Source organism: Trichosurus vulpecula, chromosome 3, assembly GCF_011100635.1.
Source record: "Trichosurus vulpecula isolate mTriVul1 chromosome 3, mTriVul1.pri, whole genome shotgun sequence".
NCBI classification, from domain to species: domain Eukaryota; kingdom Metazoa; phylum Chordata; class Mammalia; order Diprotodontia; family Phalangeridae; genus Trichosurus; species Trichosurus vulpecula.
This window is the reverse complement of record NC_050575.1, coordinates 93215276-93287364: the sequence shown is the minus strand read 5'-3', so window position 1 is coordinate 93287364 and position 72089 is coordinate 93215276. Positions and strand designations below refer to the sequence as shown.

General features: G+C 37.5%; 2 protein-coding genes across 2 annotated transcripts; one reads left to right on the top strand and one right to left on the bottom strand.

Annotated features, from left to right (window-relative positions):
* Nucleotides 1-12700: 12700 nt before the first annotated feature.
* On the bottom strand, nt 12701-14165 carry LOC118844560 (nicotinamide phosphoribosyltransferase-like). The gene is given in 2 exon segments (XM_036752464.1): nt 12701-13211; nt 13213-14165. Coding segments are annotated over 2 exon segments (1464 nt in total).
* Nucleotides 14166-22713: 8548 nt separating this feature from the next.
* Nucleotides 22714-35387, top strand: LOC118844110 (serine protease inhibitor Kazal-type 6-like). The gene is made up of 4 exons (XM_036751939.1): nt 22714-22771; nt 25351-25376; nt 34360-34475; nt 35342-35387. Exons 1-4 carry the CDS (start codon nt 22714-22716, stop codon nt 35385-35387), a joined length of 246 nt encoding a protein of 81 aa, XP_036607834.1.
* Nucleotides 35388-72089: the final 36702 nt, after the last annotated feature.

The window sequence follows — 72089 nt, the reverse complement described above, 5'->3', positions numbered from 1 at the left end:
TTCCCATTTTCTCAGCAGTTTTTGTGAAATAGTGAATTTTTAGCCCAGAAGCTGGGCTTTATCAAAGAGTAGATTGCTATAGTCATTGTCTACTGCGTCTTGTGTACCTAACCTATTCCATTGATCCACTACTCTTTGTCTTAGCCAGGTAAGTTTTGATGACTGCTGCTTTATAGTATAGTTTAATATCTGGTATGGCTAGGCTACCTTCCCTAGCACTTCTTTTCATTAATTCCCTAGATATTCTCGACCTCTTGCTCTCCAGGATTAATTTTTGCTTTTATTTCATCCAGCTCTGTAAAATATTTTTTTGGTAGTTCTATGGGTATGGTGCTGAATAAATAAATTAAGTTAGGTAAAATTTTAATTTTTATTGTATTAGCTCAGCCTAACCACGAGCAACTGATATTTTTTTCCATTTATTTAGATCTGTCTTTATTTGTGTGAAAAGCGTTTCATAATTATGTTCATATAGACCATGGGTTTGTCTTGGCAGATAGACTCCCAAATATTTTATAAAGTCTACAGTAACTTTAAATGGAATTTCTCTTTCTATTTCTTGCTGTTGGGCTTTGTTAGTAATGTCTATGAATACCGAGGATTTATGTGGATTTATTTTATATCCTGCAAATTTGCTAAAGTTGTTTACTATTCCAAGTAGTTTTTTACTCGATTCTCTAGGATTCTCTAAGTAAATCATCCTATCATCTGCAAAAAGTGATAATTTAGTTTCTTATTTGCCTATTCTAATTCCTTCAATTTCTTTTTTTTCTCATCACTACAGCTAACATTTCTAGCACCAAATTGAATAGTAAGGGTGATAAAGGACATATTTGTTTCAACTCTGATATTATTGGGAATGCATCTAGCTTATCCCCATTACAAATAATGCTTGATGATGGTTTTGGGTAGATGCTATTTATAATTTTAAGGAAGGTTCCATTTATTCCTATGCATTTTTCCTATGCATTTCCTATGCATTTCCTAATGCGTTCCTATGCATTCCTATGCATTTTTAATAGGAATGGGTATTGTATTTTATCAAAGGCTTTTTCTGCATCTATGGAGATGATCATATGGTTTCAGCTAGCTTTGTTGTTGATATGATCAATTATGGTGATAGTTTTCCTAATATTGAACCAGCCTTGCATTGCTGGAATAAATCCTACCTGCTCGTAATGTATTATTCTTGCGATAAGTTGCTGCAGTCTTTTTGCTAATATTTTATTTAAAATTTTTGCATCAATATCCATTAGGGAAATTGGTCTATAATTTCCTTTCTCTGTTTTGACTCTTCCTGGTTTGGGTATTAGTACTATATTTGTGTCATAAAAAGAATTTGGTAGGACTCCTTCTTCACCTATTTTCCCAAATAGTCTATAAAATATAGCAAATAATTTTTCTTTAAATGTTTGATAGAATTCACATGAAAAACCATCTGGCCCTGGAGAATTTTTTCCTAGGGAGTTTATTGATGGCTTGCTCAATTTCTTTTACTGAGATGGGGTTATTTAGGAATTTTACTTCCTCTTCTGTTAACCTGGGCAATTTATATTTTTGTAGATATTCATCCATTTCCCTAAGGTTGTCAAATTCATGGGCATACAGTTTGGCAAAATAATTCCTAATTATTGTTTTAAATTTCCTCTCGGCTTCTGGGTCTCAAGGTACTCTGTCCCAAGTTTCTTGTCTTGGAATCTAGCTTTACGTACTATGAAATCACTAGACCTCTGTTTGCCATCAGTTTCTTTATTGTAAAGTGGGCATAAGAAAAGCACTTACCTCCCAGGGTAATTGTGAGATTAAATCAGATAATTATATAGTGTTTAGCACAGTACCTAGAATGTAGTAAGTGCTATACAACAGTTAGCAACCATTATTATGATGTATTCCACAATAAATTTATAATGGATACTTGAGCTTAATATTAATGACCATATGTTTCAACAATCTGGCTAGCAGCTGTTGTGGGGGTGTAAGATCCACCAACAGCCAGCACCCAGAAAGCTGCCAAAGCACAGGTTCTTTTGATCTGCTTAACTAAGGAAAGCAAGGTCAAGGGGTTGACAAGCTTACTTTAATTCAGCATACAAATATCATTCACTTAGTCCAGGGGAAGAGACCAGCACACTGAACTGCAGAGCAAATTACAAACAAATTACAAACATCAACAGACATACCAAATACAGATTTATATTTACCAGCATCTAGGTTCAGCCCTGGGGGCTCAGAACAAGGTCTGGCCCAGAGTCATGTGCCCCATCACTGCTGTGGGTAAGAGCTCCAAAGAAGAGACAGCCAACTCCTGGTTTTATATCTTTTTCAGGGTCAGGGGTGAGTCACACATGCAACTCACCCACGTGACCTAGAATCGTCACAAAGAGGCGACTTAAACCCAGGTGGTCTGAAAGCCTCTGCTCTCCCAGACATGTAAACTAGGCCCTCTCTGGAGTTAGCCCCACCTTGGGCCCCACCTCAGTTGCCAATCCACACCCACTAAGGTTTTACACCTAATAGGGGTTTGGGCCTGGGGCTTAGCACCTAGTAAGGCTCAATGAAATACACTGAATTACTCAGAGGGAACAAAAGCCAAACTATTCAAGGGCACTTGGTTGAACTAAGTGCTAAGGGGCCCATTTTGCTTACCAACACACCATAGCATAAAATTATATTATTATTTTGTTATATATGTATATCTACATGTGTATATATCCTCCCAATTGCTATTAACACTATTATTTATGTCTGAATATATGTATACACACCTATGTTTATATATACATATATAGATCAATAGATACATAGCTATATCTATCTATCCACTTTTTAATAATTATTTTTGATTTTATACTTATTTTAATAATTATTTTTTATTTCCCTGTCTTGTCTAGGCCATAAATGCAGAAGCCACTGATGAACCTAATCTCACTGCCAAAGGGTACAAAGCCTTTTACAAATTGCTTTATTTTTTTTACTTGAAATGGTTCCCTTATCCTTAGCCTGGTAGTCTCCATCTCCTGGGAATTTACTATATTAGTGAAACTTTAGCGGAAGTACCTTATTGGCTTTAGCCTTACCACAACTCAGGACTCCTGAGCTCAAGTGATGCACCAGCATTTGCCTTTCCAGGAGCCAGTATCATAGGCTACCCCCTCCCTGCCTAAATAGATGTGTTCCTACCCAAACAAAGGATAGAGGTCATTATAAAAGATAAGATAGATAACTTTGAAGAAAGGTAGTCAAAAAGTTTCTACACAAACAAAATAAATGCAGCTAGGATAAGAAGAGAAGTAGTCAAATGAGGAAATAAACCTATTATCAGATACAAATTATACATATGCATATATGTATATATGTGTATGTGCATACATATACACACATACACATATATCTATGTATATATGCATATACATGAACATATGCATGTATATGTACATGTGTCTATGTATATATAGATATAGATATATACATATATATCTATATACATCTATCCAAAAGCCATTCTCCAATAGATAAATGGACAAAGGAGGTAAATAAACACCTGTAATAAACCCTTGAAAATTAATAACAACCAATAATAAAAAGGTACATAAAACCCTAAGATTTCATCTCAAACACAGAATATTTATAAATATGACAAAATGCGGTAATAGGCAATATTGGAAAAAGATGGGGGAAGATAGGTACATTGGTATATTGCTAGTGAGATGTGGTTGTGTTTGTGTTTTGTTCTTTGTTCTCGAAGAGGACCATGGCATCAGGGAGATGATGACATGATTTCCAATAATATTTGTAAGGCACTTATCACAGTCCCTGACATATAGTAAGCACTTATTAAATGCTTGTTCCTTCTGAACAAAAAAGAAAAAGAAACAGCTATTGAGATTCTTAAAGAAGAACAGTTCCATTTCCTTTCAAGAGAATTATTTCAATGAGGCAGTGCTGGAATTCAAGCGTAGATCTTCTTATGCCCAGGCCTGAATCTTTTTCTTTAATGTGAGCTTCTTCAGGGTGAGAAATATGTTTCTTTTCAGTTTTGATTTCACAGACATGAACAGAAAGCTTTATATATGATAGAAATTTAATGTTTGTAGAAATTAATTGAATTTATAGTTACCTTCCATAATGATGAGGGGAGGGATTGGATTTAAAGCATAACCATTCTTGCACATGCTCAAGGTAGACTTGAGAGAGAGCAACAAAGCTCATGTTTTGGGGAGATTAAGTAACTAGAGCACAAGGTGTTCAAAGAGGCTATGGGTAGGGGTGGAGGAGAAGAGTATGAGTCAGGTTTTCAGCATGTTGGGAAAGAAGGATGAATTTTAAAGTTGAATGGGTTCCTAGAGAGTATCTAACCCACAACTTAACTTACACAGGGAAAAAAAACAAACAAGATAAAAATAAAAAACAAAGAAGGCCCAGAAAGAAAGGAAGTTACCCAAGATCATATACATATTAAGTGGTAGATACTACATCCAAACCCAGGTCCTCTGACTTCAGAATTTTTTTCCTTTGAAAATTAAAGCACTAGAATAATGGGAGATAGTAGTGTAACATTAATGTTTATATTCTAGCTCAGAAAATACTAATTGTGTGATGCTGAAGTAGTTTCTTCTCTGCTCTGAGCTTCAACTCCCCCATCTATAAATTGTAGATGAAGGCATCTACACCGCTGGTTTCATAGGACTGTAATGAATAATACATTGAAAACCTTAAGTCTCTACAGAAATTATAGTTATATTATTTATTATTATTGTTATTATTATTATTATTATTATTAAGCATGAATAACTTCTATTGTGTTCCCACCATGCCCATGATGTCCTGGGCAGGGCCAGTTCCTGGCTCAGAGGGTGGGGAGTATCTGGGTGAGAATGAATGGTTCTGGGAGTCAGACTGTGAGGCTGAACTCGCCATTGTTTATAATGACATCTTTCAGGGATTGGATCTGTTTAACAAAAGTGACTTGTTCTGAGTTTCCCCTGGGGCTTTATAGACTTTGGCAAACTTTCCCCTCTCATTGAGCAGCGTCTTCGCAGATATTTAAGAGGCTTCCTGGCTTCTCATGACAGTTATAATTATATTTCAAAAAGAAATGGCCAACCCAGTTTTTTAGCTGTGTTTAAAATATATCCCGTTTTCCCACTACTACTAGCTTGACACTGACTTTCTCAGAACTAAGGGAAATAGAAGTTGCCAGGGAGGCAGTTTGATTTTAATACAAAGAAAAGAAGAATCTTTAGATACAGTATGGTGTAAGGAACTGATTTCTACTTAAGAAACCTAGACTCAAACCCACATTAGCCATTTACTAGCTCACCATGAGTAAATCCTTCACTTTGTGCTTCAGTTTCTTTGAGTAAAGGACATAAACACAGAGAAATAACTCACAGAGTTGTCATGACCAATGAATGAGGTAATAATTTCATTTCACTTTGTAACCATAAAAAATTAATCTAAGCCATTATTAATAATCAATCGTCCCACAATTGAATGAGCTGCCTTAGAAGTAGAAAGTTTTCTGTCACAGCAGTTGTTCAAGTACAGACTGAATGACCTCTATTAGGGATTCTTGATTCCAATAGGAATTAGATTAGATGACCTCTGAGATCTCTTTCTAACAATCAGAAGATGTCCCCATTATTACTAATGTGAGACAATATATATTCTTAAGTTTAAAGATTTATGGAATTTTAGAGTATCTGCAAGAGGAAATGAAGTCTTAATATGTACCTGAATTGAATAAATGGGAGAAGACAAAGGATTGAAACTTCAGTTCTTGAAAGGAACTTAGAATCTATCTAGTTCAAATGCTTCCTTTTATGTTGAGGAAGCTGAATTCCAGAGAAGGGTGAAGGGATTTGCTTAACTAGTAAGTGGCATGGCTGGTCCTCTGACTAAATCAAAAGGGAGTCCCCCTGCACAACATTTAGAGGGCCAAAGAGAGAGACTACGGAGCACTAGTGCTGAGTTGACTACAGGAACAGGACAGCGAAAGGGGAGACAGCAGCCTGGTTGTACTGCCTTCTTCTAGGTGATTCCAAGTGTACCATTATGGTGGGGATTCCAAGTTCTGACATGGAGCTGAGAGATCAAATTGAATGTGAAATCATGTTTAGGATGGCAGATACTGGGAGGAGAAATAGGAAGAATGTACTCTCTGTTGTCAGAATTATGAGCTTATAGAAGTAAAGCTGGAAAGTACCTTAAAGGTCACCTACTTTAATCACTTCATTTTATGGAAGAGGAAACTGAAGCTCAAAGAGAGTGGGACTTGCCTAAGTTACACAGCTCGTAAATCTCTGAGGCATTTTTTGAACCCCAGTTTCCCTGACTCCACATTCAGGGTTCCATCCAGAACATTACTATACCTCTCTGGGTCAGGTGCTACCTGCTAGTTCTAGTTCTGTGAAATATTTCTGGTTCTTTCAACTGATTCTAATATGACTTGATCGCCAGATCCTGGTCATTTTCTTCTGGAATCTCCTATCCCCATATAAATCTTACAAACTTTTCCCTCATCATCATAAGTTTTGATCAGTGGGTAAGAGAACAAATAGCACTGGACACAGGCCCCTGAAGTCCTTTATGATTGTAGATAAAACTCCCCATATGTCTAGCGATACAATGTACCATTTCTTTAAAAAAATCCCACATAATTTTTTGTTTTAATTTTCTTTTAATGTTTTAAACTTTAATACACAACCATGAATGCATCCACATACTTAGGTTGACAGAAAAAGGATGGCATATGAAACATTTAGTCTACTGTGTAGAGATTTTTTAAATTTTTTAAAAATTTTTTAAAATACACAAAAATTCAACATAACAGTATGAAAACTTTCCTTGTCTATTTCAACTTCCAATATTTCCTTCTACTATGCAATGAAAAGTTCCATTAATACTCTTTTCTTTCTTTCCTTGTTTCTTTCTTTCTTCCTTTCTTTCTTTCTTCCTTTCTTTCTTTCTTCCTTTCTTTCTTTCTAACATTATCATTACCCCTTTATTCCCCACCACAACATTTCTTCTCCCCAAATAAAAGTCTTTCCCTGCAACAAATAAGAATAGTTAAGCAAAACACATTTGTGTTGTATTGTCCATGTGTGCAAGTGCACACATTATTCTCTGCCTGAGGGATTGGAGACGGGAAAGAGATGGGAAACATCCTTCATCATCAGTGTTCTGAACTCACAATGCACCATTTCTCAGTTTCAGTCGTTATTGGTGTTGTTTGTTGTTGTTTTGTTTTTTTGTTCTTCTCCTAGTCACTGAGCAGCCAATCAGATCACCTTGGGATGGTTTGCTTATAAACAACAGAACAGCTCTTTCTCTAACAGCATTTTGTGAGCCAGAGATAACACTGCATTTGAAGACAGAAGATGTAGATTGCAATCAGAGTGCTGTCACTTGCCAGATGAAGAAACTTGAAGAAATTACTTGACCTCTATGGTCCTCCATCTTCTTCTTCCCTAAAATGAATTTTAAACTCATTGGACTCTACAGTCTTTTCCTGCTACAAAGCCATCTCTTTTCTTTTTATTAAGTTAATTTATTTATTTTTTAGTTTTCAACATTTACTTTCATTAGTTTTAAATTTTCTCCCCCTCTCTCAATGCCGTCTCTTTCATAAAATAGGTATAAAGCAGGCTGGCACACTAGCTAAAAAAACTAGTTCAAATCCTGTCTCAGGAACTTACTAGCTGAATTATAGGCAAGTCATTAAACATTTTAGTGCTTTGTTTCTTCCTCTGTAAAACAGGGATGATAATATTTACTACATATAAAAAATGAGGCAGCTAGGTAGCAAAGTGGATAGAGCCTTGATCCTAGAGTCAGAAAAACCCAAGTTCAAATCTAACCTCAGACACATGCTAGCTGTATGACCCTAGGTAAGTTACTTGAATTATTTCTGCCTCAATTTTCTCATCTGTGAAGTGGGAATAATAACAGCATCTACCTTCCAGTGTTGTTATGAGACAAGTGTTAAATGTTTTTCCAAACCATAAAATACTATATAAATGCTAGTTATTATTATCATTGTTGTTGTCATTTTCATTCAAAGGAGAGGAGATGATCTCTAAGTATCACTGAAGTTTTATTTTAAGATGAATTCTAACCCAGACTCAACCAACCAACCAATCAACCAATCAAAAAGCATTTGCTAAATGTTTACTATGTATCAGGCACTGTGCTAAGCACTGACATACAGAGAGAGGCAAAAAAAAAATCCTTAGGCTCAGGAAACTCATTTTAATGCAAGAAACAATATGTAAGTAAATAGGTGATATGAATATCTACAGAGTAGATGGGAGGTCATCTCAGAGGGGAAGACATTTCATGTGGGGGACCCAAAAACCCCATGCTTAGTAATTCAGTAATGCCAAAATAGCTTCTTAGCCTGAAATTTAGTTCTGGCATCAGAACTCTGACTTTAAGCCAGCCATAAGTAAAGTAATTAATAATTAATAATAAATATAGATTAAGATATATAAGAATATCTAATATAAGAATATAGAAATAAATAAAGAATAATAAAAATAATTAGATCAATCACCCAATAAACAAGTATTTTAAGTGTCTACTATGTTCCAAGAACAGATGGACTCTGGGAACACAATAATAAATGTGAGGCAGCCCTTGCCTTTAAGAAGCTTACATTCTATTTTTTTTTATTTGTACAGTTTAACATTTGAGAAAAAGGAAGAAAAATCCTAATGAGAAATATTTTTTCTTTTTTTTAATGTCTGTAGTTATTTTTTTTCTTTTTTTAAATTTATTTAACATATTTAGTTTTCAGCATTGATTTTCATAAGAGTTTGAATTACAAATTTTCTCCCCATTTCTACCTTCCCCCCACTCCAAGATGGCGTATATTCTGGTTGCCCTGTTTCCCAGTCAGCCCTCTCCTCTGTCACCCTACTCCCCTCCCATCCCCTTTTCCCTTCCTTTCTTGTAGGGCAAGATAAATTTCTATGCCCCATTGCCTGTGTATCTTATTTTCTAGTTGCATGTAAAAACATTTTTGTTTGTTTTTGAACATCTGTTTTTAAAACTTTGAGTTCCAAATTCTCTCCCCTCTTCCCTTCCCACCCACCCTCACTAAGAAGTCAAGCAATTCAACATGGGCCACATGTGTATCATTATGTATAACCCTTCCACAATACTCATGTTGTGAAAGACTTACTATATTTTGCTCCTTCCCAACCCATCAGCCTTTATTAAATTTTCTCCCTTGACCCTGTCCTCTTTCGAAAGTATTTGTTTTTGACTACCTCCACCCCTATCAGCCCTCCCCTCCATCATCCCCCCCCATTTTTTTATCTTCTTCCCTCTTCTTTCCTGGGGGGTAAGATTCCCAATTGGGTATGTATGATATTCCCTCATTAGGCTAAATCTGATGAGAGCAATGTTCACTCATTCCCCCCTCACCTGCCCTCTCCCCTCCTCCCACAGAACTGCTTTCTCTTACCACCTTTAGGCGAGATAATCCACCCCATTCTGTCTCTCCTTATCTCCCTCTCTAAGTATGTTCCTCTCTCATCCCTTAATTTGATTTTATTTCTTTTAGATATCTTCCCTTCATCTTCAACTCACCCTGTGTCTGCTCTCTCTCTCTCTCTCTCTCTCTCTCTCTCTCTCTCTCTCTCTCTCTATATATATATATATATATATATATATATATATATATATATATATATATACACACACACACATAGATATATACATACATACACATTCACCCATATATATACATAAACATATATGTATGCATATTCCCTTCAGCTACCCTAATGATGAGGTCTCATGAATCATACTTGTCATCTTTCTGTGTAGGAGTGTCAACAAAACAGTTGACCTTTAGTAAGTCCCTTGCAATTTCTTTTTCTTGTTGTTTTTATTGATTACCTTTTCATGCTTCTCTTCATTCTTGTGTTTGAAAGTCAAATTTTCTATTCAGTTCTGGTCTTTTCACTGAGAAAGCTTGAAAGTCCTCTATTTTATTGAAAATCCATATTTTGCCTTGGAACATGATACTCAGTTTTGCTGGGTAGGTGATTCTAGGTTTTAATCCTAGCTCCATTGACCTCCGGAATATCATATTCCAAGCCCTTCTCTCTCTTAATGTAGAAGCTGCCAGATCTTGAATTATTCTGATTGGGTTTCCACAATACTCAAATTGTTTCTTTCTGGCTGCTTGCAGTATTTTTTTCCTTGATCTGGGAGCTCTGGAATTTGGCGACAATATTCCTGGGAGATTTCTTTTTGGGATCTATTTGAGGAGGCGATTGATGGATTCTTTCAATTTCTATTTTGCCCTGTGGCTCTAGAATATCAGGGCAGTTCTCCTTGATAATTTCTTGAAAGATGATATGTAGGCTCTTTTTTTGATCATGGCTTTCAGGTAGTCCAATAATTTTTAAATTATCTCTCCTGAATCTATTTTCCAGGTCAGTGGTTTTTCCAAGGAGATATTTCACATTGTCTTCCATTTTTTCATTCCTTTGGTTCTGTTTTATAAAATCTTGATTTCTCATAAAGTCACTAGCTTCTACTTGCTCCAATCTCATTTTTAAAGTAGTATTTTCTTCAGCAGTCTTTCAGACCTCCTTTTCCATTTGGCTAATTCTGCCTTTCAAGGCATTCTTCTCCTCATTGGCTTTTTGGAGCTCTTTTGCCATATGAATTAGTCTGTTTTTTAAGGTGTTGTTTTCTTCAGTGTATTTTTCAATATTTTTTTTGGGTCTCCTTTAGCAAGTCATTGACTTGTTTTTCATGGTTTTCTCGCATCCTTCTCATTTCTCTTCCCAATTTTTCCTTTACTTCTCTAACTTGCTTTTCTAAATCCTTTTTGAGTTCTTCCATGGCCTGGGACCAGTTCATGTTTTTCTTGGAGGCTTTTGGTGTAGGCTCTTGCACTTTGTTGACTTCTTTAGGGTGTATGTTTTGGTCTTTGTCAGCAAAGAAAGAATCCAAAGTCTGAGACTGAATCTGGGTGCGTTTTCGCTGCCTGGCCATATTCCCAGCCAACTAACTTGACCTTTGAGTTTTTCAGTGGGGTATGACTGCTTGTAGACTAGAGAGTTCTGTTCCACGTTTGGGGGGGAGGTGCCGGCTCTGCCACACCAGCACTGCTCCTTCCTCAACTCCCAACCCGGACTGGGCTTAGATCTTCAGCAGGCTGTGCACCCCTGCTCTGATCCGCCACTTAATTCCTCCCATCAGGGGGGCCTGGGACCGGAAGCAACAACAGCCTTGGCTCCCCTACCTCCGCTGCCTCTGGGGTTGGAAGCTGAACCGTGAACTCCTTCCACTCCTGCAGATTTTCCCACTAACCTTCTCTGCAGTCTTTGGTGTTTGTGGGTTAAGAAGTCTGGTAACTGCTGCAGCTCACTGATTCAGGGTGCTAGGGCCACCTCCGCCCGGCTTCTGGTCTGGTTGGTCCACACCGCTCCGTTCCCAGCTCCCAGCTCCGTGTGGGATAGACCTCACCCAGAGACCATCCAGGCTGTCCTGGGCTGGGGCCCTGCTTCCCTCTGCTGTTTTGTGGGTTCTGCTGTTCTAGAATTGGTTCAGAGCCATTTTTATAGGTTTTTGGAGGGACTCAGTACAGAGCTCACGCTAGTTCCTGCTTACTAGCTGCCATCTTGGCTCCGCCCCCTTCCCTAATGAGAAATATAAAAGCAAAAATGAAAACAAAATAGTGCACTACCCAGTCTAGTATTTCACTCTGAAATCATGTTATCTATAGAACATGAAAAATAAATCCAGAAGTATAATTACCTTAAAATACACCACTTCGACATCTGTCAATATTTTACATATATCTATATATTCTACAGTGGAAGAGGAATTTTCTTAAAAACATTACTCTTTAAAATCCTGAGGTGCATATTAGATCCATAGGCAATATCTGACATATAAATTGCAATACTGTCTCCTCTCAAATTGGGCATTTCACTTGTATACCTTACACCATCAGGAAAGTATAGACTCTGTGTATAGTGCCTAAACATTCCAGTAACAACAATAATTTTCTTTAATGTAGAATGGTTCATAAATTCTACATAGGGCAGTGAGGTCAGTAATTCTAGAGGTTACAATCCTGATTTAATTTTCAAATGGTACAATAACACAAACAAATTTGTTAAGCCCATGTTTTATTTGCTAATTAATGGACCAAAGGTAATGAAGTTTATCTTCAAGTATTTTCCTGAAAGTCTTTGCTCATAAAAATCATGAAAAGTTGGAAAGGCGGTTAAATCACTGAAACTTTAAATATATCTTACACAATATCATTTGTACAAAAATACAAGTTAAATGTAAACATAAAGCAATCATGATAATTTTATGTAAATCTGTTTTATGTGATATTGTTATATATAAAAAAGTTTTTCAGTTCTCTGTTATTTGTGATAAGATCAATACCAGATTGAATCACTATCTATTGGCAAAGGGCCCCAAAAAGCTTACTTCAGCATTAAATCTTTTACACAGTTAAGTGCCATTCCCTAATTTGAGATCTCCTAAAGACTGGCAGAAAATAAAATAAAATAAAATAGGGCAGTATGTCCATAAACCAACAAATAATTTTGCTATAATGTATCATAAAACACATAAACCCCACACACAGATTTGCACAATATTATCTATGCATCACACATTCACACACACAGGCACACACACAGTCAGAGAACAAAACTTAATGAGGTACCGTTTCCAGTTCACTACTCAACTGGGCATTTTTCCGTACTTCGTCAAATGAATAGCTTTTTGTCATTTTTCCATTCTTGAAGACAGTATGGAGAAGATCATGACCATATTCTTCAAGATCTCCTTTTCCTTTCTTAAGGGTAAGAAAATTTCCAGTAGGTGTCCTATGTAGAGATAGCTGGCCCTTTTTGGACTTTTTGTTTGGATCAGCAACTGGGTCCTTAAAGACATTAATTCCAAGGCCATTGGTAACCACATAACTGCATTTGAAGGAGCAGTTCAAAAGATCTCTTGTTAACTTCTGTAACAAAGTTCCACCAGAACCAAAGTAAATATTTTCAGTACTCCATTTTGTTTTCTTCATGCCTTCAACAATTTCTTCTAAGGTGTTGATATCAACTCCATCTCCCTGAATAACTCTGAGATAGGGTGGCAATAATTTATAGCCTTTTGAATTTTCAATAACTGAAAACTTCTTACCTAGAATGTCCAAAACCTTTGTCAAGAGGATTTCCAGAATCCGGCCTAATTATTAGTGGTGCTTCTGCACTCCTTGATGTAATTAAGTGTTGTAAATTTGCAAGCCAGATTTTCTCACACGCACTATAAATATCATAGCTATCACTGACCACAGACATAGGCACTGATGAAAACTGTGTTACTATATGTTTGAAAGCATCTTTTTCATGATCTTTGCCCCAGGCTGTAATGGTACTATGTTCTGCAGCTGGAACAGAATATCCAGGCACAGGGTCTTTTGTTCCATAATATTTTTTAATTAAAGCAATCCCTGCTACTGTATCAGTACCCTCGAAGTTAACGAAATGAGCAGATGCTCCTATGCCAGCCATCTCTTGTGACAAAACTCCTCTGTAGCCAAAATCAAGTAATTTGTACTCCAAGAAATCAAGGTTACCAGATGTTTCCATCAAATACTTTGCCAAAATTTTCTTCTGCTCTCTGGAATTTGTAGCTACTGTGATTGGATACCAGGACTGAACAAGGATAGTCTCAATCCAATTGGTAAGCCAATAGCATTCTGGATCTGTGTTTTCCACTGTGAAGAGAACATTTTCTCTGCAAATGACAGAACTCTCAGGAACTGCCTTTACTTCTGTTGGAAGATGGCCATCATATTTCTCAAGAATATAACTCCATCCCTTTTCATTAAAGACATCTTGAAAATGCTCTCTGTAGACCTCTTTGGCTTCCTGGAGTTTTTCTTTGGTTACTACTTTGCCTTTTAAGTATTTATTAAGAATGTACTGTAACCTGTAAAATACAGTTTCCTCATATTTCATCTTCCTTAATTTGGAGTTTTCAGACTTCTTTTCACAGCATTCAAAGTAGGAATAAACTTTGCTTGTGTTGGGTGGATATTGTTTATAGTGAATAGCCTTGTAGGAATCGGTGGTGGGAAGGATGTTGAACTTGGCTTTGGCCACACAATTCATCTCCGGGCAAAGGGCATGAGGAAGGAGATGAGCCGCGGACTTGTCGGTGCTGCGAGCAAGAAGAAAAATGGAGTTCACCGCACTCTGTTGCTTAAGTCACTGCCAGAAACCTACATTATAATAAGGAAATGGGACCTAATGATAACAGGAGAATATTTACCCAGAAAGAGAGATTTGGTCTAAGCAGTTGCAGAGCTTGTGAGTAGAGCAGTAGACTGACAGGCTCTTTCTAGAAGCAATTCTAGCATTGTTTGGATTTTTGTTCTCAGAAGATGAGCAAGAAACGGAAGGATGGGGTGGTGGTGAAGTCGATGTAGCACCTGGGGAAATGACAAGATAACTAGACTAGGTAGGTCCTGGTGTTCTGGTGTATACCTTAGTGGAAGTGACGTGTAGTCTGGGGCTGGATTCATGCACCTGGTTAGGAGAATTTTTATTCACCTACCCACCAGTCAAGATAGATCAACCATAGAGTTGGAAGGAGTGGAGCAGCAGAAGAATAAAATGAATGATGTCTACTGAGGACTTACCCCCACTCCCACCTGCCAACCTGAGCTTCAGCCTAAACCAGAGGTGGGGAACCTGTAGCCTTGAGACCACATGAGGATCCTTGGGTGTGGCCTTTTAATTAACTCACAGAACAAATCCTTTTATTCAGGGGATTTGTTCTTTGAAGTTTGGATTCAGTCAAAGGGCTGCACTTGAGGACCTAGAGGGCCACACATAGCCTTGGGGCCACAGGTTCTTCAGCCCTGGCCTAAACCATTCCAGACTTGGGGGCATTTGCTCACTGACTGCTTCTGGTGAGCTTCACAGCATAAATTGGAAATAGAGTTACAAGCTAGACTCCTTCTTGTGTTTCTGGTTGGGGTAAGACTTCCATCTCTCCATATGTCTGATGGAGTCTTGTCTCTTTTTTTTTTTGAGGGGGGAAGGCAGGGCAATTGGGGTTAAGTGACTTGCCCAAGGTTATATAGCTAGTAAATGTATCAAATGTCTAAGGTCAGATTTGAATTCAGGTCCTCCTGACTCCAGGGCCAGCACTCTACTCACTGTGCCACCTAGATGCATCAAGATTTGAACTCAAGCCTTCCTAAATTTAAGTACTATGCTTTATCTACTGTGCCTTCTATCCACCTCTGATGGAATCTTAAAGCCATTAGCTGCCTTTGGGTTGTAATGGGTCGGGGGTTACATACAATCTCTAAAATAGTGTGACAATATATTTAACACAACATAAAATGACACAAGGTTGCAAAAACATAGATTGCCAGAGTTGGAAAGGACCTATAGTTCTCTCTTATAGTTGAAACTAATAAGGCCTAACAGAGAGAGTAATTAGCCCAAGATAACAGATTCCCCTTTGATTCTTCTGCTTTTCATTCCCTTTCCTACTGCCTCCCCTCCCACCCACTCTCACACACCCTTTCCCTTTCCCATTCCTGTCTTCTTCTCCTTTCAATTTTATGCTCTTCTTTGACCTTCTTCCTCAGCCTTCCCCCCAAACATAACCAATTTAGTTCCTACTCCTTCCCCCCCACTTCTTTCTGCCTTTCCCCAGCATTATCTGTCCAGTTCTTTATTAAATAATGCTGGGTTTAGAGCAGAGGTAGGGAAGACGTGGCCTCGAGTCCACATGTCGCTTTCTAGGTCCTTGGGTGAGGCCTTTTGACTGAGTCCAAGTTTTACCAAACAAATTCTTTTATTAAGGCAATTTGTTCTGCAGAGTTTGGATTATGTCAAAGGGCTGCACTTGAGGACCTAGAGGGCCATATGTGGCCTCCAGGCTGCAGGTTCCCCATCCCTAGTTTTAGAGACTGACAACCTAAGATAACAAACCTCCTAGTCAGACCTGTGTCCTCCCTGTAGAAATTACTTTGTATATGCTTTGGAATTAATTATATTCATCCACGTTCTTTTCTCTACAAAAGAATGAGAGCTCCTTGCAGGCAAGGATTATGCCATTTTGTCATTGAATTCTCAGTGCCTGGGACATAATCAGTACTTAATAAATGTTTGTTGAATTAAAAAATTTAACAGCATCATGGATGTAGGTCTAAAAGGGATCTCAGAAGGCTTTAAGTCCATGTCCTTCGTTATACAGATGAGGAATCTGAGGCATAGGGAGGGAGAGGGAAATGTTAAGTGATTTGTCCAAGATCACACAGGTCATATTCATCAGAGGCAGAGTTGAATCCAAGTCCTCTGATTTCAGAGTCAATGTTCTTTCCACTAAATTCTGCTCACATCCTACATCTGTTTCTTGCCACCTGAGAGATCTTAAATGATTTCACCACTCAGGCCCTTACATCAATGAAATGAGGAAGATGTGCTTAATGAATTCTATGGTCCCTTCCAACTCAAAACTTTGAGTTTATGAATCTATAAATCAATGGGAGAGCCAGGACTAGTATCCTGATCTCCTCCTTCACCTTCTAATACATTTTACACTAATAATGATGATGAAAGAGATAGCAACACCCATTTATTAGCATACAAATAACTTTGTAAACAATATCTCCTTCGATACTACACCAAGCAAAAAGTCTACTATCCTTTGAAAGAATTATGGGTGAGATATTTTTGGGGTGGCTTTGGTGAACTTAATGTTGGTATGTAAATTATTCCTGTGGCATAATGAACCTGTTATATACAATAAAGATGTATTCTATGTTTCTGTGACTAGTCAGGTTAGTGAATTTTCTGTTCTCAACCCAGATGCAAAGTGAGGATTCTAATTTTCCTCATCTGTAAGATGGATATAAGATCAACTACAATGTGAAGGAATGGCAACTCAATTCAATCTAATTAAAATCATGTATTACTATTATGTGTCAGGCACTGTGCTAAGTTCTAAGGGTAAAAATCCACTGACTTCAAGACTCATTCTAGAGAGAAACATCTAGAAGGAAAAACAGCTACATAGATAAGTAAATACAAAAAAATGCAAAAAAATTATAAAATGGTGTATTTATTTTGGAAGGCAGGGAACTGAAGGTGAGAACCATTAAGAATTTCAGGAATCAAGAAAGGTTTCATATAGGAGGTGACACAAGCTGAGGCCTTGAATGGAGGTAAGCATTAAAAGAGGTGGGAGTGAACAGAGAGAGGATGCCAGGCATAGAGAGAAGCCTGTACAAAGAAAGAGAGACAGGAAATGGAATTCTGAATTCTGGGAATAACAAATCAGGCAGTTTGTTTGGAGCATAGTGTGCATGAGGAAGAAGAGGAATGTGAAAAAGACAGTCTACTGGCAAGCTGTGGAGGACTTTAAATCTCAAAGAGTATGTATTTATCTGAGAGGAAATAGTAAGCCACTGAAGACTCCTGAGCTGGGGAGCAATGTGGTCCAGCCTCTGTCTTAGAAATAGCCTTTTGGCAGCTGAGCAGAGGCTGGATTGGAGGTCGAGGAGTGTAGATGTAAGGATGTCAATCTAGAGGCTATTGCAATAGGTCGGGTGAGAAGTGATGAGATCCTGAATTAGAGTGGGTGTGATGTGAGTGGAAAGTAAAAGATGGATGAGATAGATATGAAAATTCCTGACTTTGAAGTCAGGGTGCCTCATTTGGAAACCTGGCTCTGCTACTAACAAGCTGTGAGTTTTTGCATCAGTCACTTAAAACTTTCTGAGCCTTCATTTTCTCATTTCTACTATAAGGGAGTTGGAGCTGATCTTGCAGAGCCTTCCCAGTTCTAATGGTTTATGTTGTATGGGAAAAGAGCAAGAACACTGGATGAGGAATATGAAGACTTCAATTCAGAGCTTAGCTCTGCTATTTCCTTGGGCCAGTCACAGTTCCATCCTTTGTAAAATAATGGGATTGGATGGAATGGTCTTTAAGGTCCCTTCAAGATTTAGATTCTATGGCTTACTTGGATTTATAGGTTAAATGTGAGGGAAATACTTTGTAAGTGTCAAAGTTCTATGGAAAGGTAAGTTGCTAAAGAATACTAGTCATTTGACAACACCCGTGAGTTGTGGTGCATTTGTTAAAATGAGGCTCATTACCTCTCATTTCGAAATTACCCTGGCTCTTTAATTGAAAATACATTTTATAGGGTTTTTACATACCTTGTTCTGATTTCCTATTTTCTGTCATATTTACAGAGCTGCCTGTAGAGTAGGGCCCTTTTTTCCCTCAATGCACCTTGATGATTCATTGTTATTTTATAAGTTCATGGAAAAAAGGATTCTATTCCTCCTTTTGATCTGGTTAACAGGGAAACGAGGCAGGCCAGACTTCATAGGATTCTTCTCACCTGCAATCCAAAGAAGGCCCTGCTCCTTGATGAAAAAAACAAAGAGGGTAGGAGAGGGGGACCACCTCAAGGATTTGCCCTTGGAAGTGCCTGAGAGTGGCTTATCAAATGAGCAGAGAGACAATACTGTCTGCATTGTTAAACAAGTTAGGAATAGCAAGTAGATCTTAGGATCGTGGAATAAGACCTGAGCAGGACCTTAGATACCATCATGGAATGCTGAACATACAGTCAGGGAACACTATGGTTCAATTCTTGCCCCAGATACTTACTAGCTGTGTCACTTATCCCCTATAAGCCCCAATTTTCTTAGTTATAAAATGTGGATAATTATAGTACCTACCTCATAGGGTTGTTGTGAGGCTCAAACGAGATCATCCTGTGTAAGATACTTTGCATACCTCAAAGTGCTGTATAAATGTGAACTCTTGTTATTATCTCCTTTAATCCCTTACTTTTTTTGGTGAGGGGACCAAGGCCCAGAGTGATGAAGCTGCTTTCTTAACTTTACCTAGTTAGCATTATAACATAGATATGATCTTAGGTTTTCTGGCTCAAAATCCAGGGTTCTTTTTATAATACCATGCTGCCTGGATCCCTGCACATTAATTATTCAGAAGTGACTTAAAAATTGTTCTTGTCTTCTCTTTATCCAAGGGGGAGAATGGCTTGTCTGACCACAAGGGGAGAAGAGGTCACTGGTTGGGCTTAGTTAGAAATTGACTGACCCATATAAGTGTAGATAGTTTGAGCCTTGTTTTACTTGGCCTACTGAATTCCTCTGGTTTCCCTTTGGCACCAAAGTTGATTTCCTTCTTCTTAGGAAGAATTTTTTGTAAGGTTACAAAATCGTAGAATTAAAAGGGACCTTGGCAATCATCTAGCCTAACCCCTACCTAGAAACAAATACTCATACAACCTACCTAACCAGTGGCCAGTCAATTTATCCTTGAAGATCTCCAATGATGAGAAACTACCTTTCAACTAGCCTACTCCACCTTCCTTTGGCTCCAGATGTTAGGAAGTACTTTCTGGGCTCAGTTTTGTCAGGTTTTCGAAATTCATAAAATCATAGATTTAGAGCTCTAAGGGACCTTAGAAGCTAGATAGTCTAACCCCTTCATTTTATATATGAGAAAACTGAGATCAAGAGTGCAAAGTGACTCTTTTGCCCTGGTTACATAGCTGGTAAGTGTTTTAGGCAGGATTTGAACTCAGGTTATCCTACGTCTCAGTCCAATACACTTGTCACTATTCCTTCTTGCTGCTTCTTGCTACCAAAAAGTCAGTTGTTTAATAAACATTTTTTCAAGTGATTTATGTTCTAGGCACAATAGTAGGCTTTGGAGATAGAGACACAAAGACAAAATCTTCCCTACCCTCAAGGAACTTCCATTCTATCAGAGAAAGCAACATGTAGTCTTATAAAGGATATGGACAGGGATTGGATATGCCAGTGCCTTTCCAAAAACTGTGGGGCTATAACTGTGCACAACACTCCATCTGAAAGTAATATCATTTAAACCACAGGTACAACCTTTGGAGCCCTATCTCAAATGCCAGGTCTGTTCATATCATAAACACCTGCTAGAATGAAGCCAGTACTCTCCTTAGCATTCGAGAAGATATAAATCGAAGGAAGACAAAGTTCCTTCCCTCAACTAACTTACAATGTTGGAAGGGGAGAAAAATACGTATAGGTGAACATAATACCAATCAAACATGATAAGCAACTAAGAGGATTAGAAAGTACTATGGCTTCATATGAGAAAGAAATCATTCTCAACTCAGGAAAATCATAGAAGACTTAATGATGGAGGTGGCATTTGAGATAGGCCTTGAAAGATGGGCAGAATTTTAATAGATCACAAGTGTTGCTGAGTGGGATAGGATATCCCATGTGTAAAGAACAGGGTAAGTTAAGATACAGAGGTAGAAAAGTGTGGTAGCACATCTGGAAGACATGGACTTTGGACTGGGATTGCGCTATGTGAAAGGCAGTCAAGTGTGTTGAAGTCAAAGAGGTAGGTGTTGGCCAGACCATGGCCAGCTTTGAATGTCAGACTGAGGAGTCTATAATTATCCAATAAGCAATGTTTTGTTTAAACATCAGCACAGGCTAGAGCAAGGGAAGGGGCTTGGGGGTGGGGTCGTAAGATTCGTTTATAAATTCATTTAATAATGATATTAAGTTTAGCAAGGTGTCTGGATTATAGTGAACACTTAATAAATGCTTTTTTCCCTTTCATTCATTTGTTCCTTCACTTATTTTTTCAGCACTGAGAAAGAAGGCAAATATAAGCAAGACAGAGTCCTACCCTCAAAGGGTTTATCACATAAGAAAGAGAGCATAGGGCATAAGGAAAGGTACTGAAATCTCTGATGAGGAAAATCCTTTTACCAATGTAGGTCAGCATATTCTTTGAAACTTATAGTCTTAATGAGTCACCTGGGCTCCTGAGAAGTTAGGTGACTTGCTCAAGATGACATACCTAAGTATATATCAGAATGAGACTTGAATTCAAGGCGCTGGACTTAGAGATGGGAGGGTGAGAGTTTGAATCCTTCCCCAGACATTTACAAGCTGTGTAATCTTGGGCAAATCACTTAATCATGCTTGCCTTAGCTTCCTCATCTGTAAAATGGAGGTAATAATAACACCTACAACTCATATATTTGTGATGATAATATGCATAATGCATGTTTAAGTACTTTGGAAACCTTGAAGAGATCTAAGAAGATTGGCTGTTATTATTTTTTTATTATTCCTGGCTTGCAGGCCATCTCTCTAACCACTACTCTAAGCAGCCTCTGGTAAAGACTATATATATGTAAGATGTATGTATGTATGTATGTATGTATATATGTATATTACAAATTATAATATAAATATCTAAAAGGAAAGTAATAAAATGTGTTACAAGATCAAATGGGAAGACCATTTCTAACTGTAGAAGTCAGGGAAAGATTTAGGAGAGTAACAATATGAATAGGACTTAAAGGGTTGGATGGCAAAAGACATAAATATTAAGACAACTGTATGACTCACATTTAGGTCTTATTAATAGAAGATTTCACCTTCAAAAAATAAATAATACTAAAATATATTTCTATACATTTAAGTTTTTTTTCCTCAAAACAACCCTGTGAATTAGGTGTAAGTTAGATAGTGTAAGTCATAGTATCCCCATTAAGACACTGAGGCACAGAGTAGTGAGTAACTTGCCCAGATTTACACAGCTAGTAAGTAATAAAGTCTGGATTTGGCATCAGGTGTTCCAAGAAGGAAAGCATAGTGTAGTGCAAAAAAACCTTACTCTGTTCACCACATTGTGATATTCTAACCTCTCCTGCACCCCATAATGATCTTGACTAATTGAAATGCTGCCCTTTCTTCAAGCTTTCCCTTAAATAGCACCTAAGGATTTGGATTTAATGAACCTTGGCTCAAAGTCTGCTACTTAAAATTTTAATCACCTTGGATAATTCGTGAAAGTAAATTCTCTTCTTTGAGTCTCAAATGAGAAATAGATAGTTTCTGAGGCTCTTTACTACTCTAAAACATAGGGTCCTATGATCCTTTGACCCCTCAAGGCCAGTGTTCTTTCCATTATACTGTACTGCTGTCTCCCACCATCTAATACCACCCCCAGAATGTATCTAACTAATGAATCAGAAGAGCATCTGGTCATTGATGCTTCTTTCTGTTGTCTCCATAGTGACGTTTAAATAACTTCAATGAAAAAAAGAATTATCACTCATCTCCTACCACTCCTGAGAAGATTGGGACCCTTCCAAAATTAGTCACACTCAACACTTATTTCATCATTCACCTTCATTCTTCTAGAGTGAATCGCTAGGACCAGTGTTAATGGGTCTCAGCTGACTAGTTTCATACAGAAATCAGCCGAAGCTTCCCCAGTGATTCACCTTCCCCAGTGACTCATCCGCTTGAAGGCAGTGGAAATCTCGGGAAAGGGACTGGTTGGGCAGAAAAATGGAGATTACCTGTCCCTTGGAGGCTACATCCTCTTAATGAATGAGATCTAAGGTGCGACTCTTATAATTGTTCTAATTTCTCCCAATGATGTGGAGCATAAAACATTCCTTTAAGTTCATGACATGCCCCAATAAATATCTTCCCTTTTAGGGTTGGAAGTGACTTTAGAAGGCGATTTTATAAACAAGGTGGGGATTCCCACTCCCAATACCATGTCTATATATATGTATGCTATGTGGAACGCTTCTTCACCATAGCAGGTTTAGCTGGAGCACCCTCCCTTCACCATGAAAGCAACAGGTGCCTTTGTACTTCTTTCTCTGGCCTTCTTCTGCTTCTTCTCAGGTGAGTTGTGGTGATTATTGGGTATATTATTAGTTTGTTAGTGTTCCATTTATTTGGCAACTATACTTTTCTGGCCAGGCCAGGGCCTGATAAAGGACACATCTTGAAAAGAATCAGCACTTTACAAAATGGTAGAGGGTCTGGCTCTGCATAAGCTTATTTTGAACGATAGGATGGGAGCATATGTAGCTGGACAAGCAATTCACATCTGAAGTTCCTGAGGTGGGGATGTGGGGAGGTCTTAATGGGCCAGAATTGCCAACAATTATCAACAGTGTGACATAACAGTCAAATTAACTAATGAAATCTTAAGAGAAACTAATAGAAGCCTGGGGGCAAGAATTAGGGAAGCTAAATTCCCACTGTCTTCTGTGTTAGTCAGACCTCTCACTTAGAAAACTGTTAAGTCCTGGACCAGCATTTTCAGGGCAGAGGAAGGTTTTCTTCTTAGACACAGGGATGACAGATCTATTGGATTAGGGGTTGATGTGGTCATTGAAATGTTTACTTTTAGTCATATCACTTTTGGGGGCCACCTTCTACCCATTGTTCCTAGTTCTAAACTCTGATGGCAAAACAGGTCTAATCTTTCATCTTCGTGGTGATACTTCAAAATTAATGACAAGGTGATGATTGTCTGCCCTACAGTCTCCCTTCCTCCAGGCTCAACATTGGTTTCCTCATATAGCACAGATTTTATTCTGTTTAGCATCCTGGACACCTTCCTGTGTACCTACTCCAATTTGTCATTGTTTTCCTCGAGCACAGGGATAGAAGATTTCCTGGGTTAGGGAATGAACCCATGTCTGTATATGGTCAGCCAAAACAATGTTGGGAATCATCTTAATGATCAACATTTGTATAAATGATCAAAATATTGCTATGTCAGTATTACCCAGCACCTAACATTAGCTGTTCCAATTTGGTAGCTTTTGTCATATGAACAAAGATTGTCTTGCTACACAAAGCTAGTAAGTAGCCTGAATTGTTTTGCTTATTCAGTCCTTCTGACCTACTTCCCTCTACCATGGAGTAGTGGAAAGAGGCTTAAGTTGAAAGTCAGTACCTCTGCATTCAGATCTCAATTCCCCATTAATTTGATGTATGACCTTGAGTAAAGTTCTTGGGAAGTAAAATAAATGACTCAATGGTTGTGATAGCTGAAATCTAAGGTATCTTCTAGCTCTGTTTTCCTGTAGTTTATGTTCTGAGATCCTTTTTGTTTTTTACATTTTGTGAAGAAAGATAAAGAGAGTCATCTCATTGGATTTAAAGAGTCTTTCATCCTTCTCTTGTGCTCCTAAGAATTTCCTCTACTCCCGTGGCCTGAGTTGGAGCAAGTAGGGGCATACAGTCCTAAACAGCCCACAAAGTAGTATAGTTGGAGCTAATTAGAAAAAAAAATCTCAAATTTTATGTGATTAATTGGCTTGATTCCACTTAGGTAAATACTTAGTCATCTGAATAATTCTGCCTCCCAGTCTGAAGTTCTTTGCATTTCACTATGCTCACAATTATTTAATTGGTTGATAAATTTAATTCCCTAAAATATTAGGTATCTATGGCATATTGAAGAGAATTAAGGCTATTATTTATGATAAAAACACCTGGGTTCAGAAATCTTGACATTGTCATTAGCTTGAACAAGTCACTTCCCCTTTTCAGACATCAGTTTCTCTATCTCAAACCATGATCAATGAATTTCAGAAATGACAGGGACTCCTAGTCCACTGCATTGTCCCTGACAAGCATAAGGTTATCCAGCTTTTGATTAAGAATTCAAGTAATGGGGAACTCACTACTTTGCAATGCTTGTCATTGGGGGAAGGTTTGATAATTACTAAGGTTTCCCATATATCAAAATAAAACATGCCTTTCAGCAACTCCCAATCATTGTTCATAATTTGTCTTCTTGGCCCAGTCAGAATAAATTTAATCTTTCAAATATTTAAAGTCAAATAGATTACCACCTTTTCCCCTTAAGACTTCTCTTCCCCAAATGAAAGATCCCTACTTTCTAATTTGTACAGTATTGTTTTAAACCCACTACTAACGTGGTTTCTCATCTTTAGAGAAACTGATTTAATCAAACTATTTTCATGTGTCAAATCTCTGGGACATGATTCCCCTACCCAGTTCTGAATTCTGTGAATTTCACAATGTTGCAGTCATAGTAGAAAGAACTTTAATATAGTTAAACCTATTTTATAGAGGAAGAACTTGAATCCCAGAGAGGGAGAACATCTTATCCAAAATCTCATGAAAGTCATAGGCAAAGCCAGGGCTAGAACCTAAGTTTTATCACTTTCATGTCAGGGCACTTTAAACTTCACCATACTGCTTGCCAATCAGTTCCTGACCATGACCTTTTCTTTCACCAGTCTCAGAATGGTTTCATCTCAAGTAACCTTGAGGTAAATAAATGCTCTGAAAATGTCATAAAATCTACCTCTTTAACATAGTCATACTTCATGTCCTCTGTCTTTGATAAGTCAAGAAATCTTGCTGGATATAAAGATTTTCCTTCATTGAAGGTTTGGGAATTTCATTGTGTGGGTTTTGTGCTTTTGTTTTTCCAGATGTCACCAGCCAAGGAGGAGGGAAGGTCAGTACATATTACTTCTCCCTTTTTCCAGGCCAAGCAATGACTCATTTTTTCTAAATTCTCTATGAAAGCATGGAACCTGGCTTGGGGTTGAACACAGAGAATATAATACATGAGTATGTGAACCTTACCAATACATGTAGACTTTCTAGAACATTGAGTTTAAACTGGGGATTTAGGGGTATGGCTGGGAAGGGGCCCAACTTATACTAGTTGTCTAGTGGACACATCCAACAAAATTCTAGGGTCACAGCTTAAAAATCAGCTAGTTCAACACCCTCACTTTACAGATGAGGAAACATGCTTGGGGAAGCTAAGAGACTTGCCCAACAATCGCAAAGGTCATATGTGGCAGAATAGGGATATGAACCAAAGTCCTCTGACTCCAAATCCAGTGTTCTCTCCACTGTACTAGGCTGCATCTTGGGTTTCAGCCATATAAAGTGTGACATATTGTTTTACCATGAGCAAGTCATTTAGAATCACAGAACATTGGAGTAGGAAGGGACTTTGGGGGGACATCTAGTCCAACCAGAATCTTTTCTGTGACATCTCCCAATAAGGCCCAAAGAGATATGGATCCAGCCTCTACTTGAAGATGTCCAGTGACAGGGAACTCACTACCTCTTTTGGCATCTTACCCTTTTATGGAGCACTTCTAATTGTTAATGAGTTTGTTCACATGTTAAATTGAAATTCACCTCCCTGTAAAATTTCCCTAATATACCTAGTTTTGCTCTCCGGAATGAGGTAAAACAAATCTAAAAAATCATCAGGATTCTTCAAATGTTTTAAGAAATTGACTTTTCCTCTAAGTCTTCTTTTCTTTAGGCTAATCTTTTTCAGCTCCTGCAACAAGTGCTGGAGAGGACATGTTTTCTGACCTACTCACTTTCTCGGCTGCCTTCTTCTGTAAATGTTGAAGCTTATCGATATCCTTCTGCAAATGTCACACTTGGAACCAGACATAGTACTTATGATGTGGCCTGATATTTTTATAAGCATAGATTAATAACAACAACAACAACAATAATAATAATAATAAAACTAGCATTTATACCACACTTTGAGGTTTGTAGATATAATTTATATGTATATATTATATAGAGAATATATAGAATCACATGATATCTAGATATAATATCTAATATGTTATGTGTATACATAATATAATGTAGATAGATATATTATATATATATATTATCACTGCAACAACCCTGGGATGTTGGGGATATTATTATCCCTACTTTATAAATGAGGAAACTGAGGCAAAGGTTAAGCCACTTGCCCACAGGTACACAGCTAGTGAGTATCTGAAGCTGTATTTGAAAAGAAGTGTTCCTGACTCTAGGTGCAATGCTCTTATTCACTGTGCCACCTATAGCCACCTATAGAGTTCTAGACACAGACAGTAGGGCCACCACATGGACACTAGAAATCCATCTTGGTTTCTCTTGTGCTACTGGTGAATCCATGTTGTGGCAGAATGCAGCGGGGTAGGATGTTGTAATACCAAAAGCCCTCACTGGAAAATTGAGGTCTGGTTGCAGCTCTTTTAATCACTAACTTACTATATAATTTTGGACAAGTCCCTTCTCTTTGGGCCTCAGGCGCTTTCTCCTTTAAAGTTACCGTATTGGACTCAGCACATGCCAAGGCTCTATACTGGGTCTAAGAGTCTCTGATTCTAAGTTGAATGATGGACGGGGGTATATTCTGTTAGGACAAGCTTCACATTACCTATTCCTGCAAGGCAGAGGACAAAACCTCCCTTTCAGAACACATCAAAGCCATCTTTGTCCCCTCAGGGTCGGCTCCTTAGTAGTCTATTCTCCCTGAGACATGTTGGAGAGAGGGTGAAACTATTCACTTGAACCTGTTTGTTCTTAACTTCTCAGTCAAAAGGAAAACCAAAATTCTCCCCTAGTTTCTAGCCCATCCTTACATTTGCTCTGGGTATCTTGGAAAGACCACTGGGTTTGTAGGTAGAAGAAAGCTAGTTTCCAATCATGACTCAACTATTTAGGATCTGAAGTTGAAAGGGACATTACCTATCATTTAGTAAGAATTCTTCCTTTTGCTAACAGTCTCAAGAGGCAAAGTGACATAAGATAACAGGAATAATAAAATCTTAGGACTAGAGAGAAGCTTACTGGTCAATCCATTCAACTTTAACTTGGAGTATTGATTTCACTCTATAACAATGGTTATGTTGTGATTTAGAGATAGAGTTGGGACTACAGGCCAGATTCAGCTGACTCCCAATAGAATGAGCTCTCTTTCTGTCTCTCTGTCTGTCTGTCTCTATCTCTATCCTGTCTCTATCTCTCTCCTTTCTTCTCCCCACTCTTCACCCTCTCTCTCTCTCTCTCTCTCTCTCTCTCTCTCTCTCTCTCTGTCTGCTTCTGACTTTGTATCTGTCTCTCATTGTCTTTCTCTGTCTCTCTTTCTTCTTTCCCTCCTTCTTTGCAGTCCTGTCCACCCCTCCTAGAACATAAGCTGATTGAGGGCAGGGACTATATGCATATATATATATATATATATATATATATATATATATATATGTGTGTGTGTGTGTGTGTGTGTGTGTGTGTATGTTTACACACACATATACATATATACACATGCATATATATACATGCACACATACACACATGCACACACACACATGTGTGTGTGTGTGTGTGTGTGTATATATTTGGTCTTTGCACCTCCAGTGCTGAGCACAGTTCCTTATGTATAGTGGGTGCTTAGTAAATATTTGTTGAATTTAATTAAATCAACCCCAAATCCTTCCTCTGAGCCTTGGCTCACAGCTATCTGTCCTACACCATACGTCCTGTGTAATAAGTCACTATACTTCTTTGCCCCCAATTTCCTCCTTTGTCAAATGAAAAGGTTTGGACTAGAGAATTGCTTAGGGCTCTTCTAGTTTTCAATCCTATAATCTTAAAATCCCTAATGCTTGATTTGAAACTTTGGGGAAAGAAAGAAAGTTACATTGAAAAGTCCAAATAACTTGAAACAGATGCTCTTTAATTGCTTTCAAGTGCTTAAAGTATGAAAGTATACTCAGGATATGTTTTAATGAATAGGTCAGAATGAACTGTGATTAGCCCTTCAATTATCCATATATGCATCAGTGTTTCAAAATATATAAAACTATCATTTTGTTCTCCCAAGTAGATTTAGAATGGTTAAGACTCGAAGATTTATTCTTGTTTTCAGAATCTATTCTTTAATGAGTTTGGCTTCCCTGCCTCCCAGGATAAGGGAGCTAGAAGGAACATCAGATATCTTCTTGACATTTGACAGAAGAATAATATGAGGCCTAGAAAGTTTAAGGACATTTAGATGGTAAAGTAGATGACCCAGATCCATTGACTCCAAATCCCTCTTTCCATTACTTCATGCTGATGTTGGTGACAGGGGTAGTATGCCTATTAGCATGGAGATGGACCTTGGCTATCATTGATGTAGAACTATAAGAAATCTAGTTCAATGCATTCATTTTATAGTGGAGGAAACTGAGGTCCCAAGAATGAGAGTGACTTGACTCCCATTGTGTGGTAAATAGGAAATGGAGGTAGGATTGAAAGCCAGGTATTCCTATCTAAAAATGACAAACAATTATTAAGCCCCTTATCTCTTACAGTGGCCTGTTCTGGATACCAAGGTGAATAAATGTAGTCTGTAACTTTCAAGGAGCTTAGAATATAGAAACAGGATGAGCTATATACACAAATAGCCATGTCGCATGTGATGACAATAACAGCTCTTGTTGCTACGACACTTTAAGATTTAGAGATACAGTGGAATGTACTCTGAATTTGGAGTGAGAAGACTTGCCTTTGTCACTCTCTTCGTAAACCTTAGGCAAGTCATGTAATCTCTGGGCCTTGCCTTCCTTATGGATAAAATGAGGGAGTAGGACTAGATGACCACTGAGGTCCCTTTCAGCTTTAGTCCTATGTTATAATATTTTCTTGACAATAGTCTTGAGAAGGGCAAATTGCATTATTATTATACCCACTTTACAGATGTGATCATTGAGGCTCGGAGAAACAAGTGATTCACCCAAGGTCATACAACAAGTAAAATTCAGAACCGAGACCAAAAACCAAGTTTCCTACCTCAGAACCAAATTTCTTTTCACCATATCTCACTGCTTTTCAGAAATTTAACAAAATTATTTTACTGTACAATTTGGATATACATTTCCTTGTAAGAAGCTTTTATTATATTGAAGAGAGCTATTTAAAAAAAAAACAACTTTAGACGTAGCCTAATCATAATTCCCCCTTTCCACTTACAAGCAAGGAAACTGAGGCAAAGTGGTAAAATGATTTGAATGAGGTCAAATAGGTGGTGACAAAATCAACATTTGAATCAAGGTTTTGAGACACTAAATTCAGGATTCTTCCTAATACATTTTAAGGAACCTAAGCCTAAGCTTTGCAGAATTTATTACTGGAAATTGGCCCTGGTGTTATAGGAATTAGCTCAGCCTGAAGCTTATTATAAGCCTATTGACATGGCAAACAGTCCTGTACTCACTTGGCACATAGTAAGCACTTCATAATTAATTTTTGTTGACTTATGTATAGAGATTAGGTGAGAATGTTGAGATCTAAGGCTGGTTAGGAAGATATGGGGACCAGCGTTTGATAGGAAAGGGCTTAGGGGCCATGGTCAGATGGGGGATGATTTTGGGTACTAGACTTTATTAAATTATAAAGGAAGAATAGGGACTGGTGCTCAATTAGGAGTGTTTGGTAGTCAAAAACAAAGTTTGGATAGAGAAGGCTTTTTTTATCAGGGTTGAAATTGGGGGTGAAGGTTGAAGAGAAGTATGAGGCCTTGGTCATAATTGACTTCTAGATGTTGGTATTGCATCCTACTCCCTCCCTCCACCTGATCGATCCACATGATCAGTTCTCAGATGGGGAAGAGGGTGTCTGAATGGTCCCAGAGATCGGATTCTAGAAGGATCAGGGAAGCCAACAGTCGAGACTTGGTGTTGATACACAATTCCAGGACCCATTTATTCCATCAACCTTCAAAGAAAAATGTGTATGGGGAGGCAGGATGGGTTGGTAAACAAAGGGTAGAGACCAGTAGGCAAGTTCCTTATCTTCATTGTCTGAACAGATCCTTAAAACTGTGTTAAAGGCATTGGATTTAGAGCTGGTGGACCTGGATTCAGCTCTCCTTGTTACTAGCTATGTGCCCTTGAAGACCTCTCTCTCTCTCTCTCTCTCTCTCTCTCTCTCTCTCTCTCTCTCTCTCCCTCTCTCTCTCTCTCCCTATTTTCTTATCTAAATAATCAAAGACTTGGATCAGATGGTGGTGTCAAACCCAAATAGAAATGATCCCTATGGGCTGTCTGTCTATAGAGGTGTCAGAAAATCTCACTGACCTTGGCCTGGGGTGGGCGAGGGAAAGAAAGTGACTGTTGCTAGCTTTAAGAAATTCTGAAGGCAGGAACACATCTCCCACTTCCCCAACCAGCTTTTCTCCTTTCTGAATTCAGTTTCCTCTTATGTAAAATAGGATAGTAATCTATCATTCCTTATGTCCCAGGGCTTGTTTTAAGGAAAATATTTTGCAAACTGTGGCATGCTAATGAAATGTGGACTGTTGTGATATTATGCTTAGATAGGACCAGCATGGAGCCTGTTTCTCCTGTGATGTTCAATGACAAGCAAATTTCAAATGGCACACTCTGCAAAACACACCTCAGATTTGGAGTTAAAAAAAATTCACAACTTTTAAAGATCTTGCAAAGTGCAAGAGTTTGGCATTATCTGCATTGATAATGGAAAAGAAGTGTTTGAGTAGGAGACAAAGGACATGTGTTCAAATCTTTACCACTAGGACCTTTGGAAAGATACTTTACATTTCAAATCTTGAAATTCCTCTTCTGTAAAATAGAAGTTTGGTTTAGGTGACATCTCTGATTCCCCCAGGGTCTGGCATTCTGAATTCTATGTTCTCTTTTATGTCTAATGTTTTATTTTCTATATTCTACCTTTAAGTCCCACAAAGCCATGATTAGTGGTTTCCTGCTGAGGACAGCTTTGGGACAAACAGACCTGGAATCTTGGCCACCCTGAGGGTGGCAGTTTTATGTTGCCCATCACAGAGGCTCAGAGAGGAGGACTTTTTCTCAATCCCAACACTAGAGAAATTGATAGGTGATGAAGTCAAATATCTTGGATAACTCCCAAACTCCAGCCCTTTTTTCTTCCTTTGCTTTCCTTAGTAGCCCAAATCCCTCATCCTGCATCCTTCCCCAGGAAACTGTGGGAAAATCCCAGATCTCTAGCAAAGGTCCTAGGCTGTAGGCTACGTGGGAAGAGACTGAATTAAGACAAGGCCACTAGTGCCTCTTCCTTATTTCCTTTGCCAAAGACAAAAGAGTGTGGATCCCAAGGTTATTGGGCCAAGTATTTGGGAAAGGTGTCCATCTCTCTCACTTTTAATTTTCTTTCTTTTTAATACTATCTATATCCATTTGGTCAAGCTGACCTTTTCAATGAGTTCTGAGCCCAATTCTAATATCTGTCCTGGACAAAATACCCTTTGGTAGGCAGTAGGAGAGAATAATAAGACCCACATAAACTATACTTGTTGGACTATAAGATACACTATTTAATTAGGAACTAAGCCCACCTGATTTTCATCAGCTCAATGTGCTGGCCCTATTATATGTATAAGGGATTGTGTTTGTGTGTGTGTGTGTGTGTGTGTGTGTGTGTGTTTGCATGCCTGTATGTGAATGAGGGGTAGGTTGATAGCACAAGCTGTTCCCTTATCTCTGGTGGGAACAAAAGGGATTGAGATTGGCAGTTTGCATCCTGAAAAGATTTGCATCCTGGAAAGATAATTTGGAGCAAGAATCTCAGCTCTTCTATATAACATGTGAAATTTGGGACAAATCGTTCCCTCTCTCAGGTCTTCTTTCTTCTATAAAATGAAAGGGAAAAGTGTAGTAGAAAGACCAGTTATATTAGAATCTGAAAATGACTTGGATTCATGCCTTATCTCTACCACTAGCTAGGCATGTGACCTTTGGCAAAGTCACTTAAATTTCTCAAGCCTTAGCTTCTTTGTCATATTTTATGAGAATAATAAGGCTTGCACTGCCTACATCAAAGGATGGTTGTGAAGAAAGTGTTTTATGATACTATATAAATGGGCTATTGTAATTAACAATAATAATAAATCCCATAAATACTTTGCTTTTTTATGGGGCTGTGCAAAGTTCTACACTGCTAAAGAAATTAGGATGGGTAAATATTAGGTATTTCCAAGGAAAAAACTACATGTGTTAAATTGAGGTGCTTGTATAAATTTTTCTCCTAGTTCTACTCATTTCATTCTTCATCACTTCTTTGAGACATTCCTAGTATCTTCTGAAACTATCCATTTGTCCTTTCTTATGGTGCAATAATATTACATTATATTATATACCATAGTTTGTTTGTTCCGTAATAGGTAGACAGTCACTTTTATGAAAAAAGATATTATGAAAACAATTGTTATTAAATTTTTATATGCATGGATACTTTTTTCATTTTTTACTTTTTAAAAATTTAATTTATTTTTAATTTATGTGATAAAGCAAGCATTTCTATAACATAGTATAATAAAAATAATTTCACATGAAATTAAAAATCTATGATGTGTAACTTGCTATTCCATTTACAAATATAATAAATTTATATGTAATAACTTTCTTTTTTTCCTTTTCTCTTTTTTCTCCTTTTTTTCTTTCCTCCCCTGGATTAGTGATGGCTACCATTAGACATAGATGCACACACACACACATATGTAAAAAATATTCTATGCATACTTCTATTTATCAGTTCTTTCTCTGGATTCAGATTGTGCCTTAATTCATACAGCCCCTAGTAGTGGCATAGTTTGGTCAAAGGGTATAGACAGTTCAGTGATACTTTTGAACAATTCCAAATTGCTTTAACTTGGGATTTTAAACAGAGAGATAGAACATTTATTAAGCATTTACTATGTGCCAAGCACTGCTATAAGCTCTGAGTTTGTAAATATTACCAAGCAAGGTGGACCTTTCCCTTAAGGAGTTTCCATGGTAATAGGGGAAAAAATAGAAGAAGGAAAGATGGAAGGGTAACAGTAAGGATTTTACAGGTTGCAGGTTAAGGAGATGGTCAAGGGGTAACATGGTGACCTGATTCCAGGAAAGATAAAGTAAACACATGTCAGGGCCCAGTGTCTCAGGGGTTAGACTCTACAATTTCAGTGGGAGAGAGAGAGGGTTATGGCCAGAGTGTAGACAGCAAGGTGGAGGGATGACTTTATGCTCCTATAAAAACAAGAACATTGGGCTGGAGGTCAGGACATCTGGGTTCTATTTCCTATTCTACCTTTATCTTTCTCTGTGGCATTGGGGAAATCACTGTTCCCTCTGGGATTCAGTTTCTTTATCTGTAAAATTAAAGCTTGCATTATATGTTCTATAACATTTTTTCCAAAAGTAGACAATGAATCTAGGCACCTAAATATAATGATTGTTTCTGAATCCATGAACTATCATATGGTATCATCTTAAGGGGCTCACCAAGGAATATTGTATTGGAGGTAGGTTTGCCATATGCCAGGTCCTCAGAAAACCATCTGGGGCCATTCAGTACAGGGGAAAGATTACCTCTTTTCCCCTCCTCCCCTCGCCCCCCATATTTCTTTATGACAGCAATGTTCCAAATTTGATGCTTATCATGATCACCCAGCATTGTTGATAAGAAGATTAAATTATACACAATTCTATTTACAAATGCAGAAACACCGGTAATGCAGTTGAAAAATATCTCTCTCCTAAATGGCTTAAGCATAAGACTGACCCATAAAGGGACTGATTTTAGCTTCATGGAAAATATACTGTCTCTGTGAATGTGGTCATTTCTGGGATTCTGTGAAACATTCTTCTATTGTACTATGCTAGGTGGACTGTGGTGAATTTCGAGACCCCAAGGTATACTGCACCAGAGAATCTAACCCCCATTGTGGCTCTGATGGCCAGACGTATGGTAACAAATGTTCCTTCTGTAAAGCAATGGTGTAAGTAATTGATCTCTGTTTCTCTATGTGTAAAATGGGAGGTTGGACTAGATAGCTCAAAGGTTCCTTCAAGTGTCACATTCTGTGTTCTATGTTCTAAGGTTCCTTCCAGTTCCCATATTCCATGTTCCGGGTTCTAAGATCCCATCCAGTCAGAAAATCCCAAACTTTCTATAACACTTGTTCAAAGGCTCCTAGAGAGTCAACCTTGTTATAATTCTACCCTCTAGGGGTAGAATATATATTTATACCTGCCAAAATACCAAGACCACAGAATCTCAGGCTATTGAAGATTGTTAGAGCTAGAAAGAATCTCAAAGACAATTTGCTTCTGTGTTCTCGTTTTATAGATGAGGAAAGTGAAACCATGAGGAAGATAAGGGAATGAACCAAGATCACACAGTTAACAAGTGGCAAAATCCAGAATTCACACCAGGTGTCCTTAATCCAAATGAATATTTCCTTCTAAAATGCCATACTTCCTACTCATGACAATGAATTATTTGGATAATTCAAGCCGAAGTACTCATTTCAGGAAAACATCTTTAATTAAAAATATTAAGACCATCAAAGTAAGGGTTTCATTCAGCTTAATTATGTAGATACCTATCCTATCCCATAGACTGGCCAACAAGAGCTCTAGACTTGGGTGTTGCTAGATTCAGATGGCCCAGTCTCCTACCCTGTTTTTACTGTCAAGGGGTAAATACTTTCAGTATCATGAGAGAAAAACAAAACCAAATCTAGATTGGGACCACTATTTCTCATCCACGAAATAAGATGGTTCAGCTAGATGAGCTGTGAGGTCACTGCCAGCTCTGCCATTCTATAACTGTCTTATATTTGTGTGTCTCTCTCTTTCACAGGGAAAGTGGTGGAAAGGTGACATTAAAGCATCAGGGAAAATGCTGAAGCTTGACTAGTTTTGTGCGCAGTCCACCCTCCAGTCTGTACTCCATTGCCTTGATCCCTTTACTTCTTCCTCTTCTGCCTCATTTTTCTCTGAGGGATCACACTACAGATACATGTCTTTTACTGACCTCAGGCCCGGGGAAGGAGTTCAACCTAAACCAATTTACATCTATGCCCTCTGATATAGTCTATATCAATAAAGTAAATTCCACAGAAGCCTGAGTCTCGTCTTAATTTCAAATGATGACAATGCATAGATGGATATGAAGTATCGCAGGAAGGATCCTGAGATGGCAACAGATGGCCTGGATTTACATTCCAACTCTGGCACTAACCAGCTATAGGACCTGGTGCAGGTTGGTTTCTATTTCTGAACCTCATTTTCTCTATGTGTGAAACATTATTAAAAAGGTGATTCATGAGGGAAGGAAAATAATCATCATTCCCAAACAGTAGGAGTACATCAATATTAAGTCACGCTAGGCCATGAGAATTTCCTTTCTTGATACAATTACTACATTATAGATGAAGGAATGTCATAGCTGAAGCATTTCTGAATTTCACCAGGGTCTTTGACAAAGTCTCTCATGATGCCTTTGTTGACAGATGAGAGATTGGTTCAGAAGTAGATGAAATGGATCAAAAGAGTAGAGAGTTTTGGAAAAATGTCAACATGTTTGGATGGGTCTAGGCAATCATCCCAGATGTCTGTCGTTGGAAGTGTTCTATTTAACATTTATTTTCAATGACTTGAATGAAGCCTGATATGTTATATTATACTTAGCAAACTAGAGCTAATGGGGCAAAAAGGATAGCTAACAAAAAAGGCTGAATCACGAAATAAAAAAAAAGATCTCGACAGCCTCAAACCAGAGGAGATAAATAAAAATTAAGAGACAGAAATATAAGACTACATTTAGATTACAAAATTAAAACACACACATAACAATTAAATTCTTAACAGACGTGAGAAATTATGGCTGTGGAACATGAAATATGCACTCAGACTCGGTTGACATATTGGTTATTTTTGTAGATCTGATCCCTCCTATTCTTTTTTTAAAACTTTTTTTTAACAAAAGATGAATATCTGGATAGGCGACAGTAAGATATATTTAGAAGTGAAAGTGATATGAAAGCAAAAGTTATTAATAACAACTAAAATAAGGGCAAATAAGTCTAGACAACAATTCATAGGGAAAAAAAGTTTAATGGCCTGCAAAATAAACATGAGTTAACCATAATTTGGCAGCCAAAAGAAGTTAATTTGATCTTACACTACATTGAGATCAGCATAGCAACAATCATCAAGCATTCATCTATACCTACTTTGTTCCAGCTGCTGTGCTATATGCTGTAGAAACAAAAATGAAAACATTCCTGCCCTCTAGTAGCTTTCATGCTTTAAGAGGAGACAGTTTACATGCATACATATATGTGAGCATATCTTTAAAAATGCAAGGTTATTTTGGTGGGCTGGGAGGATTAGCAGAGATCGCTTGTAGGAAATCATGCTTCAGCTGAGATTCAAAGGAATAAAGAGATGCAAGAGACGGAAATGAGTATGGGGTGCAAGCAAGGCATGGGACATGTCCAGAGGAGGTAGATAAAATGTTCTCTAAGAGGAACAGCAAAAATATCAATTAGGTTATGCCAAAGAGATATATGGAGGGAAATAATGTATTATAAGACTAGAAATATAGGTTAGAGCAAGGTCATAAAAGTTTTTCAATGGCAAACTGAGATATTTGGATTTAATAGTTTTCAGAAATGATAAATGTGGGTAATGCTGATGTCCTGACCAAAATGTATTTGCCTTATTGTGCTGAACTCTGGGTATCTTATTTTAGGAAGGACATTAAAAAAACCAAACAAACATGTCCAATCCGGACATGGTGGCACATACTTGTAATCCCTGACCCCAGAGAGGTTGAGGCAGGTGGATTGCCTGAACTTAGGAGTTTGTAGTTGAAATAGGCTAAAGCCAATTGCATGTTCATACTAATTTCAGTACCAATATGATGAGCCATTGCAGATGAGGAGCCTCAGGATTGTCCCAGGAGGGACATACTAGCTTGGGCTGGGGAAGCATGGGAGATTAAAGCCCCGTCCTGATTATTAGTGGAATCAGGTTATGAGTGGCTGCTGTAGTTTTAGCTGACTGGATATAGGGAGACATTCTACAAAAAAAAAATAAGCGAATGAATGAATATGCAAATAAATAGATAGATGCCCACTTATCTCTTCTACATTGCCACCAGTCTGGTGAAGGCTGTCATCACTTCACATCTGGAATATTACAATTGCTTTCTGGTTGGCCTCCTTGCAAAAAGCCTCTCCCTATTCAAGTCCATCTTTCACACTCAGCTGCCAAAGTGATCTTCCTAAAGAGCAGATCTGATCATGTCACCTCTCTAACTCAATAAACTTCAATGGTTCCCTATTACCTCCAGGACCAAATACAAAATCCTCATTTTGGTATTCAAAGACCTTCATAACCAATTTACCTCAACCCTTTTTCCACTGTTCTTAGATCTTATGCTTTCATTTCCCTTACCTACTCTTTGATGCAGTGATACTGGCCTCCTTGTTCCTGGAACAAGACACTCATTCTCTGGATATTTTCACTGGCTGTTTTCCATGCCAGAAATACTCTTGCTTCTTATGTCCACTCACTGGCTTCCTTCCTGTCCCAGATAAAATTCTACCCTTGACACGAAGCCTTTCCAAATTCCCTTTAATTCTAGTGCCTTCCCTCTCTTGATTATTTTCAAGCTTATTGTATGTAGTTGTTTCATGTTGTCTCTAGGGTGTGAGCTCCTTGAGAGAAGGGACTTTTTCATTTGATTTGTGTTTATTTTTTGCCTGCCTTTGTATCCTAAGTGCTTAGCACAGTACCCAAATCATAGAAAGCATTTAATAAATATATGGTTACTAACCGATTTTCCTTATCATTCAATCCCAATGCCGAACTTCATATAAATGATGAATCAGAAGAGTAAATGGACATAGTCTTATATTTATTGCAATATTCTCTTGATTCTTCTCATATCATTTTTCATCAGTCCATATAAAATCTTCCCAGCTTTTTCTGAAACCATCTCCTTTGTAATTTCTTATAGCACACTAGCATTCCATCACAATTATATACCACAAATTTTTTAACCATTCCTCAACTGAGGGACATCCCCTCAGTTTACAATTTTTGTCACCACAGAAGAGCTGCTATAAATATTATTTTTGTATCTATAGGCCATTCCCCCCTTTTTATCTCTTTGAGTTATAGACCTAGTAGTGGTATTGCTGGGCTAAAAAGAGTGTGCATAGATGTGTCCTTTGGGCAAAGTTCCAAATTGTTCTGTAGAATGTTTAGACCAGTTGGCAACTCCATTAACAATGCATCAATGTCCCTATTTTCCCTAAACCCATCAGCATTTATCATTTTCCTTGCGTATCATGTCAGTCAATTTGATAGGTGTGAGGTGGTACCTTATAGTGGTTTTAATGTTTATTTCTCTAAGCAATTATGATTTGGAGCATTTTTAAGTGACTATTGATATATTTGGTTTCTTCTAAGGAAGACTACCTGTTCATGTCCTTTGACTATCAAGTGGAAAATAGCTCTTTTTTTTTTTATAAATTTGGTTCATATCCCTATATTTTTGAGAAATAAAGTCTTTATTTGGGAAATTTGCTAGAATCCACCCCCCACACAGTTTCCTGTTTTACTTCTAATTTTGACGACATTGGCTTTGTTTGTGGAAAAAAATAAATTTCACATAATCAGAATTATTCATTACACTTCTTATCATCCTTTCTATCTTTTATTTTTCATTAACTCTTTCCTTATCCATATATCAGACAGGTAAAATTTTCCATGCCTCCTAATTTTCTTAGAATATTACCCTTTCTGTCTAAATCATGTACCCTTTTTGATCTTAATATAAGATGTTGTTGTATGCTTAGTTTCTGTCAAACTGCTTTCTAATTTTTCTAGCACTTTCTGCCAAATAGTGAGTATTTGTCTCAAAAACTTAGATCTTGGGGTTTATCAAACACTCAATTACCATGGTCATTTACTATGCTGTATTGTGTACCTAATCTATTACACTGATCCACTCATTTATTTCTTAGCCAGTACCATGTTTTAAATGATGACCATCTTGTAATTTAGTTTGAAATATAGTACTATTAGGCTGCCTTCCTCAACATTTTCTTGATTACCTTGACCTTTTGCTCTTCCAGATGAATTTTGTTCTTATTTCTTCTAGTTCTATAAAATATTTTTTCTTACAATTTTATATATGTATATATGTATGTACATATATATATATATATATATATATATATATATATATATATATATATATATAACAACAATGTTACTTGCAGCTACTGTGGCTGTGCAAGGCCAATAACACCAGCATACAAGAGGGCTGCTAGCACAGGTTCTTTGGCTTGCTTTTCTAAGGAAAGCAACTTTAAGGGGTTTAAAATCTCAGTTTGATTAAACATACATATATTATTCACTTAGTTCAGGGGGAAATGTCAGTCCTGAACTTCCAAGAAAACACAAACAGAAATTACAAGCACAAATTATATAACATAAGAAAATAATACAAATCATCAGAAAGACTTCTAGCAATCTGTCCAAGACATTATATACATAGTTACCAGAGAGAGAAGCACAAACCTCTGGGTTTTTCTAAGCAGGAGGGTGTGGGAGGTGGGTGGGCTCCTTGATGGCTACCCAGAGTCTCCACACCAACATTCTTCCAATGAGTGTGCCCCCAAAAACAAAATGCTAACTTCAAGAGGGTGTCACAACCATGTGACTCAAACCCATGTGACTTAAGCTTTCCCCTGATTTAAGAAGGTGATCAAAGACTCCCAATTCAATCAAAGACTCTTGATTGAAAAAAAGGCAAGACTGTAATGGTAAGAAAAGTGGGACATTTTTTTTTTACTGTTTTCTGTTTTGGAATGCTAAGGTAATCAAGTACCTTTGAGTCTTGCCTTTCAAATGCAATGGGAAGCAAAGTAGGACTTCTTGTTTTTGGTTTGAGTGCTTCTCATCATTGAGGTAATCAAGTGCCTTTGATGAGTCTTGCCTTTGTTTGTGTGACTGAAATCAAGAGTCTTTAACAATCTGCTTACGAAACAAGAGAGTCTAGTTCACATGTGTTTGAGTTACATGGTTGTGACCCCCTCTTACCCTGAGATGGGCATATAAGATCTAAGGTTGCCATTTTGTTTTGGGGCTCTCATTCAGTGGAAGAGTGTCATGTGATTTGACCAGATGAGACTCTGCGTAGCTATCACGGAGGCCTCTAGCTTTGAAAACGCTGATGTTGATGCTTCTCGCTCTGGTAACTGTGTTGTTATAGTTATATAGTTAGAAGCCTGTCTACTGGTTTGTGTTTATTTGCTCTGTTTATATAATGTATGCTTGTAATTTCTGTTTGTATAGTCTCCAAAGTTCAGGGTGCTGCCTTTTTCCCCTGAACTAAGTGAATGATATATGTATGTTTAATTAAAGTGATATTGTAAACCTCTTAAAGTTGCTTTCCCTAGGAAAGCAGATCAAAGAACTGTGATAGCAGCCCTCTTGTGCGCTGGCATTATTGGCCTTAAACCTCCACAGCAGCTGCAAGCAACATTGTTGTTACAAAGACTCAAAAGCACTTGATTACTTTAAGTGCTGATAAGCATTCCAAAACAAAAGACAACAAAAAGTCATACTTTGTTTGCCGCTGCAATATGGCACACAATAAGTACATTAGTTTAGGAAGAATTGTCATTTTTATTCCAAGCCTTCCATTCCTTTAATATTGAAGCTGCTAAATCTTGTGTAATGTTGACTGTAGCTTCATGGTATTTGAATGGTTTCTTTCTGGATGCTTTCAATATTTTCTCTTTGACTTGGGAGTTCTGGAATTTGGCTATAATATTCCTGGGGGTTTGCCTTTTGGGATTTCTTCCAGGAAGTGATTTCTGGATTCTATGAATTTCTATTTTACTCTCTGGTTCTAAGATATTGGGAAAAATTTTCTTTATAATTTCTTGAAATATGATGTCTAAGCTTTTTTTTTCCAATTATGCTCCCCAGATAGTCCACAGTTCCATAAAATATCTTTCCTTTTTTCCAGGTCAGTTATTTTTTCCAATGAGATATTTTACATTTATTTGTTTTCATTATTTTTATTTTATTTTATTATTTCTGGGTGTCTCATGGAGTCATTAGTTTCCACTTGTTCAATTTTATTTTCTTTTAATTATTTTCTTCAGTAATCTTTTATATATCTTTTTTCCATTTGGCTGATTCTGTTGTTTTTTTTTTTAAAGAATTCTTTTGTTCATTGATTTTTTGTTCCTCTTTTACCATTTGGCCAATTTTGTTTTTTTAAAGTGTTATTTTCTTCTGTAATTTTTGTGCCTCTTTTATCAAGTGTTAATTCTCTTTTCATTTATTTGTGTCACTCTCAATTCTTTTCTTAATTTTTCTTCTATCACTCTCAATTGATTTCTGAAATAACATTTTGTTCTTTCTTTAGCTCCTTCAGGATTTTTTTGGCTTATATCTAATCTTCATTTATCTTTGAGTCTTTGTTTATGGCTATTTTCACATTCTATTTTCCTGAGTTTGCTTCTTTATCTTCCCTATTACCATAGTAAATCTTTATTTATTTATTTATTTATTTATTTTTAATTTAAATTTATTTATTTAACATATTTGGTTTTCAGCATTGATTTTCACAACAGTTTGAATTACAAATTTTCTCCCCATTTCTACCCTCCCCCCCCACTCAAAGATGGCATATATTCTGGTTGCCCTGTTCCCCAGTCAGCCCTCCCCTCTATCACCCCCCTCCCCTCTTGTCCCCTTTTCCCTTCCTTTCTTGTAGGGCAAGATAAATTTCTACGCCCTGTTGCCTGTGTATCTTATGTTTTAGTTGCATGCAAAAACTTTTTTTTGTTGTTTTTGAACATCTGTTTTTAAAACTTTGAGTTCCAAATTCTCTTCCCTCTTCCCTTCCCACCCACCCTCCCTAAGAAGTCACGCAATTCAACCTAGGCCACACGTGTATCATTATGTATAACCCTTCCACAATACTCATGTTGTGAAAGACTAACTATATTTTGCTCCTTCCCAACCCATCCCGCTTTATTGAATTTTTTCCCTTGATCCTGTCCCCGTTCCAAAGTGTTTCTTTTGATTACCTCCACCCCCATCTGCCCTCCCCTCCATCATCCCCCCCCCTTTTATTTATTTATTTTTATATTCCTCCCTCTTCTTTCCTGTGGGGTAAGATGCCCAACTGAGTATGTATGGTATTCCCTCCTCAGGCCAAATCTGATGAGAACAAGGTTCACTCATTCCCCCCTCACCTGCCCTCTCCCATCCTCCCGCAGAACTTCTTCCTCTTGCCACCTTTATGCGAGATAATCCACCCCATTCTATCTCTCCTTATCTCCCTCTCTCAGTATGTTGCTCTCTCATCCCTTAATTTCATTTTATCTCTTTTAGATATCTTCCCTTCATCTTCAACTCAACCTGTGTCTGTTCTCTCTTTTACATATATGTGTATATATATATATATATATACATACATATACACACACATATATATATATACACATACATACACACACATACATACACATTCACTTCTATATATACATAAACATATATATATATATATATATATATATATATATATATATATATATATATGCATATTCCCTTCAGCTACCCTAATACTGAGGTCTCGTGAATCATACACATCATCTTTCCATGTACAAATGTAAACAAAACAGTTCAACTTTAGTAAGTCCCATGCAATTTCTGTTTCTTGATTACCTTTTCATGCTTCTCTTGATTCTTGTGTTTGAAAGTCAGATTTTCTATTCAGTTCTGGTCTTTTCACTGAGAAAGCTTGAAAATCCTCTATTTTATTGAAAATCCATATTTTGCCTTGGAACATGATACTCAGTTTTGCTGGGTAGGTGATTCTTGGTTTAACCCTAGCTCCATTGACCTCCGGAATATCGCATTCCAAGCCCTTGGATCTCTTAAAGTAGAAGCTGCCAGATCTTGGGTTATTCTGATTGGGTTTCCACAATACTCAAATTGTTTCTTTCTGGCTGCTTGCAGTATTTTCTCCTTGAACTGGGAGCTCTGGAATTTGGCGACAATTTCCTAGGAGATTTCTTTTTGGGATCTATTTGAGGAGGCGATCGATGGATTTTTTCCATTTCTATTTTGCCCTCTGGCTCTAGAATATCATGGCAGTTCTCCTTGATAATTTCTTGAAAGATGGTATCTAGACTCTTTTTTTGATCATGGCTTTCAGGTAGTCCACTAATTTTTAAATTACCTCTCCTGGATCTATTTTCCAGGTCAGTGGTTTTTCCAAGGAGATATTTCACATTGTCTTCCATTTTTTCATTCCTTTGGTTCTGTTTTATAATATCCTGATTTCTCATAAAGTCACTAGCTTCCAGTTGCTCCAATCTGATTTTTAAAGTAGTATTTTCTTCAGTGGTCTTTTGGACCTCCTTTTCCATTTGGCTAATTCTGCCTTTCAAGGCATTCTTCTCCTCATTGGCTTTTTGGAGCTCTTTTGCCATTTGAGTTAGTCTAGTTTTTTAAGGTGTTGTTTTCTTCAGTGTATTTTTCAGTATTTTTCTGGGTCTCCTTTAGCAAGTCATTGACTTGTTATTCATGGTTTTCTCGCATCCTTCTCATTTCTCTTCCCAATTTTTCCTCTACTTCTCTAACTTGCTTTTCCAAATCCTTTTTGAGCTCTTCCATAGCCTGGGACCAGTTCATGTTTTTCTTGGAGGCTTCTGTTGTAGGCTCTATGACTTTATTGTCTTCTTTAGGCTGTATGTTTTGGCCTTCTTTGTCACCAAAGAAAGAATCCAAAGTCTGAGACTGAATCTGGGTGTGCTTTCGCTGCCTGGCCATATTCCCAACCAACTAACTTGACCTTTGAGTTTTTCAGTGGGGTATGACTGCTTGTAGACTAACGAGTTCTATGTTCCACGTTTGGGGGGGAGGTGCCAGCTCTGACACACCAGCACTACTCCTTCCCCAAGAACCCCCAGCCCGGGCTGGGCCTAGATCCTCAGCAAGCTGTTGCACTCCTGCTCTGATCTGCCACTTAACTCCTCCCACCAGGTGGACCTGGGGCCAGAAGCAGCAGCAACTGTAGCTGCCCCACCTCCGCTGCCCCAGGGGCTGGAAGCCGAACCGCGAACTCCTTCCACTCCCGCAGCTTTTCCCACTAACCTTCTCCGCAGTCTTTGGGGTTTGTGGGTTGAGGGGGTCTGCAACTGCTGCAGCTCACATATTCAGGTTGCTAGGGGCCCCATCTGCCCGACTCCAAGTTTGGTTGCCGCTCAGGCTGGGCTCTGCTCCACTCCATTCCCAGCTCCCAGCTCCCAGCTCCCAGCTCCGTGTGGAATAGACCTCACCCAGAGACAATCCAGGCTGTCCTGGGCTGGAGCCCTGCTTCCCTCTGCTGTTCTGTGGGTTCTGCCGTTCTAGAATTGGTTCAGAGCCATTTTTTATAGGTTTTTGGAGGGACTCCGTACGGAGCTCACTCTAGTCCCTGCTTACCAGCCGCCATCTTGGCTCTGCCCCCCCTCCCCATAGTAAATTTTTATGATCAGTTTCTTTTTTATTGTTATTATTTGCTCATCTTTCTAGACAATTTCTTGACTTTAACATTTATGTTAAAGTTGGGCTTTGCTCACCTGGAGCAGGAGGGCAGTATCCCATGCTTTAGTCTTTCTCATGCTATTGTTCTTCACAGCTAGTTCTGGAGATGTGTAAATTTTCAATACCTCTAAGTTGTTTTGATCCCGGGAAGGGTATAGTCATTGCTCTCTTGCAATGGTCCATGTTCTTGTCTTTATTTAAGAAGGGCCTTTGCTCCACTGCAGCCACAAATGCTAGGCTCTTCTCTGATCTGGACTTGGAACTAGGGCAGCTGCAATGGTTATTGCTCCTCTCCACCTTGGAATTGCAGTTTAGAACTGCTTATGGGCAATGGAGTTGCCAAACAATACCATGTCCCTCACCCAGTGCCATCATAAGAGTCTCTTATAATCTTTTTTTCTGACCAATTTTCTGACTTCCTTAACACCTCTGTGATAAGAGACCCCAAATATGCTGCTGCAGTTGTCACTATAGCTTCCAAATCCCAGAACTGATACTTCTTTTCTGTGCCATCCCCATCAGATCCCTCCCCATTGTCACAGAGCTCTCATTTCAATGCCCTTAATTGTCCTGGATTGGAAAAAATGTCTCATCCAAATCTTTTGTTTATTTTCCTGCTCCAGAATTTGATTTGACTGGTTGTTTTAAAGTTTTTTGGGAGGGGAATGTTAGGAGAGTTTGTCCAAGTTACTCCCTCTACTCTGCCATCTTGGCTCCACACATATTGTGATCCAGGAACTATAATAAGTTCTTGTATAATAAGTAGCAATTTAAACACTCCCGAATCATAAAGAAACTACATGCTAATGAAGAAGAGGACACATATGTATATATTGAAAAATTATAATCTATTAGATACAAAGTAGTTAAATACAAGGTGGCATTGAGGGGGCAGTAGCAGTTGTGAGGAGGTAGAGCATTGTGCATAAAGAATCCAGAAATATAGTTGGGGTGGAGCACAGTTTATGTTTGTAGGGATGATGTCTAATAAGGTAAAAAAGATAGTTTTGGGGCAAGCTGGGAAGGTAGTAAATATTAAACAGAGAAGTTCATATTTTATTTGGGAGGGGAAAAAGATGGCACTGGAGAGGACTAGATAGAAGAATACCATAGTAGTCATAGTAGATCTAAGAAGGAATCACTTTGGTAGCAATGTATGTTGCTGTTGTACATCCTTCATCCTTGAAGAAGAGCAAGGACAGCCTGGGTTGAAATTTTTCTTGTGGTCAAAACTGAGGCAGAGTTGCACAAAGTTGTCAGCTTCACTGTCTTTTCCAGAGTCATCGAAATCCAGGGGCAAGACAAAAGTCAGGACAACTGGCAGTGGCTTGGGATGGTGTCTTCAATATCTGACCAAGCTTTAAGTAACCTGTAGCACCTACTTCATCCACTTTCATGGCCATTGGAAGAGATTGTTCTCATCTATCATTTGTAATGGCAAGAAAAGTGGGACTTTTTGTTATTTTTTTTTCTTTTGGATGTTTCTCAGCACTAAGGCAATCAAGTGCCTTTGATTGAGTGTTGCCTTTGTTTGAGTCTTTGATTGAATCAAGAGTCTTTGATGACCTACTTATGTCTGAAGAAGCGCATATATACCAGAAGGTTAGCATTTTGCTTTGGGTCTCACTCACTGGAAAAGTGTTCAGGTGATTTGGCCAGATGAGACTCTGGGTAGCCATTACAGAGTCCCTCCACCCCCAACTTTGAAAGCCCAGATGTTGGCGCTTTTCTCTCTGGTAACTACGTATGTATTGGTATGGACAGAAAGTTAAAAGCCCTGTCTGCTAATTTATTTTATTTGCTCTGTTTATATAATTTCTGCTTGTAATTTCTGTTTGTAGTTCAGGGTGCTGACTTTTTCCCCTGAACTAAGTGAATGATATATGTATGTTTAACTAAAGTGAGATTGTAAAGCCCCTCAAGTTACTTTCCTTACAAAAGTAGATTAAAAAACCTGTGCTAGCAGCCTTCGTGTGTGCTGGTGCTATTGACCTTACACCTCCACAGAAGCTGCAGGCAGCATTGTTGTCACACCATTTCACTGTAAGAAATCCTCACATGCTTGGGGTAGACATCCCTATAACTTAATGACAGATTTCAAGCCTGTCCTTACCCTCAACCTGGTTTAGGACATCTACAATGTGCGGGACTGATTGGAATAGGAGGAAGGAAGAGAATAGAAAAACAATGCGGTTTGACTAACAGAGATCTGACCTCAGAGACAGGAAGTCTTGGATTCAGTTTCCACCTTTGACACAAACTCCCTGCATATGATGCTGGGAAAGCCACCTAATGTGCCCTGTGCATCTCATTGACTATCAATCTCAGAGAAGGTGCCAAAGTGTACTGATAAAAGAAGTTCCTCACTGTGAGCTCCTTACACTAATACCATCACAGTTCCTGACCTAAACATTTTTTTGTATCTATACCTAACTATCTGTTATAAATAACAGAGTCTATTTCCTTAGGTCAGGCATTCTTTTTGTTGTTGTTGTTTTAATACTATTTTATTTTGTCCAATTACATGTAAAGACAAATTTTAACATTCACTTAAAAAAATTGCGATCCAAATTTTCTCCCTCCCTCTCGCAGCTCCCACATCACTAAGACAATAAGCAATTAGATGTATGTGCAATCATATAAAATATGTTTCCATACTGGCCATTTTGTAAAGAGACAACCCCCCCAAAAAAAAGAAACCACAAAAAATAAAGTGTAAATAGTATCCTTTGATCTGCTTTCAGACTCCATCAGTTCTTTCTCTAGATGAATAACATTTTTCATCATGGGTTCTTTGAAATTGTCTTACATCATTGTATTGTTGAGAATAGCTAAGTTATAAATATTTGATCATCATACAATGTTTCTATTTTATTCTGTGCAGTTTTCTCCTGGTTCTACTCACTTTGCTTTGCCTCAGTTCATGTAAGTCTTTCCAAGTTTTTCTGAAAAGCACCTGCTTGTCATTTCCTATTTTACAATAGTATTCCATTACATTCATATACCCCAACTTGCTCAGACATTCCCCAGTTGATAGGCATCCCCTCAATTTGCAATTCTTTACCACCGCAAAAAGAACTTACACGAATATTTTTGTACATACAGGTTACCCCCCACCTTTTCAATTCCTTTGGCATATATATCTAGTAGTGCTGTGGTTGGATCAAAGGGTATGCACAGTTTGATTACCCTTTGGGAATATATTTAAATTGCTCTCTGGAATGTTTGGATCAGTTCACAACTCCACCAAGGAATGCATTAGTGTCTCAATTTTATTAAATCACCTCCAACATTTATCATTTCCGTTTTCTGTGATATAAGCCAATCTGTTATGTGTGAGTTGGCACCTCAGAGTTGTTTTAATTTGCATTCTCTTATAGATAGTGATTTAGAGCACTTTTAGAAAAAACTTTGATTTTTTTATCTGAAAACCATCTGTTCATATTACTTTACCATTTAGCAATTGTAGGATTAATTGCATTCTTATACATTTGAATCAATTTTCTACATATTTGAGAAATGAGGCCTTTATCAGAGACAGTTGCTGCAAAAGTTGTTTACTAGCTTTCTGCTTTCCTTCTAATCTTCCTGCATTGGTTTTGTTTATGCACAAGCTTTTAAATTCAATATAATCAAAATTAACTGCTTCATATCTTGTAATGCTCTCTATCTCTTGCTTGGTCATAAATTCTTCCTTTTCCATAGATGTGCAGGGTAAATTCTTCCTTGCTTCTCTAATTTGTTTATGGTATCATCCTTCCTTTCTAACTCATGTACCCATTTTGACCTTATCTTAGTATACAGTATAAGATGTTGGGCTGTACTTAGTTTCTGTCACATATTTTTATCACTCTATAAAATAATATTTTAGTAGGTGCATTGGTAAAGTAATTTAGACAGAATTGTAATTTTTGTTATATTGACTCAGTTTACCCATGAATGATTGATGTTTTTCCTAATGTTTAGATCTGACTTTATTTTTGTAAAAAGTGTTTCGTAATCATGTTCATATGTTTCCTGTATTTGTCTTGGAAGGTAGACTTTGAAGTATTTTTTATTGTCTACAGTTGTTTTAAATAGGACTTCTCTTTCTATCTCCTCTTGCTAGACTTTGTGTGTAAAACATAGAAATGTTGATGATTTATGTGGATCTGGTTTTGATTCTGCTCTATTGATAAAGTTGTTAATTATTTTAATAGTCTTTTTGTTGATTCTCTAAGATTCTTTACATATATTATCATATCATCTGCAAAGAGTGATAGTTTTGTTTCTTCATTTTATATTCTAACTGTATCAATTTCTTTTTCTTTTCTTATTGCTATAGCTAACATTTCTAGTACAACATTAAATAATAGTGGCAATAATGTGCTTCCTTTACTCACCTCTGCTCTTTCTGGGAAGACTTCTAGCTCATCCCCATTACAAATAAGGCTCGCTGGTGGTTTTAGATCATTGCTACTTATCATTTTAAGAAAAGCTCCATTTATTTTTATGTTCTCTATTGTTTTTAATAGAAATAAATGTATTTTGTCAAAAACTTTTCTATATCTGTTGCAGTAATTGCATGATTTCTGTTGGTTTTGTTACTGATGTGGTCAATTATGTGATTGTTTTCCTAATATTGAACAAGCCTTGCATTCCTTTTACAATACCACCTGGTCATAGTGAATGATCCTTATGATATACTGTTATAGTCTCATTGCTAGTATTTTATTTAAAATTTTTGCATCAATTTTCATTAGAGCAATTGGTCTAATTTTCTCTCTCTGTTTTAGTTCTTCCTTGTTTTGGTATCAAAACAAAATTTGTGTCATAGAAGAAATTTATTAGGACTCCACCAGTTTTTCCAAATAGTTTATATAGTATTGGAATTAATTGTTCTTTAAATGTTTGCTAGAATTCATTTGTGAACCCATCTGGCCCCAGGGATTTTTTCTTAGGAAGTTCATTGATAGCTTATTCAATTTATTTTTCTAAGATGTGGTTATTTAAGTATTCTTTTTCTCCTTGCGGTAACCTGAACAATTTATATTTGTTTAAATATTCACCCATTTCACTTAGATTGTCAGATTTATTGCCATATAATTGAACAAATTAGTCCTAATAATTGATTTTGTTTCATCTGTATTGGTGCTGAATTCACCCTTTTCATTTTTGTTACTGGAAATTGGTTTTTTCTTCTTTTTCTTCAAATCAAATTAACCAAGGTTCACCTATCTAATTCCCACCCCCCCCCAAGAGCTAGCTCATAGTTTTATTTATTAGGTCCAAAGTTTTCTTACTTTCAATATTACTAGTCTCACTTTTAGTTTTTAGAATTTATAATTTAGTGTTTAATTGAGAATTCAAAAATTTTTCCCCTAGTTTTTGTCTTAGTTGAATTCTCAGTCCATTGACTTGCTCTTTCTCTATTTTATTGATGTAAGAGTTTAGAGATATAAAATTCTCCTAAATACCACTTTGGCTGCATCCCATACATTTTGGTCTGTTGTCTCAATATCATCATTACTTCAATGAAATTTTCAATTGTTTCTATGATTTGCACTTTGACCCACTCATATTTTAGGATTACATTATTTAGTTTCCAATTAATTTTTATTCCACCTAAATCCTTGGTAGGTTTTTCAGAAACTTCTGTGAAGTATTAGTTTGGAATATATTGTTCTTTTCTCTTCCTTGTAGATCAAAATCAAAAACATTTTTTAAAGGATGATTTGATGAATTGGTGAGTCTAATGTATTTGTTGCATTTCAAAAGTTGAAGGTAGTGTTATGTGGCAGAAATAGGACTGAATTGGGTGTCAGTGAATCTGAGTTTGCTTCAGTACTCATTAACCTTCTGACTTGGGGTAGGGTTTTTCACTGGGATTCAGTTACCTCTTAAATAAAATGAGGTCAAAAGAGATGACTTGTAAGGACTCTCCGTACTCTAATGATCCCAAATCATTAATAAATCCCAAATCCTAGTATAATGAACTAATTACCAGTTATTGAATCAAGACATGGGGTTAGTTCAAAAGGGCCTCCCGGATGAAAATTTGTGACAAAGTTGATCCTGAAGCACAATTTACCCAGAGACCTTCTATGTGCCAGATATTTTGGGATGACCACAGTTCCCATGTTATTGGTTTTCCTTATCATTCATTGACCATTGGTTATTGTTACCCCATGGCAGTCAGGCCATATAAATGGCAGCATATAATGGCCCTCTGTATCCCCTGAATGACGACAGAATTTTTTTTTCATTCCACCTAAAGATGTATTATGGCACCTAGGTGCTGCAGTGGATAAAGTGCTGGGCCTAGAGTCATGAAGACTATTCTTCTTGAGTTTAAATCTGCCTTAATATACATACTAGCTGTATGACTCTGGACAAGTCACTTAACCCTGTTTGTCTCAGTTTCTTCATCTGTAAAATGAGCTGGAAAAGGAAATGTCAAACCACTCCAATATCTCTGCAAAGAAAACCCCAAGGTAAAACCAGAGACCTGCTAGAGCTCTCCCACAAATTCCTCCAAACACCTGTAAAAATGACTCTAAACAAATTCCGGAGCTACAAAACCCATGAAATGAGAGAGGGAAACAAGTCTCCAGCCCAAGATGGCCTGGATGGTCACAGGGAAGGATGGTGACATGGTGCTGAGAAGAGAGTACAACCCAGTGTGGGCCATGTCTGCAAAGAACAGGCAGAAGCAGACCCAGCAGAGGAGGCCTCAAGGCACTGAATCACTAAGCTGTAAAGGTTTCCAGACTTCAACTGTTTTTTTAATTTAATTTATTTAATATATTTAGTTTTCAGCATTGATTTTCACAAGAGTTTGAATTACAAAATTTCTCCTCATTTCTACCCTCCCCCCCCACTGCAAGATGGTGTATATTCTGGTTGCCCTGTTCCCCAGTCAGGCCTCCCATCTGTCACCCCACTCCCTTCCCATCCCCCTTTCCCTTCTTCTCTTGTAGGGCAAGATAAATTTCTACGCGCCATTGCTTGTGTATCTTATTTTCTAGTTGCATGCATAAACTTGTTTTTTGTTTTTGAACATCTGTTTTTAAAACTTTTAGTTCCAAATTCTCTCCCCTCTTCCCTTCCCACCCACTCTCCCTAAGAAGTCAAGCAATTCAACATAGGCTGCATGCATATCATTATATATAAGCCTTTCACAACACTCATGTTGTGAAAGACTAACCATGTTTTGCTCCTTCCTAACCTATGCCCCCTTATCTAATTTTCTCCCTTGACCGAGTCCCTTTTTGAAAGTGTTTGTTTTTGATTACCTCCTCCCCCATCTGCCCTCCCTTCTATCATCCCCCATTTTTATCTTCTTCCTCCTTTTTTCCTGTGGGGTAAGATACCCAATTGAGTGTGTATGGTATTCCCTCCTCAGGTCAAATCTGATGAGAGCAAGATTCACTCATTCCTCCTCACCTGCCTTCTCTTGTCTTCCTACAGAACTGCTTTTTCTTGCCACTTTTATGCGAGATAATTTACCCCATTCTATCTCTTGCTTTCTCCCTCTCTCAATATATTCCTCCCTCATCCCTTAATTTGATTTTATTTCTTTTAGATATCATCCCCTCATCTTCAACTCACCCTATGCCCCCCCATCTATGTATATATATATATATATATATATATATATATATATATACACATACATCCACGTATATACATATATATATATACATACACACACACACACACACACACATATATATATATATATATATGTATACATATATACATACATATATGCATATTCCCTTCAGCTACCCTAATACTGAGGTCTCATGAATTAAACACATCATCTTTCTGTGTAGGAATGTGAACAAAACAGTTCAACTTTAGTGAGTTTCTTGTGATTTCTTTTTCTTGATTACCTTTTCATGCTTCTCTTGATTCTTGGGTTTGAAAGCCAAATTTTCTATTCAGCTGTGGTCTTTTCACTGAGAAAGCTTGAAAGTCCTCTATTTTATTGAAAATCCATATTTTGCCTTGGAGCATGATACTCAGTATTGCTGGGTAGGTGATTCTTGGTTTTAACCCTAGCTCCATTGAGCTACAGAATATCGTATTCCAAGACCTTCGATCTCTTAATGTAGAAGCTGCCAGGTCTGGGATTATTCTGATTGGGTTTCCACAATACTCAAATTGTTTCTTTCTGGCTGCTTGCAGTATTTTCTCCTTGATCTGGGAGCTCTGGAATTTGTGACAATATTCCTAGGAGATTTCTTTTTGGAATCCGTTTGAGGAGGTGATCTGTGGATTCTTTCCATTTCTATTTAGCCCTGTGGCTTTAGAATATCAGGGCATTCTCCCGGATAATTTCTTGACAGATGATATCTAGGCTCTTTTGTTGATCATGGCTTTCAGGTAGTCTAATAATTTTTGACTTATCTGTCCTGGATGTATTTTCCAGGTCAGTGGTTTTTCTAATGAGATATTTGACATTGTCTTCCACTTTTTCATTCATATGGTTCTGTTTTATAATATCTTGATTTCTCATAAAGTCACTAGCTTCTGCTTGCTCCAATCTCATTTTTAACGTAGTGTTTTCTTCAGTGGTCTTTTGGACCTCCTTTTACATTTGGCTAATTCTGCCTTTCAAGGCATTCTTCTCCTCATTGGCCTTTTGGAGCTCTTTTACCATTTGAGTTAGGCTATTTTTTTTTTATAAATTTCTTTATTTATTTTTAGTTTACCACACACGGTTCTACATAGTCTTGAGTTCCAGTTTTTCTCCCCTCCCTCCCCCCTCCCTCCCCAAGACGGCATGAAGTCTCATATAACTGTCATGTATAACTTCGCATTGAATTAATTTATGCACTAGTCAAGTTGTGGAGAAGAACCTTGACCAATGGAATGAATCATGAGAAAGAAGAAACAGAACCAAAAAAAAAAAAAAAACCAAAAACAAAAACAAAAGAGAAGCAGAAAAGGCGAGCATGTAGTGTGCCTCAGTCTGTATTCAAACTTCGCAGTTCTTTGTCTCGATGAAGATAGTATTCTCCATCGTGAGTCCCCTGGAGTTGTCCTTGTCCCTTAGGCTGCTGAGAAAAGCGCAGTATGTCAGGGTTGGTCCTCACAGAATCCATATATCTGTGGCTGTGCACCACGTTCTCCTGGCTCTGCTCCGCTCACTCAGCATTATGTCGTGTAGGTTTTTCCAGGTTGTTATGAAGTCTGCATCATCCCCATTTCTTATGGCACAATAGTATTCCATCACCTTCATATACCACAGCTTGTTCAGCCATTCCCCAATTGATGGGCATCCCTTTGATTTCCAATTCTTGGCTACCACAAAGAGAGCTGCTATAAATATTCTTGTACATATGGGTCCTTTTCCCGCTTGCGTGATTTCTTTGGGATACAACCCTAGAAGTGGTATTGCTGGGTCAAAGGGTATGAACATTTCTATAGCCCTTTGGGCATAGTTCCAAACCACCCTCCAAAATGGCTGGATCAGCTCACAACTCCACCAGCAATGTAACAATGTTCCAATTTCCCCACATCCTTTCCAGCATTTATCATTCTCCTGATTTGTTATTTTATCCAATCTGACAGGAGAGATGTGGTATCTAAGAGTTGTTTTGATTTGCATTTCTCTAATCAGCAGCGATCCAGAGCATTTTTCCATATGCCTGTAGATAGTTTTAATTTCTTCCTCTGAAAACTGCCTGTTCATATCCTTTGACCATTTCTCAATTGGGGAATGGCTTGTATTCCTATATATTTGGCTCAGCTCCCTGTATATTTTAGAGATGAGGCCTTTATCAGAGATACTAGTTGCAAAGATTTTCTCCCAATTTTCTGCTTCCCTCCTAATTCTTGTTGCATTGGCTTTTTTTGTACAAAAACATTTCAATTTGACATAATCAAAATTATCCATTTTGCATTTTGTAATGCTCTCTATCTCTTGTTGGGTCATGAATTCTTTACTTTTCCACAAATCTGATAAGTAAACTATTCCTTGCTTTCCCAAATTACTTAGAGTATCAACTTTTACTCCTAAATCATGAACCCATTTTGACTTTATTTTGGTATATGGTGTAAGATATTGGTCTATGCCCAGTTTTTGCCCTACCATTTTCCAATTTTCCCAACAGTTTTTGTGAAATAGTGAATTATTAGCCCAGAAACTGGCCTCTTTGGGTTTATCAAAGAGTAGATTGCTAAACTTGTTGATTTCACCTACTTGTGTACCTATCCTATTCTACTGATCCACACCCCTGTTTCTTAACCAGTACCAGGCAGTTTTGATGACTGCTGCTGTGTAGTACAGTTTAATATCTGGTGTGGCTAAGCCACCATCTCTAGCATGTCTTTTCATTAATATCCTAGATACTCTAGACCTCTTGTTTTTCCAAATGAATTTTGTTATTATTTTGTCCAGCTCAAAAAAAAATTTTTTGGTAGTTCGATTGGTATGGCACTGAATAGATAGATTAATTTAGGTAGAATTGTCATTTTTATTATATTAGCTCGGCCTAACCATGAGCACCTGATATTTCTCCATTTATTTAGATCTCATTTTATTCACGTGAAAAGTGTTTCATAGTTATGTTCATATAGGCCCTGGGTTTGTCTTGGCAAATAGTCTCCCAAATATTTTATAGTGCCTTCAGTAACTTTGAATGGAATTTCTCTTTCTATCTCTTGCTGTTGGGCTTTGTCAGTAATGTATAGGAATGCTGAGGATTTATCTGGGTTTATTTTATATCCTGCAACTTTGCTAAAGTTGTTTATTATTTCAAGTAGTTTTTTACTTGATTCTCTAGGATTCTCTAGATAAATCATCATATCATCTACAAAAAGTGATAATTTAGTTTCTTCTTTTCCTATTCTAATTCCTTCAATTTCTTTTTCTTCTCTTATTGCTACAGCTAATGTTTCTAGTACCAAATTTAATAATAGGGGTGATAATGGACATCCTTGTTTCACCCCTGATCTTATTGGGAATGCATCTAGTTTATCCCCATTACAAATAATGCTTGTTGATGGTTTTAGGTAGATGCTATTTATAATTTTGAGGAAGGGTCCACTTATTCCTATGCTTTCTAGTGTTTTTAATAGGAATGGGTGTTGTACCTTGTCAAAGGCTTTTTCTGCGTCTATTGAGATGATCATATGGTTTCTGCTGCTTTTGTTGTTGATATGGTCAATTATGCTAATAGTTTTCCTAATATTGAACCAGCCTTGCATTGCTGGAATAAATCCTACCTGGTCATAGTGTATTATTCTCGTAATGAGTTGCTGCAGTCTTTTTGCTAATATTTTATTTAAAATTTTTGCATCAATATTCATTAGAGAAATTGGTCTATAATTTTCTTTCTCTGTTTGAACTCTACCTGGTTTGGGTATTAGTACCATATTTGTGTCATAAAAAGAATTTGGTAGGACTCCTTCTTCACCTCTTTTCCCAAATAGTCTACAAAGTATTAGAATTAGTTGTTCTTTAAATGTTTGATAGAATTCACATGTAAAACCATCTGGCCCTGGAGATTTTTTCCTAGGGAGTTCGTTGATGGCCTGCTCAATTTCTTTTTCTGATATGGGGTCATTAAGAAATTTCACTTCCTTCTCTGTTAGTCTGGGCAGTTTATGTTTTTGTAAATATTCATCCATATCTCTAAGATTGTCAAATTTATGGGCATACAGTTGGGCAAAATAATTCCTAATTATTGTTTTGATTTCCTCTTCATTAGAGGTGACCTCACCCTTTTCATTTTTTATACTGGTAATTTGATTTTCTTCTTTCTTTTTTTTAATCAAATTGGCCAAAGGTTTGTCAATTTTATTGGTTTTTTCATAAAACCAGCTCTTTGTTTTATTTATTAATTCAATAGTTTTCTTGGTTTCAATTTTATTAATCTCTCCTTTGATTTTCATTATTTCTAATTTGGTATTTAATTGGGGGTTTTCAATTTGCTCTTTTTCTAGCTTTTTCAGCTGTATGCCCAGATCATTGATCTCCTCTTTCCCTATTTTATTCATGTAGGCATTTACAGATATAAAACTTCCCCTAAGAACTGCTTTTGCTGAATCCCATAAGTTTTGGTATGTTGTTTCATTATTGTCATTCTCTTGAATGAAATTATTAATTGTTTCTCTGATTTGATCTTTGGCCCACTCACTCTTTAGAATTAAATTATTTAGTTTCCAATTAGTTTTTAGCTTATTTTTCCATGGTACTTTATTAAAAATGATTCTTATTGCATCATGATCTGAAAAGGATGCATTGACTACTTCTGCTTTTCTGCACTGAATTGTGAGGTTTTTATGCCCTAGTACATGGTCAATTTTTGAGTATGTGCCATGTACTTTTGAGAAGAAAGTATATTCCTTTTTATCCCCATTCAGTTTTCTCCAGAGGTCTATCATATGTGCCTTTTCTAAAATTCTGTTTACCTCCTTAACTTTTTTCTTATTTATTTTGAGGTTAGATTTATCAAGTTCAGAAAGGGGGAGGTTGAGGTCTCCCAATATTATAGTTTTGCTGTCTATTTCTTCCTGTAACTCCCTTAACCTCTCCTCTAAGAATTTGTATGCCTTACCACTTGGTGGATACATGTTAAGCAATGATATTGCTTCATTGTTTATGGGGCCTTTTAGCAGGATATAATGTCCTTCCTTATCTCTTTTAATTAGATCTATCTTTACTTTTGCTTTGTCTGAGATTAGGATTCCTACACCTGCTTTTTTACTTTAGCTGAGGCACAATATATTTTACTCCAGACTTTTACCTTAACCCTATGTGTATCCCCCTGTTTCAGATGCATTTCTTGTAAACAGCATATTGTAAGATTATGGTTTTTAATCCATTCTGCTATCTGCTTCTGTTTTGTGAGAATGTTCATCCCCTGCACGTTCAGGGTTATGATTTCTATCTGTGTCTTTTTCTCCATCCTAATTCCCCCTGTTTATGCTTTTATTTCTCCCTTTCCCCTTCTCCTCGCCAACAAAGTTTTGCTTTTGACCGCCGCTTTCCTCAGTTAACCCTCCCTCTTTATTCCCCTCCCTTATCTTACCGTTACCCACTTGCTACTTCTCCTCTTCCTTCTGCCCTCCCCCCTCCCTTTTTCCCCCCTTTCCCTCCCACTTCCCGTAGGACAAGTTAGATTTCTAAACTTATCAGAGTATGTTATTCCCTACTTGAACTAGATCAGATGACAGTAAAGATCAAATACTGCTCTTCTCCCTCCCTTCTTTCCCTCTACTATAATATGGTTTTTTGCCACTTCCTTTGGTGTAATTTACCCTTTTCTACTACCTCCTTACCACTTCCCTCATAGCCCTCCCTTTATATCTCTTATTTGTATTTTATATCTTTACATCAGTTAATTTATACAGGCATTCACAACCTATGTATATCCCTTTCATTTGTCATAATAGTTGTACCATTCACAAGAATGACTTATATATGTATATGTATATATATATATATATATATATATATATATATATATATATATACATACATACATAAAAAACATACATAAGATGATATAATCCCACATAAAGATGTAAACAACCTAAGCTTATTGGTTAATGAGGTTTGTGGGGTTTTTCCCCCTGGTTACCTTTTTATGTCTCTCTTGAGTTTTCTATTTGGAGATCAAATTTTCCATTGAGTTCTGGCCTTTTCATCAGGAAGGTCTGGAATTCCCTTATTTCATTGAATGTCCATCGCCTTGCCTGAAAAATTATGCTTAGTTTTGCTGGGTAGTTGATCCTTGGTTGTAGTCCCAGCTCCTTTGCCCTTCGGAATATCATATTCCAATTTCTCCTGTCTTTTAATGTGGAAGCTGAGAGATCCTGCGTGATCCTGACTGTAGTTCCACGATATTTGAATTGCTTCTTTTTCGCTGCTTGCAGTATTTTCTCCTTGAGTTTATAGCTCTGAAATTTGGCTATAATGTTTCTTGGTGTTTTCAGTTTGGGATCTCTTTCAGGGGGTGATCGGTGAATTCTTTCAATGACTATTTTGCCCTCTGGTTCTAAGACCTCTGGGCAGTTGTCTTTGATAATTTCTTCGAAGATACTGTCAAGGCTCCTTTTTTCATCGTGGATTTCCGGTAGACCAATAACTCTCAAATTGTCTCTCCTGGATCTATTTTCCAGGTCAGTTGTTTTGCCAATCAGATATTTCACATTTTTTTCTATTTTTTCATTCTTTACATTTTGTTTTATTACTTCTTGATGCCTCATAGATTCATTAGCTTCCACTTGCTCGTCTAATTTTAAACAAGTTAGTGTTTACATTTTGCTTTTGAGCCTCCATTTTCAATTGGTTGATTTCGCCTCTCAGGGTGTCCTTTTCTCTCTCTAGATTCTGAATCTCCGTAGCCATTTTGCCAATCTTAGTCTTTAGGGACTTGATTTCTTCAGTGGATTTTTTCTCCCTTTTTTCCATTTTTTCCATATTTTCTTTTAGCTCCCTAATTTGGTTTTTAAAATCCTCCTTTAGCTCTTCCAGCAGTGCTTTTTGGGCTGAAGACCAGTTCATATTAGCTTTTGAGGTATCTGATGTATCTACCGTGTCATTGCTGTCCTCCTCCATATCGATATTTTGAACCTGCCTGTCTCCATAAAAAGAATCTATTGTCCTCGGTTTTTTTGTATTCTTCTTCATGTTTATTGTTTTCCCTTTTCCTGGCGTTACAACGAATTTCTATCTTTGGGCTCTCTGTCCCAGCTTTCTTATTCTGGGGGTTGTGAGTCTAGAATTATAACCTTCAGTTTCCTGAGGTGTGGGGGAGGGGTCTGGCTCCCTGGCGTCTTACTCCCTGTGGGTGCTCTCCAGCACTTGCTTTTCAGCAATGGTCTCAGCTGTTTGTTGTTTGAGCTGATGTCTGGCACTTCCCCTGGGGGAGCAAGGTTACGTCTGGGCTCCCGGTGTTGACCCCTGCCGACTCTGCGGGACTAATGAACTTCTAGTATTTGTCCTGTGAGGCCCCACTACTCTCTCCTCTGTTTCAGTTCTCTTTTTTTTCCCGAGGAATTCTCTGGGTGGGGAGGGGAGGGATTAGAGCCGTTTACCTGGCCATTGAGTCTTCCAGAAGTTCAAGAAGCCGAGTTCCTGGGTTTGCAAGCGTCAGGAGTGGGTGTTTTCACGGCCGGTGGCGTTGCACTGCCTCTCGTCGCTCCCACAGACTGCCGTACTGTGTTGGGAGTCCTGGGGATCTCTGCCGGTTCCGGGCGCCCAGCTTTCTCCCAGCCCGTCTCCCACGTGGATTTCTCGGCCAGCCGCTTCCGCCTTGGTCTGGAGCAGCTCCACACCGAGCACTCTCCGAGCCTGCAGGATCGTTCCTCCGGCCTTTCAGACTCTCCCGGCTCGGAAATTTGTCCCACGCAGACTGCTTGCAGTTTCTGACTCTCTCAAATCTGCTCAAATTCACTTTTTTATAGGAATCTAACAGACCTTGTGAGAGAGCTCTGGTAAGACGCTGCCTTCATGCGGCCATCTTGGCTCCGCCCCCCCAGTCTATTTTTTAAGGTGTTGTTTTCTTCAATATATTTTTCAGTATTTTTTTGGGTCTCCTTTAGCAAGTCCTTGAATTGTTTTTCATGGTTTTCTCACATCCTTCTCATTTCTGTTCCCGATTTTTCCTCTACTTCTCTAACTTGCTTTTCTAAATCCTTTTTTGTGCTCTTCTATGGCCTGAGACCAGTTCATGTTTTTCTTGGAGGCATTTGTTGTAGGCTCTTTGACTTTGTTGACTTCTTCTGGCTGTATGTTTGGGTCTCCTTTGTCATCAAAGAAAGATTCCAAAATCTGAGACTTTGTCTGGGTGCGTTTTCACTGCCTGGCTATGTTCCCAGCCAACTTACTTGACCCTTGAGTTTTTCAGCAGATATGACTGCTTGTAGAGTAAAGAGTAATATGTTCCAAGCTTGAGGGGTTGTGCTGCCACACCAGCACTCCTCCTTCCCCAAGAATCCCCAACCCTGACTGGACTTAGATCTTCAGCAGGCTCTGCACTCCTGCTCTGATCCTCCACTCAATTCCTCCCACCAGGTGGGCCTGGGTCCAGAAGCAGCTGCAGCTGCAGTTCTGTAGCTGCCTCACCTCCGCTGCCCCTGGGGCAGTGGCCGAACCACGAACTCCTACTTTCACTCTGTCCCCAGCAGCTTTTCCCACTAACCTTCTCTGTTGTCTTTGGCGTTTGTGGGTTGAGAAGTCTGGTAACTGCTGCTACTCACTGATTCAGGGCACTAGGGCCCGCCCTGCCTGGCTCCTAGTCTGGTTGGTCCATGCAGCCCATGCTGCGCTCTGCTCCACTCTGCTCTGCTTCCCTCCCAGCTCCGTGCGCAATAAACCTCACCCAGCAACCATCCAGGCTGTCCTGGGCTGGAGCCCTGCTTCCCTGTGTTATTTTGTGGATTCTGAAGTTCTAGAATTGGTTCAGAGCAATTTATTATAGGTTTTTGGAGGGATTTGGCAGGGAGCTCACGCTAGTCCCTGCTTTCCAGCCGCCATCTTGGCTCTGCCCCCCACCAATGACAACTTAGTAGGTCAGTGGGAAAACTCTGTTGGACCTGAGTGAGAGAAGGGAATGATGTAGCTCAAGCCCCAGGCTGCAGAGGTGTTTGCATGGCAGCAACAGTAGAAGCAGCCATGGCTGCTTCTGGAGTTCCAGGCCCACAGATAGTGGGGGGAATCAAGCAGCTGATCACAGTGGGAGTGCAGGGATCTTTTTCTTGGTGCTTAGGCAGGATTCTCTTGTTTTGCCCTGCTTGGATCTAGGTTGTAGTCCTGGGGAGAGGAGGAGTGTTGGTGTGGCAGAGCTTGTGGTGGCTGTGGAGAGGGAGTCCCCCTAGCAGTTCCAAGGCAGAAAAGAATGCTTGAGATCACTCACAGACCAGAGCACAGGACAGTAGAGGAGTAAACACCTCTCCTTGGGTCATACCACCTCAGAAGAACTGAAAATTTACAGGTGCCTACCTGTAGCTCAGAAAACAGCAGCACAAAACCCCTGAAGCTTAGGACAGAGCATTCTCCACTTTGGAAGCAGAGTCATATCTTGACAAAGAGCTCAAAAGTCAAGTAATTGGCTGGGAAAATGGGCAGAAAGCATAAAAAAACTCATACTATAGAATCTTAATTTGGTGATAAAGAAGATCAAACCATATACACAGAAGAAGACAAGAAAGTCAAAGATCCTACATGAAAAGCCTCCAAGAAAAATACGAATGCTTTCAGTCCATGGAAAAGCTCAAAAAAGATTTTGAAAATTAAGTAAGAGAACTAGGGGGAAAATTTGAAAATGAGATGGATACAAGAAAATAATGAAAAATGAGGCAACACCTTGCTGAAGGAGAACCTCCCCAAAATACAGAAGAAAATAAATCTTAAAAATAGATCAACCCAAATGACAAAAGAGGTCCAAAAAGCCAATGAAGGCATGAATTCCTTAAAAAACAGAATTGGCCAAATAGATAAGGAGGTCCAAAAAAAGCTCACTGATGAAAACAATTCTGTAAAAATTAGAGTGGAGCAAATGGACACTAATGACTTCATGAGGTATCAAGAAACTATAAAAACAGAACCAACAGAATGAAAAAAAAATAGAAGACAATGTGAAATACCTCATGGGAAAAATGACTGACCTGGAAAATAGATCCAAGAGAGAGAATTTAGAAATTATCCTACTATATGAAAGCCATGATAAAAAAGGAGCTAGACATCATCTTTCAAGAAATTGTCAAGGAAAACTGCCCCGATATTCTAGAACCAGAGAGTAAAATAGAAGTTGAAAGAATCCACCCACCATCTCTTGAAAAAGATCCCTAAAGGAAAACTCTTAGGAATATGGTAGCTAAATTCCAGAGTTCCCAGGTCAAGGAGAAAATATTTAAGTTGCCAGAAAAAAATTCAAGTATTGTAGAAACACAATCAGGAAAACACAACATCTGGCAGCTTCTACATTAAGGGATCGAAGTCCTCGTATTATGATATTCCAGAAGTCAAAGGAGCTAGAATTAAAACCAAGAATCACCTACCCAGTACATGCAATTATAAATACTTCTGGGGAAAAATAGATTTTCAATTAAATAGAGGACTTTCTAGCATTCTTGATGAAAAAAACCAGAGCTGAATAGAAAATTTGAGTTTCAAATATAAGAATCAAGAGAAGCATGAAAAAAGGTGAACTTATTAATGTTGAACTGTTTACATTCCTACATGGAAAGATGATGTTTGTAACTCATGAGATCTTTCTCAGTATTAGGGTAGTTGAGACATATAGAGACAAAGGGCATGGGGTGAGTTGAATATGAAGTGATGATATCTAAAAAATAAAATTAATGTGTGAGAAAGGAATATATTGGGAGAAGGAGAAAGGGAGAGATAGAATAGGGTAAATTATCTCACATAAAAGAGGCAAGAAAATGCTGTTATAATGGAAGGGAAGGGGGGGAGGTGAAAGGTAATGAGTGAACCTTACTCACATCAGATTTGGCTTAAGGAGAGAATAACATGCACGCTCAACAGGGTATCTTACCCTACAGTAAAGTGTGGCGGGGAGATAAAGGGGGAGATGATAGAAGGGAGGACAGATTGGGAGAGGAAGTAATCAAAAGCAAACACTTTTGAAAAGGGATGGGGTCAAAGGGGAAAATTGAATAAAGAGGGACAGGATAGGATGGAGGAAAACTGAGTCTTTCACAACATGAGTATTAAAGAAATGTTTTGCATAATGATACATATATAACCTATATTGAATTGCTTGCCTTCTCAAGGAGAAGGTAAGGAGGGAAGAAGGGAGAGAATTTAGAACTCAAAATTCTAAAAACAAATGTTAAAAATGTTTTTAACATACAACTAGGAAATAAAATATAAAGGCAATGGGGCATAGAAATCTATTTTGCCCTACAAGAAAGTAAGAAGAAAGGAGATGGGGGTGTGATAGACAGGAGGGCAGACTGGGGAAATGGGCAATCAGAATACATGGCATCTTGAGGTGGGAGGGGGAGGAGAGAGATGGAGAAAAATTTGCAACTAAAAATCTTGTGGAAATGAATGTTGAAAACTAAAAATAAATAAATTAATCTTAAAAAAATGCCAAGTGGGGTCACAGAGTCAAACATAACTAAAAACTATTGAATAACAACAAAATATGTCATGACTTCTCCAAACTTATACAGTTATCTGTTGCATCTGTATTTTAATTTCAGGTATTTTAATCAATGTCATGGAAGATAAAAGGGATCTGATAAATTTTCTCAATCCACAGCTTGGGCTTGACATTGTGATCAGTGCTCTTTGATAACACTGACATTCCATAAAAATATTATGTCTTTTGTTTTTACATCGTGTAAATTTTTCTTTATATACCTCTGCTCCTTCTCCTAGAGAACTATACCTTATAACGATTTTTTTAAAAAAAATATTTTAGGAGAACTAATCAATCAGTCAATCAAGTATATCATCATATGTGTACCATTTAATTTTCGTAATTCCCCACCTCTATAAAGTGATTTTAGTAATTTACAACTTCAAAATGATTAGCTAGACTTGAGGAACTATAGGTTGAGTGCTAAAATTTATTTCATGGATGCCATATCATGGCATGGAACTGGCCATGGAATTTTGAATGGAACATGATAGACTCTGAAGGATTCTGCCTAAATCTTTTGTTTCTGTCTCAATGTAAGATTATATGTCTGTAATTAAAGATAACCTAGTTAAATATAGTGAAGCTTATTGACAGAAGGTTGGCCATTGAGTGATGGAGAGTGCTGGTTCTATAGAATCGAAGTACCTGGATTCAAATCTTACCCCTGCCATGTATTGCCTGTATGACATTTGACAATTTACTTAAGCTATTTAGGCCTCAGTTTCCACATCTGTGAAATGAGAGAATTGGACGACATATGTTACAATTCCCTTCTAGGTTTGATCTATGACTTTTCAAGGCATATCAAGATAGTGGTCTTGTGTTTTTGGAAAGCACATACAATTTTTTGTGCTCATAGGTCCATGGAAATATAGAATTATCCAGAAGATAGAATAAAACTCTCAAATATGTCTCTAGGGAAAATTGCAGGAATAATACTAAGATGCCTATCTATAAATAGCTTGAAGAAATTAGTACATTAACAGATAGGACACAAACATCAATCAACGTGACATCCCACATCTGTTTGGAAAAAGTGTGGTGCATCAGTTGGGGTAAGCTTGAAAAATGGGGGTATGTGAAGATAATGAAACAGTGTTTCATTATAAAACTATCAATATGAAGAATTCGGAGGGTCTTAGACTCATGTGAACTGATTCAGAGCAAAACAAAAAGGCAGAACCAATGAAAAATAATATATCTAATATCTTATTTGAGTTATCTGCTTCTATTTTCTCAGAAAAACTGAGATTGAATTTCTTAGAAAGCCAAAATGCAAAACTCTATGTCAATTAAGTGATGTGTGTGTATATGTGAATAAATAAATTGCAAAGAAAATATCAGTCACATGGATTAATTCAATCAAATGACTAAGCCAATAGCTTTATGAGAAACAATCCAACAGAGTTTTAACTTTTCATCCAGAAAGCTAGTATGTATAGAAAATGAAAACTTTCTATGCCTGAAGGGCAATCATATTTTGTCTACCCTTTGATCCAGCAATATCACTGCTAAGTCTGCATCCCAAAGAGATTATTAAAAAGGGGGAAAAGACTTACACATACAAAATTATTTATTACAGGTCTTTCTGCAGTCACAAAGAATTATAAATTGAAGGAATTTTCATAAATTGGGGAATAGATGAGAAAATTGTGGTATATGGATGTAAGAAATGCTGTAAGAAATGATGAGTAGTGGATTTCAAAAACCTGGACTTACATGAACTGATGCTGAGTGAAGTGAGTGGAATCAGGAAAACATCATACATAGTAACAGCAAAATTGTGTGATGATCAACTATGATAAACTTAGCTCTTTTCAGCAATACAAAGATCTGAGACAATTCCAAAAGATTCATGATGGAAAATACTAGCCACATCCAGAGAAAGAACTGTGGAGTATGAATTCAGATCAAATAATAGTATTTTTGCTTTTTTGTTTTTGTTTTCTTTCTTGTGGTTTTTCCCTTTGGTTCTTATTCTTTCACAATATGACTAATGTGGAAATATTCTTAACATGATTACAGATGTATACATCAGATTTCTTGCCATCTTGGGAAGGGCGAGTAGAGAGAGGGAGGGAGAAAAATTTGGAACCGAAAATCTTGTAAAAGTGAATGTTGAAAACTATCTTTTTGTGTAATTGAAAAAAAATACAATTTACAAAAAAAAATAAAATGCAAAGTTTCTTTTCTTCTAACTAATTCTTCTCTGGGTTAGGAATCCCAGGATTGATTACAACATGAAAAAAGAGATTTTGAATGGGCCATCTGTCTCCTTTAGTTGTTTCAATTAACTAACCAGAATAACATCTCACCCTACCCAGGTGGGCAGAAATCACACATTTATGAAAATATGCAACTCTTCAGTTCAATAAATTAAGTTTTAAGTGAATTCATTGGTTGTGCCCACAACTGTACTAGGTTTTATTTGAGCAGATCAGAAGCATATGTGGCTTTGTGGTACAATGGAAAGCAGGGTGCCTTTAGAGTCAGAGGCATCAAGAGTCATTATTTTAAAATTTCCCTTGCAAATCACCTTCATGTCGATATATAACCTCTTTTGCTGACCAGATTTATCCCTTTTGTACACATGAAGACTAAAAGTTAAAGAAAAAAACTGAGTAATATGTCTAGCGAGTCTAGTAGATCTTACCATGAGTCTTCATATTTATCCATTCTCAAGGCACAATGATATTCCATTACTTTATGTACCACCATTTGTTTAGCTATTTCTTGATTGATGGACATGAGCTTTGTTTTTAGTTCTTTGTTAGTATAAAAAGTTCTGTTATAAATATTTTAGTGGATATAGGACCTCTTTGGCGATGTATTACTAACAGTGACATCTTGGCTTTGGCATCCTGAAAAACATCCAAAAGATGATGACCAAGACAGAAGAGAGATTAGTGATCTGTTTGACCTCAGAGGATAAAAATAGAATTGGAACTAGATAAAAATTGCAGAAAGGAAAATTTAGATTTTGAATCAGAAAAAAAGAACTTCCAAAAGTTAGAGACACCTAAAAATTCAATGGACTTCCTCTGATGGTATTGGTTATCTCACCATTGAAGCTGGCTTCAATTCAAAGGTAGGCAAAAGCCATGGATGTTGAATATGTGTTTTTTGTGTAGATATTGGTATGAATAGATGTTCTCTAAGATTCTTTTGAAATCTAAATATCTAAAATTCTGAGTTGATACTCTTGTCACTTTCTGCTCTATTGGTCAAACCATACCAGTGGACAAGTGATCAACAGCCATGAATGTGCAGTTGTCAAAAAAAGAAGGAAAAGCTATAAATAATAAATTAATCACTAAGCATTTATTAAGTCCCTGATATGTGCCAGACACTATACTAAGTGCTGACAATCCAAGTTGTAAGATATAAATAATCCTTACTAATGAGCTGTTTTGGTAAGGCAAGATTCATGATCTCAAGGATGACCATGAGCATGCCTGTATGGTTCAGAATAGTGAAGTATGAAAAACTCTCTAAGTAGAAGGCAGAGGAAGCATAACATTTATTTAGACACCAGAGGATTAAACCCTGACCAATAACTCCAAATCAATATAGTAGTAATTATATTCCAAAACCAGTAAGCCCACTTCAACGTAGCAACAAGGAAATTATGACACAGTATTATAGCAAGGAGCCAAGTCATCCTCTACCTTCCCCACTGCTGTGGCCTCCCCTTAAACACTCACAAATCCTAACTCTCTGCTTGTTTGTGTTCTCTCCCCATTCAGTTCTCTGGCCTCCGCACCTCCCTGGTTTCCACTCTCCACTCTGCATTCTTTCTGCAGCTCTGCCTTCTTGGAGTTCTTATTTCTCCTCCTTGGGCTGGATTCTGAATTTTCAGTTCTCAATGGCTACCTTCTGGGAGTATACACTCTTTTTAGGGCCCAAGGACTTCATACACAATCAGCAAAAGGGTGTGGGCCTGAGACTTAGCATCTACTTAAGAAAAGGGTGTGGGAAAGATCTTTAATCACTGACTGGCATCACAAAGGTGACCTGCCTCTAATCAAGACTTTCTTAACTAGCCTCAGCTGAGGCCTAGTGAATGAGCAGGAAAGATCTTTAATCATATTATCACCATATAAGCATATTAGCTATTAACATAAAACAGTCCTAAAGAACTTATATTCTAATGGTGAAAACAAGTACATATATTAATATATACTGAATAAATGTAAAATGAATACATAATAGTTGTATACAAGGTGTTTTCCAGGGAGGACAACTAGAAGTGGGGTAGACAGAATGTTGTACGTGAAGAACAGAGAGAAGGTCAGTTTGGCTGCATGGTAGTATATGTATAGGAAAACGATTGATGTCCAATGAAACTGAGAGGGGAGGTTGGGGACAAGTAGCGAAAGCATCATAGACTAAAATGAGAACTTGTAAATTTTTACCCTTGAGGCAAAAGTAAGGTGAGAGAGTTGAATGGGTAGGAGGGTAACAGTCAGTGATGAGATAGAAGCTTCTCTCACTACATTAATAGTCTATGAGTTGGGGCAGCTAGGGGGCGCAGTGAGTAGAGCACCAGCCCTGGAGTCAGGAGGACCTGAGTTCAAATCCTACCTCAGACGCTTGACACACTTACTAGCTGTGTGACCTTGGGCAACTCACTTAACCCCAATTGCCCTGCCTCCCGCCCTGCAAAACAAACGAACAGTCTGAGTCAAGGAAATCTGAATTCTTTACAATGCATTAGTTAAAAGTTTTGAAATTTTTAAGTTTTGTTTGATATTGACTTAAGAGAAAGGATTAGTATAAATGCAGTCTACTGGATGAGAATTTGTTACAAAGTTTATTGTAAAGCATAATTTATCCAAAGGTCTCTTATCAAACAACTGTTTAAGGATTACTAATAGGCCCCAATTTGTTGCTCTGTCTGATCATTTATTGACCACTAGTTGTGGTATTCTTTTGAGTGCAAGTCCACTTATATATAAACACATAAAGGCTCTCTTGAATGATGAAAGATTATTTGTTCATTCCCACCTACAATATATGTCATGTGATTTATTGCATCTATATTTTGGTTACAGGTATTTTCATCATTGCCTTTACCAATAGAAAAATTCAAATAAGTTTTGCTTACTCTACATTTAGGGCTTGACAATGGGAGCAGAGCTCTTTGATAACAGTAACATTCAAATTATGTACATTACATTAATATAATTATATAGTTAACACATTAACATTAAATATTCTGCTATATTTTATAATATTGACATTATAATGCTAATATTTTAAATAATAGTAATTTCATTGTAACATTAACATTTTATATTAAATATTTAATACTTATGATCATATATTTATATGTATAACATAATTGCATTTGTTTATTTCATGCCCATTTTCTATTATACCCCTTCCCACTCCATCTCACAGAGAGCCATCCCTTATAATATAGAATAAAAAAGAGGGAAAACAACCATTCTTGCAAAACTAACCAACACATCAACCAACTATGGTATTATATATAGTGTTTCCTCATCCTAGATGGGTCTGAGGTCTGTTCTAAGTCTAGCTTTATGATCTTATAATTTTCTAAGGAGTTTAGGGAGAGGGATCTTATTATGTCAGTGGAAGGTATATGCAAATGGATCAACTCACAGGTCATTTGAAATATTGAATTACATGGATGATGGAGAGAAAAACTCAAAGTCTGCTCTGGGATAAATTGCAGAAATATCACTATGATGCTAATCTGTACATAACATGGAGAAATTAGTAGTTTGGCAAGTTGGACACATACTAAATCTGAGTCAATAAAACACCCCACATATTTTTTGAAAATGAGCTGATTCATCACTTAGGGAAACCCTGAACTTATGTGAAGAACTTATGTCTTATGTGAAGGCAGTGGAGTGGTATTTATTTGTTTAAAAAAAGTAATAAATGTGAAGAGTTTGGAGAAACTTAGAAAGATTTCTGAAAATAGATACAGAATAAGGAAGACAGAACCAATAGGAAGATTTTTTACATCCATTTTTCTTTTAACTTGATAGGACTGCCTCCTCAGAAGAGCAGGTAGTCTATAGGTTCAGAATGAGGCATATACTGTCACACAGGGACATTGTTTCAACTTGTTTTGCTTAGTTACATGCACACACATACACACACAATAACAAAAGAGACTTCTAAAGAGCAAGTGACAGTAATACTTCCTTTAAAAGCATTAATGCAACATTATTAAAAAAAAAACAAATACAAGATAACTAAATTAAGAGCCCAGTAGGATGTAGGGGAAAAAAAGAAAAAAAAATAAGTATGTGGAAAACATCATTAGCATGGGCTAATTCGAACAAATGCTCAAACCAACAATCCAAGGAAAAAAATACTTCTATTAAATTTAACCTTTTATCCAGACATTTGAGATATGTAGATGATGTGAAATTTCTTCTCTTTTACATCATTCTCCTCTGGGTTGGCGACTGTGACTATGGGGTCTGCCTACAAAACAAAAATGACTTTCAACCGGTCATCTGATGTCTTTAGTTGTTTCCATATATTAACTGATATAACCATATCTTATCTAGTCAGTAAGGCAGAAATTACCCATTCATTTAATAAAATGATGCTCAGCTCAGCTCTATTCAATTCAGTTCAATTCACCCAGTTTTCAGTGTGCTGTGAGTATGTGTTGTGAGTATGCCCAGAATTTAACTACATTCTGTGGGGCTTGATGGAAGGCATTGTGTTAGAGTAGAAAGCACAGAACATTTAGAAGCCAGAGGAGTTGATTTCAAATCCCGGGAACATACTTATTTATTTAAAAATTTTACTAATATATTTTTCATGAAGATCACCTTACTTTCCCAATACATTCCTCACATTTCCCTTAGAAGACTGCAGACTCTTCTCTAATTTTAAAAAATAAAAACATAAAGAAAAAAGTACCTGCAATAAAATAATAGAAATCTGACAAGGCATTCACAAACACAAACCTGTAGTCCCCCACTAAACAATGAAAGTTAAGGATTTGACTTCTCTTACTTCAGGCAGTCACTAAACATTTTTAAGCACATACACTTGCCAAGCACTATGCTAAACATGATCATACAAAAAGAGGCAAAAGACAGTCACTCCCATCACAGAGCTCACAATATAATAGAGGAAACGACACATAAACAAAAGTGTACAAACTATATACATGATAAATAATTTAAAAAGGAAGGCACTAGAATTAAAAGAGATTGGAAATATATTTCTGTGCAAGACAGAATTTTAGTTGGGGCTGAAATGAAGCCAACAAAGACAGAAAGCAGAGAAGAGGAAGGAGTGCCTTCCAAACATTGGAGAAAGTCAGAGAAAATGGCCAGAGTTGAGAGATGGAGTGTCTTATTTGTGGAACAGTCAGAAAGCATGTGTCACTGGATTGAAGACTATGTGTCAAGGAGTAAGGCATAAGAAGACTGGAAATGTAGGAGAGAGCTAGGTTATGAAGGGCTTTGAGTGCCAAGCAGAGGATTTTGTATTTGATTTCTTCTTTCGGGCTATGCTTGGTTGTTATAATCGCACAGTTCAATTTTGACTTGTTCTTGTTGTTCTCTTTCCAATTCAGGTTGTTCTAGTTTTTCACCTGATTTTTCTTTCTTCACTTTGCATCACTTCATATGTCATAGTATCCCTATGCATAGTTTTCATATTCATCTTTCTTAAAGCACAGTAACATTCCATGTATTCCAGTTTGTTTAGTGATTGATGGACATCTCCTTTTTGTCCAGTTCTTGGTTACTCTAAGAGCTGTAATCTGTACTTTAGTGGATACGGCACTTTTCTTTCTATCTTTGACCTCCTTGGGGTATGAGTCTAGCAGTGGCATCTCTGAGTCAAATGCTTTTC

Excerpts from the sequence above, each read along its gene's own strand:
- LOC118844110 (XM_036751939.1), top strand. The coding sequence starts at position 22,714 with ATGAAAGCAACAGGTGCCTTTGTACTTCTTTCTCTGGCCTTCTTCTGC. Across the intron at positions 22,772-25,350 it reads CTTCTTCTGCTTCTTCTCAG|ATGTCACCAGCCAAGGAGGA; the intron begins GTGAGTTGTGGT and ends TTGTTTTTCCAG. Across the intron at positions 25,377-34,359 it reads CCAGCCAAGGAGGAGGGAAG|GTGGACTGTGGTGAATTTCG; the intron begins GTCAGTACATAT and ends GTACTATGCTAG.